The sequence below is a fragment of the Phacochoerus africanus genome, chromosome 4, assembly GCF_016906955.1.
Source record: "Phacochoerus africanus isolate WHEZ1 chromosome 4, ROS_Pafr_v1, whole genome shotgun sequence".
NCBI lineage: Eukaryota > Metazoa > Chordata > Mammalia > Artiodactyla > Suidae > Phacochoerus > Phacochoerus africanus.
The window spans coordinates 11,949,413-12,010,185 of NC_062547.1; the positions used below are offsets into that span (position 1 = coordinate 11,949,413).

Here is a 60,773-nt window from a genome sequence, read left to right on the forward strand (position 1 = left end):
CATGATGATATCAGTTGCCATCCATTGAGTGATTTCTTTCATTAGGCTCAATGCTAAGATCTTTTTAGTCACATCTCATTTCAGGATCACATCAAAACATTGGAGGTAGATATTATTATTATACCAATTTTACAAGTGAGGAAATTGATACTTAAGAGATTAAAAAACTTGTTACATGTCTATATGAATACAGTGGGAGATCCAGAATTCAAACTGAACTCCCTCAGTTGGACATTTTTTAAACACTACGGTTTTGGTTAAATTTTTTTTATTATAGTTGATTTGCTGTGTTGTGCCTATTTCTGCTGTACAGCAAAATGACTCAGTCATACATGTATGTACATTCTTTTTTAATATTATTTTCCATCATGGTTTATCCCAGAAGATTCGATATAGTTCCCTGTGCTATATACAGTAGAATCTCATTGTTTGTATATTCTAAATGTACTGGTTTGCACCTACTAAACCCAAATTCCCAGTCCATCCCACTCCCTCCTCCCTCCCCTTTGGCAACTACAAACCTGTTTGCTATCAACTATATTTTAGTACAAAGTTTGATCAGTTTTTGTGTAGTTTACTCACAATGAAGGGTCTTAAAGTGGAAGGCAACCCCCCAGTACAAGAGGAAGCCTTCCTGGACTTAGATCAGGAGAAGCTCAAGGTGGATAAAGCAGGGAAATGAGAATAAGACTCTGGTGAAGGGTGGTTGGCTCTGTTGCCCATCACCCCAGAGAACAATTAGCACTCGGAAATGTTGAGCTCTAATGATTGCTGGGCTTTACTTTGGACCCAGGAGTGAGTAACAAAGCAGCCACATGGAGGGAGAGTATGGTTACCCCTGCCCATTAAAATAATGAACTCTCAAAGGCCATTCAAAGACTTGATAAAAAAGGAATAGCAATTACAGAAAGAGTTATTACTATTTGCATGAGTCCAAAGTATAAAAATTGGCTGAACCAGAAACCAGACATAGAGCAGATGAAATAGACTTGGAGCAGGGAAATCCAGATGAACTAAGATTTGTAAAAGATGTGATTGGAGCAAAGCAACCGATGATTCTTCTCCTGTAGCAACAGAACACAGGACGCTTCTGCCTGAAACCATTCAGTAAGTTTAGCTGCCACCTTTTATTATGACCGTTATACAAATACAGCCTTCCTCATATTTTTATCTGCGAAAGGGGCAGTCATTCTACCCACCTCCAGGGATGATTAAATGAGTTAATATAAATCAAGTTCTTAGAACACTGCCTGGTACTTGATAAGCCCAAAATAAATGTTTGTGCATATATTACATATTACATATTATATTATTACAACAGAGGACTCATTATAAGCCAAATACACTGCTAAGTTCTGTGAATAAGCAGTGGAAAAATTCATTTGTTAAGCAAATATTTAGTGTGCCTGCCAGACACTGTTTTGGAGAATCAGGATAGTTAAATAAACAGAACAGATAAAACTCCCTGACTACTTTTGATTAGATTACATTCTGGTAGGGAAGATTTCATTAAGGTAAGAAACACCAAACTCATCTAATTTCCTTTTTGGTAGGATTAATAGATTGATGTTATAGTGAAGAGTCATCGTGGTGCTTCTTGGTTTCGCCTGCTCCATCAGTGAATGTGGGGAGATTTGAAATTTTTAGAAGACGCAAAGCTACAAATAATGTATTTACTTTAACAACTTTATAGATATATATTTAACACTTAGAAATTGCATGTCTTGGAGTTCCCATTGTGGCGCAGTGGTTAACGAATCCGACTAGGAACCATGAGGTTGAGGGTTCAATCCCTGGCCTTGCTCAGTGGGTTAAGGATCTAGCGTTGCCGTGAGCTGTGGTGTAGGTTGCAGATGCGGCTCGGATCTGAGTTGCTGTGGCTCTGGTGTAGGTCAGTGGCTACACCTCCGATTAGACCTCTAGCCTGGGAACTCCATATGCTGTGGGAGTGGCCCTAGAAAAGGCAAAAAGACAAAAAAAAATTGCATGTCTTCAACTGTACAACTTGGTGTTTATATACATATATGCATACATGGTGAAAAGCTCATAGATCAGGTTAAATAACTTATCTATCCTCTCTACCTAGTTACCTCTGTGTGTGTGTGTGTGTGTGAAGTTTTAATTTAAGATCTATCTTCGGAGTTCCTATCGTGGCTCAGTGGTTAATGAATCCAACTAGGAACCATGAGGTGGTGGGTTTGATCCCTGGCCTCACTCAGTGGGTTAAGGATCCGGCGTGGCTGTGAGCTGTGGTGTAGGTTGCAGATGGGGCTCGGATCCCATGTTGCTGTGGCTGTGGCGAAGGCCGGCGGCTACAGTCTGATTAGACTTCTAGCCTGGGAACCTCCATGTGCCATGGGTGTGGCCCTAGAAAAGACCAAAAAAAAAAAAAATCTATCTTCTTAGACAACTTTCAAGTACACAGTAATATTAACTCTTGTCACCTAGGTTGTCATTGGATTCTCCAGAAATTGTTCTACCAGAGTAACTGAAGCTTTGTACTTTTTGACCAATATCTCCCCATTCGCCCCACCCCATCCCAAACCCTGGCAACCACCATTTTACTCTCTACTTTTTTAAAAAAATCATTTATTTATATATATATTTTTTCTGCTGTACAGCAGTGCTAACCTCAGCAAATTTAAGAGTATAGAAATTATTTCAAGTATCTTCTCTGACCACAATGGCATGAAACTAGAAATCAATCACAGGAAAAGAAGCGAGAAAAAACCTACTACATGGAGACTAAACAACATGTGACTAAAACACCAGGGGGTAGATACTCTCTACTTTTTAAAGTTTGACTTTTTAGGATTCCATGTATGGGTGAGATCATGCAGAATTTATTCTTCTGTGTCTGGCTTATTTTACTTTGCATAGCCCTCCATGTTCATCCATATTCTTGCAAATGACAAGATTTTTTTCATTTTACAGCTGATAATATTCCAGTGTCTATCATCTATCTATCTATCTATCTATCTATCTATCTATCTATCTATCTATCTATCATCTATCTGTCTATCTATCTATCCTTGTATTTATCTATCTATTTATTTCAAGTTTTCTTTATCCATTCACCCTTCAGTGGACATTTAGGTTGTTTCTGTATCTTTACTATTGTGAATAATGCTGCAATGAACATAGTTAGTCCCAGTTTTAGTCTTTTTATGCATTTTATACAGTGACTTTTATAAAACCATTATATAATTAGAAAAATTCTAAGAATGCATGTGTAGGTATATAATATATATGTATACATACCGCATATATATTTTTTCCCTCTAGTTTTACTACCTAAAAGAATGGGTTGTTTTTATTATGGATTGAATTTTCTTCCTCAAAATGGAATATGTAAAATATAGCCTGTTGTATTTAGTTTCTTTTTTGATTCTCATATTAAAGTATATAAAATATAGGAAGAAATTCCTAAATTTTTTGTAAACTTGGGTTTTTAAAAATTTGTTGTCTCTGTTTTTTTTCCTTTTTATGGCTGCACCTGTGGCATATGGACGTTCCCAGCTAGGGGTCAAATTGGAGCTGCAGCTGCAAGCTTATGCCACAGCAACAGCAATGTTAGATCCAAGCCACATCTGCGAACTACACCACAGCTCATGGGAACGCCAGATCCCTGACCCACTGAGTGAGGCCAGGGATTGAACCTGCATCCTCATGGATACTAATCAGATTCATTTCCCCTGTGCCACAATGGGAACTCTGGGTTTATATTTTGAAGTTAAGAGATCTAAAAAGCTATAAGAAACCCAAAGTCCAAAGGAACCCTGAGACTCATCTGATTCAACCTTCCCATTTTTCAATTGAGAAAATGAGGATCCAAAGAGATGAAGTGACTTTTTCACAGTCCTCTGGGGAGTTAGGAATGGAGCTGTGGGGAAAATTCTTATTACTGACTCCCAATCTCTTCTTTATGAGACTGATTCTCTTCTAGGGAACAAGTTATGCAGCATGCAGATTTTAAATAGTGTCAAGAGATTATCAGAGGCTGAATTCCTCCCAGTAGACTGTCCAGGAGGTGGCTAAACTTGGTGTTAACTGTATGACCTTCTAGGAAATAACCACTCATAGAATAACAAAGTCTGATTGAAAGATTGCCTCTTTCCTTTATGCAGGAAGCAGGTCTATGGCTGGAGGAAGGAATGACACAATTGTGACAAAATTCATCCTCCTGGGATTTTCAGATCATCCGCAAATGAAGGTTTTCCTTTTTGTGTTATTCCTGGGGATTTACCTCCTGACCCTAGCCTGGAACCTGAGCCTCATTGCCCTCATCAGGATGGACTCCCGCCTACACACGCCCATGTACTTCTTCCTCAGTAACTTGTCCTTCTTAGATATTGGCTATGTGTCCTCCACAGTCCCCAAAATGCTCTCTGACATCATCACAGAGCAGAAAAGCATTTCCTTTGTTGGCTGTGCCACACAGTACTTTTTCTTCTGTGGAGCTGGGCTGACTGAGTGCTATCTTTTGGCAGCCATGGCATATGACCGGTATGCTGCAATTTGCAACCCATTGCTCTACCCAGCCCTCATATCCCATACGCTTTGTTTAAAGATGGTGGCTGGGGCCTATGTGGGCGGATTCCTCAGTTCTTTGATTGAAACATACTTACTCTATCGGCATGATTTCTGTGGGCCCAATACGATCAACCACTTCTTCTGTGACCTTCGTCCCATCCTAGTTCTGTCCTGCTCAGATACCTTCATCATCCAGGTGGTGATCTTCCTTGTAGCTGTTGTTGTTGGAGTGGTATCTGCCCTTGTGCTCCTCCTCTCTTATGGCTACATTGTGGCTACTGTCCTGAATATCGGTTCAGCTAAAGGCAGGAGCAAGGCCTTCAGCACCTGTACCTGCCATCTGACAACTGTGACCCTCTTCTACGGTTCTGGTCTCTTCATGTACATGCGACCTAGTTCCAGCTACTCCCTGGACCGAGACAAGGTGGTGTCCATATTCTATGCTCTGGTGATCCCTATGTTGAATCCCATCATCTACAGTCTTAGAAATAAGGAGATAAAAAGAGCCATGAGGAAAGTCATGGAAAGGGATTATGTACTTTCTCTTGGGCACTGATTTTTCCTACCCAGACGTAATGTTGACAGTAAAGCTGTCCGTTGGGTCACTTGTTCAGACTTTCATGTAGGTTTGGACTAGTTGATTTGCATGATGATTTGTGCAGATCAACATTTTTTTTCTTTCCTCTTTCAATATTCCTCTAACCATTTTCTGTTGGTTACTGGAAAACAATTTGGCTGTTATTAGTTTCTAGAATGAATAGCATTGTGTAGATTTGAGATAAGTGTTCCGTTGAGCAGAAAACTTCACCATGACAAAGACCGACCACCTGGGACATCACAGTAAGAGTTTGTGTCTGGTGGGGAGGGATGGGCTGGGGGTTTGGGATTAGCATATGCATCCTGAGGTATATGGAAAGAGTGGCCGACAGGGACCTGCTGTGCAGCACAGGGAACTCTATCCAATGTTCTGTGATGGTCCGTGTGGGAAAAGAATCTGAAAAAGAATGGACGTGTGTACATCTAAAATGAAAAAAGGAAAAAAAAGAGAGTTTGTGTCTGTAGAAGAAAAATATTGGAAAAATGTTAGTCCAGCATTCAGGGTAGAGAATTAAAAAAATTTTTTTTAAAGTTTTTTATTATTTAAAATATTTTAATTATAGTTGAGTCAACAATGTCCTGTCAATTTCTGATGTACCGCAAAGTGACCTAATTATACTTATATATACACATTCTTTTTCTCATATTATCTTCCATCACATGATTGGATAGAGTTCCCTGTGCTATACAGCAGCTCTCATTGCTTATCCATTCCAATTGCAGTAGTTTGCGTCTACCAACCCCAAACTCCCAGTCCAGCCCACTCTCTCCCTCTCCCCCTTGACAACCACAAGTCTGTTCTCCATGTCCATGAGTTTGTTTCCTTTTTGTAGAGAGGTTCATTTGTGCCATATATTAGATTCCACATATAATGGAGAGTGGAGATTCTTAGGGTAGGTTAGGAATACATAGCATTATAATCTGAGGGGGGGTACCTTTTCCTTAAAACAGTTGCCTTTCCTTCTTATGAGGTTAAACAAGTTAGAACACATGAGCACCACAAGGCAGACGCCCTGCCTTATTTGAGAATTGTGGCTGTTACACACCATGATTGATGAGGATATAGTACTGACTCTTTAGATGTTTAAGGCAGGAGAGAGATTAAAAACTTCCAATAGGATCTTAATGATTGAATAAATGGGACAACTTATGGCTAATTTAATCAAATATACAAAACGTAGTCACAGAGGTGACTTGAACAAAACCAGGGAATTGTCTTTTAAGTCCAAAGTAACAGTTTTCTAACCAACACTCCAAGATTCTTAGGAATCTATGTAAGAGGAGCTTACCTTCATCTGGGGTGAAATCTTTTCTTGTCTTTCTCTTTCTCTCTTCCTTCCTCCCTCCCTCCCTCCCTCCCTCTTTCTTTCTTTCTTCTTTCTTTCTTTCTTTTCTTTCTTTCTTTCTTTCTTTCTTTCTTTCTTTCTTTCTTTCTTTCTTTCTTTCTTTCTTTTCTGCTCTTTCCTTCCTTCTCTTTTCTCCTTACCATTTTTTTTGATATGTTCTAGAAGAGAATTTAGCCAAAGAATTGAAGAGAGTGATTTTTCTCCTCCATATTTTCTGAAAACTTGCTTTGTGTCCTTGAACTGGCAGTAAGAACTGGAATAAATTTTTCACCTGTGGCTTATTTTGAATCGGTCATATATGAATAAATACTTACCTATGTGTCCTTGAACAAGATACTTGGGCCCTGTGTGCTTTAGTTTCTCATCTGTAAAACAGAGATAATAATAGTAATTATCCTATAGGCTTATTGTAAAGAATTAAATGAGTCCGTATATGTGAACTCTCATAATAGTGCCTGGTGTATAGCACATGCTTAAGGGGTGATACTACTAGTATTATGCTGTAATGATTTATCACCATCTGAGCCAAAGAATAGGAGATATTTCCTTAGTTTGGTAGGAAATGTGATCTTTGTCATGGCTTTGCTGCATTGGAAAGTGAGTCTGCGGAGACTCTAGCAAAGACTAGTTAAGAGTATTTTTTAAGTGTTTTTAAGTGATTAGACCTGCGATTATTAACCTCATCTCTGCCATTTTGTAAGTGGCCTTATGCCAGTTACTTACAAGCTCCATTTTTCTCACATGTAAAATGAGAGTAATAATTGTATCTACCTCATAGAAATGGTGCGACAATTGAGACTATGCATGAAAAGGGCTTAGCCTAGTGACCTATGCATATGGCAACAATAAATGTTAGCTCATAATATTATCCAATTCAATGATACTGTCAATCAACTTTGTACAAATCAGGAGAAATCCAGGTTAATGTGCTAAAAACAGAAAAGGTAAATAGGTTTATAATATCTACTCAATTGGGATAAAATAGTCTCAGTAAAAGTGTATGCCTACAAGATCTCACCTTTGCTACTTTTGTGTGCAGGAAGCAGTCCTTAGGGAAATAGAAACAACTCAAGTTCATAGAAATCCCCACAAGTGGAAACACTACCACAGTGCCAATTCTGTCATCTCCTAGAACACTTTCCTTTTTCCTTCTTCCCTTTTTCCTCCATCTTTCCTTATATGTACTTCAGTTCACTGAATTCCTACCCTTCATTTTACCTTTAGTAGTTTATCTTAAATTCTCCTCATGCCGGGAGTTCCCGTGGTGGCTCAGTGGTAATGAGCCCAACTAGTATCCATGAGGAGGCAGGTTCGATCCGTGGCCTTGTTCAGTGGGTTAAGGATCCAGTGTTGCCATGAGCTGTGATGTAGGTCACAGATGCGGCTTGGATCCCATGTTGCTATGGGTGTGGCCTGCAGCTACAGCTCTGATTTGACCCCTAGCCTGGGAACTTCCATATGCCGTAGGTATGGCCCCAAAGAGACCCCCCCCCCAAAAAAAAATTCTCCCTATGCCAGAAGCCATTGGGAAAAAAATAAGGCTTATGCTTTGGATTTACCTGGAGAAGTCACTGGCTTATTATTATTTCTATTTTTTTTCATGAGCAAAGATTCTTACTATAATGTCTTTATAAAAATCTCTTTTGTCTGGCTGCGTGTATGTTTGCTAGTACTGGAAACTTTCTTTTTTCATTGAGAAGATATAAGGTGCTTTTGCAGTTTGCCCAACTACCCAGGAGAAAGTAATGCTCATTCATTAATTATCATGAAATCTAGTGCTTAAAGTGGAGACGGGCACAAAGCCTGAATAAAGCTAAAATAATTTGGAGTTTATAGTAAAACACATGTTGAATGAAACGTCCCAAACAAGTGCATTTATTATGGAGCATATACGCAGAAGTACATCAAACAGAGTGTTTTTGGCACTCAGAGGATCAGGTATTTTACAGCTGTTTGAAACAGGACGAGTTATAGCTGTTTCCAGCGGGCGGCTAGGCCAGCTTGAAGATGAATTGATCTTAGTAAAATAACGGCCATCCAGGGTATGGTGCTCATTTTGCCATGTCCGAGAATCTTTTCCAGATGGACTGAAGTTAACCAAGCTCAGAAGAGCTGGCTGCATAAACCAGAATGTCATTTTTAATTTTCAGTGAAGAACCAAGCCGCCAACTGTGTACTTGTGCCAGTGGCACAATACTTTGTCTCGTTGAAGAAACCACATGGAAAGGCAAATTTCAATCGAAAGTCTATTTGGAAAGAAAGGAATCAAAGCAAAGTGGATAATGTATACCCGTGCCAGATGGGCCTGGCTACAGGGTCCAGGCAGGCTGAGGCTCTGGGCCAGGACACCACTAAGTTTTCTCCCCAGGCACTCACTTTCCTCTCTTCAAAGTGACCATTTCCCCTGTTAATGAATATGCTATTTACAGATCAACAGACAGCTTTCCCTTCTTTTGGTCTAAGAAATATTTTGTCTCTAAATGGCCTCTTTTAAACATTTTAATTATCTCTTATAATCTCATTTTGTGCTTTGATTTTTAGTGTTTACAGAAACTCAATTATTGTTTATGGACCATCAACAGTCCCCTAATCTTTGTAGATATATACGGTTACACACACACACACACACACACACACACACACACACACACACCCCAATTAGTGACTGATACATTAAACAAGCTTTTTTTAAGCCTTTTTCTAAAGGTTAATAGTCTCACGTTTCCAGTCTTAAATCTAGGCAAACCTAGAGCTTGCCTCTTCTGTGATGATCCACATGAGTAAGGAAACATTTGCATTTCACTCCCCTGCATCCAGATAACTAATTTGGAGCACCCTGACCAACAAATGAGCAGGGAGAGTCTGAATGTTTTGCATGGAAGGAGACAAACCATGAATCCCATCAGCTTGATCTAGGACTAGCTTCTCTGAATTCTTGGTGTTTCCTTGTCTGTAACATCTTCTGTATCATGGGGAAAAAAAAACCAACTGCTTATATCGAAACTTTGCTGCATTTATTCCACTCTCACTCTTCATGCTTCTCTCTCCCTTTCTAATGCTGGCCAAAATCTCCTATGTCCAATACTGCTTATGGTTCTGGTCAAAGATGAGAGTCCTTTCTTTCCTACAAGTAAAGAAATAGCCATAGCTGATGCCATCGTGGCTTGGAACTGATACAATGTGGATGTGGCAGTCTCTCTCATCAGCGTTGCCAGTCCAGAAGGCTGGAACCATCTGGTTGGAAGACAGACAAACCACATACTTTGGTGGTACCACACTCTAGAAATAAGCAGACATCCGGGACCCAGGGAGACCTCATGAAAGAAAAGACATCTCATCGTTGTCAAAACAAACTTCTTCTGAAATAGACTCATGATATCAGATTGGATTTACACACCAACATAAATAGAAAAACTGGCATGTGTGAAGTATCATGTTGACATTGTGTGGCATGATTTGCTATTCTAATACAATCTTTATCTTTTCCTTATGCAAAAAGAAGCTGGGTTTTTTTTCATTTTAAGAAGTTCTTTTTTTTTTGTCTTTTTGCCATTTCTTGGGCCGCTCCAACGGCATATAGAGGTTCCCAGGCTAGGTGTTGAATCGGAGCTGTAGCCATCGGCCTACGCCAGAGCCACAGCAACGCAAGATCCAAGCCGTGTCCGCGACCTACACCACAGCTCACGGCAATGCCGGATCGTTAACCCACTGAGCAAGGGCAGGGATCGAACCCGCGACCTCATGGTTCCTAGTCATATTCGTTAACCACTGCGCCACGATGGGAACTCCTCATTTTAAGAAATTCTTAAGGAGCAAAACCGACCTATATGGACAAGAGGGAGGAAGTCCGTGTGTCAGACATGCAGTGAAATTCATAGTTCATTTCCTGACAACTATGAGCTAAGGAAGTAGCCTGGCAGGGATCATCTTACCCCTCAATTTGAACCTGACTAGAACACAATTGGAAATAACACTCAATCCGGGGTTAAGATGCAGCTGGGTGGTATCCATGAGCCTAATCAAGAAGAGGTGGGTTCTGGAGATCCTGTCGTGGCTCAGCAGAAATGAATCTGATTAGTATCCATGAGCACTCAGGTTCAATCTTTGGCCTTGCTCAGTGGGTTAAGGATCTGGCATTGCTGTGAGCTGTGGTATAGGTTGCAGATGCAGCTTGGATCTGACATTGCTGCAGCTGTGGTGTAGGCCAGCAGCTACAGCTCTGATTCGACCCCTAGTTTGGGAGCCTCCATATGCAGCAGGTGCAACCCTAAAAAGACAAAAAAAAAAAAAAGAAGTCCTGTATCTCTACACACCTTCCAGTCCAATAAGTATTCATTCATTAACTTATTTCATGCATGCTGTAACACATGCTGTTTATAATTTGCTGTATTTCTTTTTCTTTTTAGGACTGTACTTGCAACATATGGAAGTTCCTAGGCTAGCGGGCCAATCAGAGCTGCAGCTGCTGGCCTACACCACAGCCTTAGCAATGCAGGATCCAAGTCTAGTCTGCCACCTACAACACAGCTCACAGCAACCTTGGATCCTTAACCCACTGAGCAAGACCAGGGATCAAACCTGTATCCACATGGATAATAGTCTGGTTTGTGACCTGCCGAGCCACAACGGGAGCTCCTATAATTTTCTGCACTATCTGTCTGGGTGACACTCCTCCCCACCCCCACGCAGTCCCTCTTTTTTCTAGAAGGCAAAGCAAGTATTTCTTCTTTCATGAACACTTTCTGTGTCAGTGGCTTTCAGATCTCTGAAGGTCCTGGAATTGTTTTTCATCATACATGCCATACCTAGTAGTTTTTCAACAGCACACCATTCATGAGATTTTCCTGCTTTAGCTAGTGTAAAAAGCTTTGATAAAGACCCTAGCCTTCTTCATTTACTTGATTTAATTTTATTTAACACTTACAATTAGATGTAACTCACCATGAAAGGGAAAATATCTGTTTGAAGGGAAAAATAACCTTTTCTGTCCTCTGGCATCATTGCTTGAGTAGAATTAGTTTCAACTATGGCTTTCAAGGTTGAACCCTAATCAGTTTAAGACAATTAGAAAATATCCAACATGCGAATCAAACCCACAATGAAGTATCATCTCACACTAGTTAGAAAGGCTATCATCAAAGGTCTACAAATAATAAATGCTGGAGAATGTGTGGAGAAAAGGGAACTCTCTTACACTGTTGGGGGGCTTTAAACTGGTGCACTATGGAAGTTCCTTAAAAACCCAAAATGAGAACTACCATATGATCTGGCAATCCCATTCTTAGGGATGAAAACTAGACAAGACAAAAACTCTAATTTGAAAAGATACCTGCACCCCAATGTTCATCGCAGCAGTGTTTACAGTAGCCAAGACACAGAAACGACCCAACTGCCCATTAACAGATGCTTGGTTTAAGAAGATGGACTGTTACTCAGCCATAAAAAACAATGAAATATTGCCATTTGGAGCAACATGGATGGACCTAGAGATGATCATACTAAGTAAAGTAAGTTGGAGAAAGACAAATATCAAAAATATCATTTATATGTGGAGTCTAAAAATAACACAATGAATGTATATACAAAACAGAAATAGACTCACAGACATAGAAAACAAATTTATGGTTACCAAAGGGGGAAGGGGGAGATAAATTAGGAGCATGGGATTAGCAGGTACGAACTACTGTACATAAAATGGATAAGCAATAAGGATTTACTGTATAGCACAGGGACGTATATTCAACTTCGCGTAATAATTTATAATGGAAAATGATCTGAAAAACATAACTGAATCGCTTTGCTACACACAAGAAACTAACACAATATCATAAATCAACTATAGTTCAATTAAAAAAAGAAAATATCTGGGAGTCCCTGTTGTGGCTCAGAGGGTTAAGAACTTGGTATAGTGTCCATTAGGATGTGGATTCAGTCCCTGGCCTTGCTCAGTGGGTTAGGGATCTGGCAGCTGTAAGCTGCTGTAGTTCACAGATGCATCTTGGCTGTGCTGCAGGCTGGCAGCTGTAGCACCTATTTAACCCCTAGCCTGGGAACTTCCACATGCTGCAGGTGCAGCCCTAAAAAAGGCAAAAAAAATTACAGAAATTTATAGCTTCAGACAAAAAGAGGTATTTATTATTTTATTCAGTTTCTGTGGGTCAGGAATTCAGGGGAATATTGGCTGTGTGGTTCTGGCTCAGGGTCTTTCACCAAGTAGCATTCACGTAGTTAATCAGAGCTCTAGTCTTCTGAAGCTACACTGAGGCTGGAGGATCCACTGTCAAAATGGATCTTTCACAGAGCTGGCAAGTTGATGGCAGAAGATGGGTATTTTTGGTTACATGGGTTGGCCTATTAAATCTAGTAGTGGTATGGGCATACATACATCTACAGATCACTGGGGACCATTTTTTCTTTGTTTTACTTTTTAGGGCTGCACCCACAGCATTTGAAGTTCCCAGGCTGTGGGTCAAATCAGAATTGTAGCTGCTGGCCAACACCACAGCCACAGCAACGCGGGATCAAAGCCGCGTCTGCGACCTACACCACAGCTCACGGCAACGCCAGATCCTTAACCCACTTAGCAAGGCCAGGGATCGAACCTGCAACCCAAGGATAATAGGTTCATAAGCTGCTGAGCCATAACGGGATCTCTCTGGGGACCATTTTGAAGGTTGCCTATCACACCGATCGTTAGAAATGCTTCAGAATAACTATATTAGAAAACATTCATTGAAAATTTGGGAACAATTTATATGCCATGTGAAAAAAACAGTTAAACACATTAAGGGAAATTCAGTTGATCTATGAGAATGTACATGGAGGAAAATAATACCTATAATGAACCCAAAACGTTTTGATAACCAATCCACAAATTTAAGGATTCAGGAAATAATGTTTATTATCTTTCCATAACGCTATTTTTCCTTTGCCCTCCCCTTATTTCACTACGTGGAAAAAATTGGTCTATTCAAGGGTCTGTCGTTTTTCTCCCTGCATTTGTGTGTAAGTTCTAGAGGGTTTGAATGATGCCAGGGCGATGGCAGGTCAGGTCCGTGACCTTTCTCCATAGCAGCATCTCCTGGAATATCTATGGCTTCATCAGATCCCCAGCTGTCAAATCACAAATGGAATTCAGCTACTGAATTTCATTTATCCCCATCACCAAGATTTGTTCGGTCTGATGACTACGCTGCTCACAAGCACTCTTGGTGAAGAGGAACCGTTCTACTTCCACCCTTGACTGTGATAGTCACGGAAACTTTGTAGGACCCAAGCCCTCACTGCCCAGTGGCTCTTTACCTGAACCACTGTGATCACATTCTCGTATGTTTCTGCCTGCCAATGCAGACTCTAACCATCTTTTGGTGAGGGCGTCTCTGTTCTTGGTGTCTCTAAACTTAGTTGAGGGATGTATTTATGCCCTTGGGCTCTGTCTATAAGCCATCTGAAGACTTACTCATATTGTTGACCTCATCAGCTCTGCTTCATATTTCTTTTCCTGTCACCCCTCTTCTCTGAGGCTCAAGAAGCTGGCAACTTATCTGCTTGGAAGAAGGGAGTGGTCCCATACATGAGGAAGAAAAAATTAAGTAAAACATTTGAAAAATGTTTCAAAATATTGATTAGCTATTCCATGCAGCTAAGTGAAAAATTTAAAAAGTAGGTTGGATGTGCCTAAAACCAGGGATTAAAGACATGTTGCAGATAGTGAGCAGACCTCATCTTTAATAGATTACAACTCATTCATTAGACATAGCTTAGCTTCTTATATCCCCTAAGATGTCCTTCCCATGCAGTGCCTAGGGGAAAAAAGTCAGACTTTGGGGACCAAGGACAAGGGGTTAGTCTACTTCGCTGTCTTGGCTGTAAAAGTTACTTCTCATATATTTGGAGGGAGAAGACAGCAAAGTGGTGTGAAGGGAGGTGGAAGAGTTCCTTCTCGGTGTGTGTTTTGGGGACATTGGTTTATTTACCTTTTCAAAGGTTCCTACCTACTCTGCCCAGTTCCCCCTTCTCCCTCCTTGTCTCTACCCTTCTTTGTTCTCTTTCTCTTGTTCTCCCTTTCCTTCTCTTTCACTTGTTTAAACCAAACAGCTGGAGCCGCAGGAGACAAGAAGAGAGCTGTTTATGTTTCGTCTCCCCTATCCTAAGTAGGGAAGGTCTTTCTGAACGTTATCCATCTATAGAGTCCCATCTAAAAGTGAAAAACAACCCCCCAAACAACTGGTTCAAAATAAGGCAGCAGATAGTTGAGATTCCCTCTACGGCAGAGTCAGACTCAGCATTCCTGGAGGTTCCCTATTTCCTGGTGTTTTTCCCAGGCAGAGGTCTCTGATGACAGTTCCTATGCTTGGGTGACGTATTTTACGGATAACAAGGTTGGAAATGATCTCTAGATAAGCCCCATGTTTCTTCCAGGGTACCTTGCTATCGAAATGTCCCAAAAGGTTAACATCACGGAGGGAGATCTTATAGTCTAAACAAGGGACCAATTAACAGAGTTGGTCTTCCTCTATTACCCAGGAGATAGGTCATGTCTAGCTTGTATGGTTTTAACTGCTCCTTCTTCATTGTGGATCATGCTCCCAAGTCCTCTCTTACCTGTGATGGAGAAAGCTCATAAGTACTTAGGGCTCTCTTCTTCCATAGCTGGATCATTTCTGAAGGAGGACGAGTGAGTTGTTAACAAGAGGCCATGTGCTCATCCCAGGATATGGATGAGTGGGATAATATCAGAAGTCAGAAGTTTAAATACATTTTGGGCATTTCTGAGTAGCTGGGCACACCACAAAAGGATCACAGGAGAATAAAGCTTCTCCAAAGTATCAGGTGAGTCACTAGGGGCTCTGATATGGAATGTCAATGGGCTAGGATCCAGGAAAGATTTCAGAGATTTACAAATAGCTCAGTATCATTGTCCTTGAATCCTAAGTTTTATAAGGGGTCTTTGTCCCTGGCAGCTTGTGCTTCTGGAAAAGGAAATCTGTTGAGGGTTGACCTAAATATGTGGGCTGCATCAATACATTTTAGCCAAAAGTGGGGAACAGAAACTCCTCTGACTCACTTGATTAGTGTTTAAAATGAGAGCGTCCAGACCCAAGGGGAAGGCTCGTGCAATATTTTTGAGGAGCTTATAAAATCCTATTTGTTGCATTTAAAATATCCACTTTGACATGATGGAAGATAGTATGAAAAAATGAATGTATGTATATGTATGACTGGGTCACTTTGCTGTGAAAGTGATAGAACATTGTAAATCAACTATACTTTAAATAACAAAATTAAAAAAAATAAAATGTCCACTTTGAGTTGTTTACAGAAGACTCTGTGGAGGGCATTATTCCTGAATTGAGTGAATCCAATGCAGCTTTGATTATTATGTTAGATTCTAGAGGACGGGAGGGACCACCAGTTAAGAATAAATTAATACTTGGTTTTCTGAGAATAATGTGTCCATATTGCCTTTGATAAACAAGCTCTTCAGGGTTTGTCTCCTGGCCTACAGATATGTTGAACTTTTATAAAGACGACTAAGTAAATATCAGGAAGTGTTATCGATGATTTATCCTAAAGGATCATATTGAAGGGGCCACTCTTTCATATTCGCTTTCCATTTCCTTCTTTTTTTTCATTGGCTGGGCAGGGTTGAATGGAGGTAAATGGCTTGGGGGAGGGATGGTGGACTATGTTATCAAATGCGGTGCGAGAAAAAGTTGAAGGAAGAGTGCCAAGATAAACTTTATTCCAAGAGAAATTTAACTCAAAACTAAAGAAGAAAGCTGAATATCCAGCACAAATGAACATCTCCACAGAAAAGAAAATCATGGACTTGTAAAATAGACTTGTGGCTGCCTGATGGGAGAGGGAGGGAGTGGGAGGGATCTGGAGCTTGGGCTTATCAGACACAACTTAGAATAGATTTACAAGGAGATCCTGCTGAGGAGCATTGAGAACTTTGTCTAGATACTCATATTGCAACAGAACAAAGGGTGGGGGAAATAAATGTATACATGTAAGGATAACTTGATCCCCTTGCTGTATGGTGGGGGGGGGGAAAAAGAAGAAAGCTGAGGCATCCCTGATGAAGAGGCAAGAAAAAGTAAGGTCAAATTAGAAATGATACAATCTGGGTGGCTGAGAAAAATGACTTGGCAACCACAAGGTACTCTGAGACTAACAACAGCATCACTGGTTTCACATTGTTCTCTCCGTACAGTAGGGTTCACTGTGGAAATTTAATCTCTTAGGCATCCGTGGACCCAAGCTTTGCAGTGGTTACCACCTGAAGACTGAGATTTCCTTCTGTGTCAGCAACACATACCTATGTATTTCATCCTCCTGAAAGAAGATAAATGCGTCTCCAGTTTGTCTCACTTACTTGGCAAACCATCTGCATTCATTACAGCTTTTCCGTTCATTTCCTGTATCTATGTGAAAAGATGTGGTGGTCATGTTATTGACCCCATGTTCAATTACATGGTCATTGCCCTGTCCATTTGTACAACAATGTCTCTGAAATAGTCTCTGCCATTCAAAGATCTTTCGTGAGGAATTCCTGTAAAGAACATGTAGGAACCTTCCCAGATTTCTGGCTTCCTGCCCGTATCTAGCTGAGGTTTGCCAACAAAATATTATATCTTTCTCATGCCACATAGTATTTCTTGTCTTGTATTATACCTATAAGAGCACATTTCTCATGTCTCTTCCTGAACCGTGAGTTCCTTATTAGATCATTTGCATTATCCAAACCACCAACTACAGTGCTTTGCATACTAAGGTTGTATAGAAATAAGATTAAGGCAACAGTTAATATCATTTTAGTGAGCTATTGAATACAGATATTAAGATGTGGCTTTGGTGTTAGAGAGCCTGAATTTAAATCCCAGTTTTATCCTTCATGGGTTGTGTAATGTTTGGTTATTTACTGCTCTGAACCACAATTTTCTCATTTGTAAAATGAGAATAAGGAGTACATATCTTATAAGGATGTTGGATAAATTAAAATGAGGTAAAATATAAAAAGATTCAGAATAGCACCTGGATTTGTACCCACTCAATCAATGATAGCCACTTAATAGCATGCCTTTATTTGGGGGTAAATTCAGTCATAATAGAGTTAAAAAAAAAAAGCAAATCAAATAGCCTGGGGTTCTACAAAAACTAGCCAGTTACAAACTTGCAAAATCAAGAGTTTCATAGAAATAGTATTTTTAAAATTGTTTCTGGTAATCTGGTGGGCAGTAGATTCAATAATGTGAGGTAAAATCTAATATATATATTTTGACTGAGCCAGCAAGACAGCAAATACATTTCTCAAGGTAAAGAAATGACAAGAAAAAGCAAGAACCTTGGAGTGTGTTGCACCGAGGCCAGCATTTTCCCAGGTAGCATCTACCAATCCCTGATAGCCTAAGTCCTGTGGTTTAATGGGCATGCGTTTGAGGGGTTGGAGAAACAGACATCGTGGGAGTTTGGATTAGAAGCAACATCCCCACATCAAGTCACTGAACAGGGACTCAGAAAGGGTGAAACTCTCAGAGAGCAAATTAGGAAAACCTACTCCACAAAATGAGGCAGTGACGCACATACCTCTCTCAGCTTTAGTTTGGGAGGTAGAGAAAAAGTAAATGCCTTCTCTGATAATTCTTTCTAAAAAATTATTTTTATTGAGATAAACTTGACATTAAACATTTGTGTAAGTTTAAGTTGTTCAGTGTGTTGATTTGATATGTTTGCATATTGCCATATGCTTCTCATCCTACCATTTGCTAACACGTCTGTCACATCTCATTATCATTTCTTCTTTGTGATGGGAATAACTGTGATCTAGTCTCTTCAGAACTTTGAAGTTTATAATAGGATATTGTTGTCTATAATCATTATACTATGCATTAGATCTCTAGGACTTAACTAGTAGCTACAGGTGTGTACCCTTAAACCATGTTGTTACAAATGGCAGGATTTCAGCTGAATAATATTCCATTGCAGATCTATCTATCTATCTATCTATCTATCTATCTATCTATCTATCTATCTATCTATCATCATCATCATTTCTTTTTAAGTCTTGTGTTCATTATCCATTCATCCCTTTTTCTTTTGTCTCTTTGCCATTTCTAGGCCCACTCCTAAGGCATGTGGAGGTTCCCAGGCTAGGGGTCTAATCGGAGCTGTAGCCACTGGCGTACACCAGAGCCACAGCAACTTGGATCCGAGCCACATCTGCAACCTACACCACAGCTCACGGCAATGCCGGATCCTTAACCCACTGAGCAAGGGCAGGGACCGAACCCCCAACCTCATGGTTCCTAGTCGGATCCGTTACCACTGAGCCATAACGGGAGCTCCTCCATTCACCCCTTGACAACACTTTGGTTTTATATCTTAGCAATTGTAAATAATACAGCAATAAACATGAGTGCAGATACATTCTCAATATCTTATTTTCATTTCCTTTAAATATATACCCATAGGTGGAATTGCTAGTTCATATGGTAGTTCTTTTTAAAATTTTTCTGAGGAAACTCTATGCTATTTTCAATAGTGGCTGAACCAACTTACATTCTAATCAAAAGAGTACAAGTGTTTCCTAGCTCCATATCCTTGCTAACACTTGTTATTCCTTATCTTCCTAGTGATAGTTGTTCTATCAAGTGTGAGGAGATATTTCATTGTGGTTTTGATTTGTACTTCCCTGGTGATTAGTGATGTTGTGCATCTTTTTATTAACAGGTAGTGATCTGTTTGGATGCTGAATATCTTCTTTGGAAGAATGTCTGTTTAAATCCTCTACTCATTTAAAAGTCATATTTTGGAGTTCCCACTGTGGTGCAGTGGGTTAAGAATCCTGTGTGGTCTCTGAAGCGATGTGGGTTTGATCCCCAGACTGGCACAGTGGGTTAGGATCTGGCATTGCCACAGCTGTGGCATAGGTCACAGCTGGGGCTCAGATTTGATCCCTGGCCTGGGAATTTCCATATGCTGCAGGTGTGGCTGAAAAGAAAAAAAGTCAGATTGTTTTGTTGTTATTTACTTGTATGAGATCTGTGTATATATGTTGGATATTAACTTCTTTTCTGATATATGATTTGCAAACATTTTCTATCATTTTATAGGCTGCCTTTCAATTTTCAATTGCTTCTTCTGTGCAGAAGTTTTTAGTTTGATGCAGCCCTGCTTATTGATGTTCGCTTTTGTCACTCGTGCTTTTGGAGTCATATTAAAAAAAAAATCACTGCCAAGACTATTGGTAAGGGGTATTTCCCCTATTTTTTCTTCTAGAGGTTTTATGGTTTCTTGTCTTATGCTTAAATCTTTAGCCCATTTCAAGATAACTAGTGAGTAAGTAGTGTAAAATGGGGCCCAAAGTCATTGTTATGCAGGTGGTTACCCAGTTTTCTCAGCAGAATTTTTTGAAAAGACCGTCCTTTCTCCATTGAATGTTCTTGGTTCTTTGTTAAACATTAGAAAACTGTGTATACTATGTCTGGGCTCTCTGTACCAATGGTCTTTGCGTCTGTTTCTATGTCATTACTATATGACTTTTTTGTGTCTTTTTTTTTCTTTTTTAAGGGCTGCACCCGAGACATATGGAGGTTTCCAGACTAGGGGTCAAATCAGAGTTGTAGCTGCTGGCCTATGCCACAGAAACATGGGATCCGAGCTGCATCTGTGACCTACACCACAGCTCATGGCAACACCAGATCCTTAACCCACTGAGCACGGCCAGGGATCCAACCTGCATCCACATGGATACCAGTTGGGTTCGTTTCCAGTGAGCTACGATGGGAACTCCAAGATTTTGATTGTTACAGTTTTGTAATATTGTTTTAATTCAGGAAAAGTGATGCTTTAAGCTTTGTTCTTTTTTCTCAGGATTATATTGTCTATTTAGAGTCTTTTCTGGTTCCATAACATTTAGGATTTTTAAAAATTTCTATAAAAAATGCCATTGGAGGGGAGTTCCCGTCATGGCGCAGTGGTTAACGAATCCGACTAGGAACCATGAGGTTGCGGGTTCGGCTCCTGCCCTTGCTCAGTGGGTTAACGATCCGGCGTTGCTGTGAGCTGTGGTATAGGTTGCAGACGTGGCTCGGATCCCGCGTTGCTGTGGCTCTGGCGTAGGCCAGTGGCTACAGCCCCGATTCAACCCCTAGCCTGGGAACCTCCATATGCCGAGGGAGCGGCCCAAGAAATAGCAACAACAACAACAACAATAACAACAACAACAAAAAAAGACAGAAAGACCAAAAAAAATGCCATTGGAATTTTGAATGGGATTATGCTGTATCATTAGAGAGCCTTGGGTAGAATGAGCATTTTAGCAATAATAATTCTTCTTATGCATGAATCAGGCTATTTTTCCATTTGTGTTTTTTCAGTTTCTTTCATCAAGGTCTTGTAGTTTTCACTGTACAAATCTTTCACTTCCTTGGTTTTAAATCTTAAATATTTTGTTGTTTTTGATGCTAATGTGAATGGGATAGATTTTTAAGTTCTTTTTCAGATGTTTCATTTTCATTGTATAGAAATGCAACCGATTTCTGCATGCTAATTTTATATCCTACTGGTTTACTGATCTCATGGGTTACTTTTGACACTTTGGAATTAAATCTTTAGGATTTTCTACATATAAGTTCATATCATTTACAAATAATGACAACTTCTCTCTCTCTCTCTTTTTTTTTTGCCTTTTGGCTTTTCTAGGGCCACACCCGCTGCATATGGAGGTTCCCAAGCTAGGGGTCTAATCGGAGATGTAACTGCCAAGCCTACACCAGAGCCACAGCAACACAGAATCTGAGCTGTGTCTGCAACCTGCACCACAGCTCACAGCAACACCAGGTCCTTAACCCACTGAGCAAGGACAGGGATCAAACCCGCAACCTCATGGTTCCTATTCGTTAACCACTGAGCCATGATGGGAACTCCAAATAATGACAGTTTTAATTCTTCCTTTCCAATTTGGATATCTTTTCTTTCATTATCTTGCCCAATTGTTCTAGGTTTCAGTACTATATTGAAGAGTAATGAGAGTAAGCATCCTTGTCTTGTTGCTGATCATAGAAGAAAAGCTTTCAAATTTTAATGACAAGATTAGCCGGGGACTTGTTTTACATGTTGCAATATGTTCATTCTATGTTCATTACACTAAGTGTTTAAATCATGAAATAATGTTGTATTTTGTCAACTACTTTTTCTGCATTTGTTGAAATGTATTTATCACTACAAACTTCTCTCTTAGAACTGCTTTGGTAGCATCTCATTGGCTTTGATACATTATGTTTTTATTTTCATTTGTTTAGAGATATTTTGATTGCTCTTTTGAGTTCCCCTTTGACCCACTGGTTATTCAGGAAAGTCTAGTTTTTTTTCCCACATCCTTGTAGATTTTCCCTCTTTCTTGTTGATTTCTAGCTTCATATCATTATGGTTGGAAAAAATGCTTGGTATTATTTTAATATTAACTTTTCTAAAACTTATTTAGACTATCGTATAATCTATCCTGGAAATGTTCCTGTGCACTGAGAAGAATGAGATTCTGCTTCTATTGGATGGAATGTTATGTGACTATCTATTAGGCCTATCTGCTGTAGACTATGGCTCAAGTTCAAAGTTTTCATGGTTTTCTCTCTGGATGATAAATCAGTGTTGAAAGTAGGGTATTGAAGAACCATAATGTCATTATGTTGTTGTCTATCTTTTCCTTCAGATCTGTTAGTATTTGCTTATTGTATTTAGGTGACCTGATTTGGTGCATATATATATATTTACTTTTATTATGTCCTCTTGATGAACTGACCTTTGTATCATTACATAATGACTTTTTTTCTTGTTTCTTTATTTGGCTTAATGTCTAATATAAGTATAACTATTCCCACTTTCTTTTGGTTTCCACTTGCTTGGTCTATTTTTTTCCATTCCTTCACTTTGAGCCTATGTATGTTCTTAAAGCTGTTTTGAGTCTTTTGTAGGTATAATATAGTTGGATCCTTTTTTGAAATATTAGTGTATTTTTTGTTTTTGTTATTTTGTTTTTTTTTTTTCCCTTTTGGCCACCCCGTGGCATATAGACTTCTCGGGGCAGGGATCAGATTCAAACTGCAGTTGCCACCCAAGCCACAGCTGCAGGCAACACTGGATCCTCAACCCACTATGCTGGGTTGGGTATCAAACCTGCATCCCAAGACTCCCAAGATGTCACCAATCCCATTGTACCACAAGGAGAACTCCAGATCTCCAGATCTTTTTTTTTTAATTGATTGAGTGCTCTGACTTTTTGATGGGTGAACTTAACACATTTGCATTTAAAGTTATCATAGATATGTAAGAACTAATGCCATTTTATCAATTGCTTTCTGGCTATTTTGTATTTCTACCATTTCTTTTTCTTTTTTTTCTTCCTTCCTTCCTTCTTCCTTCCTTCCTCCCTCCCGCTCTTCTTTCCTCCTTCCCTCCTTCCTTCCTTCCTTCTTTTTTTGATATGCCTGTGACATATGGAAGTTCCTGGGCCAAGGATTGAACCCACACCACAGCAGCAACAACTCCTCCACTCTTTCTTTTCTTTTTTCTTTTTGTATTTTCTAGGGCTGCACCTGTGGCATATGGAGGTTCCCAGGCTAGGGATCTAATCGGAGCTGTAGCTGCTGACCTACACCACAGCCACAGCAACGTGGGATCTGAGCTGCGTCTGCGACCTACACCACAGCTCATGGCAATGCTGGATCCTTAACCCACTGAGTGAGGTCAGGGATCAAACATGCAACCTCATGATTTCTAATCAGGTTCATTAACCACTGAGCCATGACAGGAACTCCTTCACTGTTTCTTTCTTTCTTTCTTTTTTAAGCAAATTATGCTTTATTTACTTATTTATTCATTTTTAATTTAAAATTTTTTTTTTAATTTTTAAAAATTTTAACCTTGATATATTTTTTAAAATCATATCTGTAGTTGTATAGTGATCATAACAATCTGATTTCACAGGATTTCCATCCCACAGCCCAAGCACATCCCCCTGCCCCCCAAACTGTCTCCTCCGGAGACCATAAGTTTTTCAATATCTGTGAGTCAGCATCTGTTCTGCAAAGAAGTTCAGTCTGTCCTTTTTTCAGATTCCACATGTCAGTGAAAGCATTGGATATTGGTGTCTCATTGTATGGCTGACTTCACTTAGCATGATAGTTTCTAGGTCCACCCATATTGCAAAAAATGCTGGTATTTCGTTCTTTTTGATGGCTGAGTAATATTCCATTGTGTATATGTACCACCTCTTCTTGATCCACTCCTCTGCCGATGGACATTTAGGTTGTTTCCATGTTTTGGCTATTGTAAAGAGTGCTGCAATGAACACTGGAGTATATCTGCCTTTGCGAGTTGTGGTTTTCTCTGGGTAGATGCTCAGGAGTGGGATGGCTGGATCAAATGGTAGTTCTATGTTTAGTTTTCTGAGGAAACTCCATACTGTTTTCCACAGTGGCTGCACCAATTTACAATCCCATCAACAGTGTAATAGTGTTCCTTTTTTTCCACACCCTCTCCAGCACTTACTGTTTGTAGACTTTTGGATGATGGCCATTCTGCTCCTTCACTGTGTCTTTTCCATCTGTTTCTACCTATCTTTCTACATCAGTGATTTTCTATGGCGTTATTTCTTCTGTGAATCTGCTTTAGGTTTTTATTATTTGTGAATCTACTCTTGGTTTTTTCTTTGTTGTTTAGAGTCTTATATAAACATATGTCTCATAGATAAAACCATCCATTTTAAGCTGATATTCAACTTAATTCGTCTACAAAAGCAGCACATTTTTACTCTCACCTTGTATAACTATTTACCTATTCTATGTTGTTTATTTACATAAATTATAGTAGATATAGTTATTATTATTATTTTTTGGTGTTTTTAGGGCCACGCTGGCAGCATATGGAAGTTCCCAGGCTAGGGGTTAATCTGAGATGCAGCTTCCAGCCTATGCCACAGCAAGGTATAGTTATTTTTAAAAACTGTTCGTTTTTATCCTTTATACTATAGTTAAGTGGTTAAACAACACCCTATTACTTAATTAGCATATTTAAAGTCTTTTTACTTTTATTCCTAAGTTGTTTGCATACTTTCTTATCTTTTCATGCTGCTGAAGTGTCTTTACGTATCAGCTTGGAAAACTCCTTTCAGTATTTCTTGTAAGGCAGGTCTAGTGGCGATGAATACCTCAGATTTTGTGTTTCTGAGAAAGTCTTCATTTCTCTTTCTTTATCTTTTCTTTTTTTTTAAGGGCCACACCCCATAGCATATGGAAGTTCCCAGACTAGCAGTTGAATTGGAGTTGTAGCTCCTGGCCTGCACCATAGCCACAGCAATGTCAGATTCGAGCTGAGTGTCTGCGACCTACACCACAGCTCATGGCAATGCTGGATCCTTAACACACTGAGCAAGGCCAGGGATTGAACCTGTGTCCTCATGGATACTAGTCAGTTTCCTTTCCACTGATCCATGATGGGAAATCCCTTCATTTCTCTTTCATATCTCAAGTATAAATTTGCCAGCTACAGTGTTAGTATTCTTGGCTAGGAGTTTTCACTTTCAGCACTGGCTACAGCATTCCACCTGTATTTTTGAACTTTCCACCTGTCTTGATAACAGAATAATGAATGTTAGTTCTCATGTAGATTTTCAAGAATACAGACTCCACCATCCTCACTTTATAGACGAAGCCTAGCATGATTCGGGGATTTCTTGAAGCCTTGAATTAATATCACAGTTACTCTTATCAGAATCATTATTTTTACCATATAGAGAGATGACAGATTTTCTTAATTTGGTCCATTTTAAATTCTCATATATTTGTAAAATCTGGAATGGGAAAGCATGAAACTAAGGCATTTAATCAATATGTACTAATGATGTTCATTTACTGTCTTTAGGACCCCCAAGAGAATTACAATATATATATTCAAGATAATTTTTCATTTAAGGTTCGTGATTATACATGGAAAGGACAGGTTAACTCAACATTGATGATTCAAGGTTGTATATTAATCAGCTGCATGACTGAAAAAATAAAAGAAGAGTGTTTTGTTTGTAGAATAAAAGCATTTCCTTCTCATGTTTTTCTCAGCAGATGGCACCAAACAAGTCCATGGATGGGGATAAAAATCTAACTTTCGTGGCCACGTTTGTTTTCCTGGGACTCTCAGATGAAAAAGAGCTGCAACTTATCCTCTTTCCAATCTTCCTAGGGATTTATCTTGTAACTCTAACCTGGAATCTGGGTCTTATCTGCCTCATCAGAATGGATTCCCACCTCCACATACCTATGTACTTTTTTTTCAGTTTCTTGTCTTTTATTGATATCTCTTACTCGTCTTCTGTCAGCCCAAGGATGCTTTCAGATTTCTTAAAGGTTGAAAAAACAATCTCCTTTGTAGCCTGTGCCACCCAGTATTTTGTTGGGTCCTGGATGGCTCAGGCTGAGTGCTGCCTCTTGGCTGCCATGGCCTATGACAGATATGTTGCTATTGGTAGCCCCCTGCACTACTCAGCCATCATGACTCCTGGCCTCTGTGTGAAGATGATTGCTGGGGCTTTTGGGAGTGGTTTCCTTGGTAGCTTAGTTCAAACGGTCCCTTGCTTTCACCTCTACTACTGTGGGCCAAATGTGATTCATCATTTCTTCTGTGACCTTCCTCAGATTATTTCCTTGTCTTGCTCCAATCCCTTCACCAGCCAAATGATACTTTCTTTAGTAGCTATTCTTTTTGGGTTGGGTTCTTTGCTTGTTATCCTCTTATCCTATGGTTTCATAGCAGTTTCCATTCTGAAAATATCCTCCATCAAAGGTAGTGCCAAGGCGTTCAATACCTGTGCCTCCCACCTGGCAGTTGTGACACTCTTCTATGGCACAGGTCTCTCCGTGTACCTGCTTCCTAGGTCTGGCCACCCCAAGAAGCAGGACAAGGTCCTGTCAGTGTTCTATGTTGTCCTTATTCCCATGTTCAACCCTCTTATATATAGTTTGAGGAACAAAGAGATCAAAGAAGCCCTCAGGAGAGTGATAAAGAGGGAAACACATTTACCTCAGTAAGAATAATATTTGGGAGGAGAGGGAGGGGTAGGGGGAGGGGGAAGGAGTGGGATGGATTGGGAACATGGGGTTAATAGATGCAGATTATTGCCTTTGGAATGGATAAGCAATGAGTTCCTGCTGTGTAGCACTAGGAACTACATCTACTCACTCACGATGGAGCATGACAATGTGAGAAAAAAGAACCTATACATATATGTGTACCTGGGTTACCATGCTGTGCAGTAGAAAATTGACAGATCACTCTAAACTAGCTATAAAGAAAAAAATAAAAATCATTATAAAAAAATCTGTGAATGAAAAAAAAGAATAGCATTTGGGTTGGTATTATTACCCGTATAAGAAAGACAGGGGTAAGAATATGCAAGAGACACTTTGTAGAACACAAGAATAGCGAGGTCAAAAGATTAAACAAAAACGTGTCTTCCTTGTTTTTTGGTGCCATGAATTTCTTTTTAATTTTATCATCTGTCTGTCTGTCTATCTATCTATCTATCTATCTATCTATCTATCTATCTATCTACCTATCATCTATGTTATAGTTAATGTACAATATTTTATACATTTCAGGTGTACAACGTAATGACTCACAATTTTTAAACTTGTTATTCCATTTATAGTTATTGTAAAATTTTGCCTATATTCCCGTATTGGACAGTTTATTCTCATAGCTTATTTAATTTGCACTTAGTAGTTTGTATCTCTTAATCTCCTACCCTTATCATTCCCTTCCCCCTTCCCTCTCCCACTGGCAACAACTAATTTGTTCTCTATTTTGTGAGTCTGTTTCTGATCTCTTATATTCATTAGCTTATTTTATTTTTAGGTTCTACATTTAAGTGGTATCATACAGTATTTTCCTTCTTTACATGAATTACTTTCTTAGCATAGTCCCCCTAAGCCCATTCATGTTGCTGCAAAGGGCAAAATTTCATTCTTTTTTATGGTTGAGTAGTATTTCATTGTGTGTGTGTGCACACACACCCATATTCTTTATCCATTCTTCTCTTTCTTGGGGGTGAATGACAGTGGCATATGGAAGTTGCAGGGCCAGGGATTGAATGCACGCCACAATAGTGACCCAAGCTACTGTAGTGATAATGCCAGATCCTTAACCACCAAGCCACCAGGGAACTCCACATCCACTCACCCGTTGATGGACACGTAGGTTGCTTTTATATCTTGGCAATTGTAAATATTACTGCTATGAACATTGAGACTCATGTATCTTTTCTAATTAGTGGTTTCATTTTTTTTTCAGAAATAAGCTCATGGGTAGAATGGCTGGGTCATATGGTAGTTCTATATTTGGTTTTTGAAAACTCTCCAACTCTTTTCCATAATGGATGCTAGTGTCATTATGTTTAACTGCCACCACCAAGTGATCTGTCTGAGGCGGTGCCAGCTACATTGAATTCAGTTTAAAAAGTCTGTTTCCCTGATTAGACCCAGGTAGACAAAACCCTATATTTTGAAAACAGAGGTTTCGATAGATGTTACATGTACTGTAGTGATAAGAACCCAGGAAGCCATACACACTATGCTTTTCTTCACTGATTTTTCTTTATAAAATTAGGTGTTTATTTATACATCAATAAACTAAAAATAAAAATAAATACAAAATGAAATGTGTGAAAATTAAAAATCATTTAAAAATGAACATGTCGTAATCTTAATTTTGGACAAAGTGTGTCTGTGTGTGTTTGAGAGACAGACAGACAGACACACAGAACAAGAGAGCAGTAGACAGAGAGAGAGAGATGGGGGAGGGGAAGAAAGGAAAGCAAAGGAGATGCCAGGGGATGCCAGGAGATGACCAGAGTGGAGAGGGGCAAAGGTAGGTCTAGCTTTATTCCCAAATAATCTTGTCCCCCAACTTCCTCTTTGAGCCTTTTTTGTGAAGTGTATTGTGGAAAAGAGATGGGAGAGAGGAAGGGTAGAAAGAAAAGACACCTTAAATGTTGAGATTAGGGGAGATGCTCAGAGGGTTCGAAAGAAGTCAAAAGTCATCATTTGGAGCATTGTTATCTGATAGCTTCCCAGAGACTAGGGAAGACCTCAGAAATAAAGGCTGTTGTGTATGGGGTTGGACAGGATCTCCAGTGATCTGAATTCCCCTGAGTATCCAGGATTTAAGTTTGACGAGGGAGCAATAGAGCCACCTGACATGGAGTTACCACGGAAACTCAGATTCCAATCAAGAGAATTAAAAGATAATTTTATAATGATTTTTATTTTTTTATATAATGGTTGTTATTTTTTTCCATCATAGCTGACTTACAGTGTTCTGTCAATTTGCTGCTGTACAGCATGGTGACCCAGTTACGCATACATGCATACATTATTTTTTCTCATATTATCATGCAATCATTTAAAAAAAAACAAAATAGAGAACCAGATAGTTTCTCAACAACATAAAAAAGAGAGAATTTTAAAGAGAGATTTTTTTTTTCACACAGGAGATTATGGACTAAGTTCATACATATCATATTAGTATTTATACTACATTTTATATTTCATAGAGTTACATTGCAAAGATGTGACTTCTTTCTATTAACATATGGGGTTGGCAGGTTCGAATTATTCCTTTTATAGATAGAATTTTTAGGCATATTGAAGTCTGCCATATTCTTCTTAGTGTAGCAACAACTCATCTTTTTTAAAAATTTTAATTAATTGTCTATCATTTAAAAAAATCATTTATTTATATATATGTATTTTTCCTACTGTACAGCATGGTGACCCAGTTACAGGCAAATGTATACATTCTTTTTCCCCACATTATCATGCTCCATCAAAATTGATTAGACAGAGTTACCAGTGCTACACAGCAGGATCTCATTGCTAATGCATCCCGAAGGCAACATTCTGTATCTATTTACCCCAAGCTCCCAGTCCCTCCCAGTCCCTCCCCTTCTCCCTTGGCTGCCACAGGTCTATTCTCCAAGTCAGTAATTTTCTTTTCTGTGGAGAGGTTCATTTGTGCCTTATATTAGATTCCAGATAGAAGTGATATCATATATTATTTGTCTTTCTCTTTCTGACTTACTTCACTCAGGATGAGGGTCTCTAGTTCCAACCATGTTGCTGCAAATGTCATTATTTTGTTCTTTTTATGGCCGAGTAGTATTCTATTGTGCATATATACCCCATCTTCCTAATCAAACCATCTATCAATGGATACTTGGTTTGTTTCCGTGTCTTGGCTATTGTGAATAGTGCTGCAATGAACATGCAGGTGCATGTGTCCTTTTTAAGTAGAGTTTTGTCCAGATATATGCCCAAGAGTGGAATTGCTGGGTCATATTATACATAGAACTACTATATGAAACAGCTCATCTTTAATTTCACAAAATGTGATTTGTGGAACTAAATGGTTCTTACTGACCAGAAACATGTCCTCTATTGCTTGTCTGTGAAGCACCAATTCTATGTTTTGGTCTGATATCTGGAAAACTATTTTAAGAATATTTTCCATTTAAAAGATTAAATTACTATAGTTTTTATTAGAGGAACATATAAGTACCAGCCTATTAGCAGGAATTAAATCATGTAATTCACTCATTGTCCACACACACTTGTTTCTTCCTGGCAGTAAGATTAGCTGAAGTAGATCCAATCAAGAATGAGACCTTCCTGAAACATCTCTATATCCATAGTAATGGCGGGGTACCCGAGCCCAATTTAAAAAGGACCCCAAAATGACAAATCATTTTGGGAATGATTTTAGACATTTTTAATGAAGAGTTAGTAATGCAGCAGAATACGTGGGAATGAACTCCAATTCAGAATACATAAATTACACTTGGTATTAATAGAAGGCAAGGTGTGTATATTCTGACAATAGCCTAAAAAGGGATCTCAAATTCAGTTTCACTATCAGTCCTATTTTATAGGTGACAATACCAAGGTTTAGAGAAGTGCATTTGGTCAAGATCACAGAATCCTCAGTGGAAGAGATGATACTCAACCCAGATTTTCTGACACGAATGCCCATGGTTGTAACCACAATAAATTGTGGCCTTCTCATGAGTAGTTTTACCATACTCCTTAATGCCTTGACCTGTTCACGTAGCATAGGAAGAAATGCCATGTTTGCCTCATGGCTGCAGTGGTGATTGATTTAGGTCAGGTATTTAAGAAGATACCTGTATGGCAATGGAATGCTACTCAGCCATAAAAAAGAACAAAACAATGCCATTTGCAGCAACATGGTTGGAACTAGAGACCCTCATCCTGAGTGAAGTAAGTTAGAAAGAGAAAGACAAATACCATGTGATATCACTTATATCTGGAATCTGATATATGGATTTGGAGAACAGACTGGTGGTTGCCAAGGGGGAGAGGGAGGGAGGGAGTGAGCTGCACTGTGAGCTTGGGGTAAATAGATGCATTTGGAGTGGACAAGCAATGAGATTCTACCCTATAGCTGAGAGAATTATATTTAGTGACTTGTGATGGAACATGATGGAGGATAATGTGAGATAAAGAATATGTATGTGTGTGTGTGTGTGTGTGTGAGTGAGTGAGTGTGTGTTTCTGTGTGAGTGTGTGTCTGGGTCACTTTGCCGTACAGTAGAAACTTGACAGAACACTGTAAACCAACTATAATGGAAAAAATAAAAAATCATTAAAACATTAAATATAGATATGCGTATGGATATATATAAATGAAGGTGCTTTGTAAACAGAGTGTGTCCACATATCTGATTTAGTATATTCACACTATTACCAGCTAGCTGTGTCTTCTTGGGTAAGTCTCTGTTTAAGTCCACTGGCTTCAGGTCCCCACCTGGAAATTGAAGGTAGTGGCCTAGATGATCCCTATGTCCCTTCCAGCTCAAATGACTCCCAGGGTGTTAAAGGAAAAGCTCTAATTATGAGACCTTGATAGGACCACAGGGAAGTGGGGAACTGAATCAGGAGGGACATGGCAAAGTGGGACATGGAATTAGAAGGGACAAAATCTCCATGACAACCCTGACTCCAGAGAGCAAGTACCTGGAGAGCGTTCTTGCCCAACTGCCTTTTTCCTTTCACTCTGCCCTTGATGACACATAGAAGAGGCTCTCATGTGGGCATCTCTCTGGCTGAGTGGACAGCCAAGTCCATGGTCGAAAGTCTCCATACTGAAGTGTAGCAGGCCCACCTGGAAAATCTGTTTGCAAAAGACATCCACAATTTTACCCTTTGTCAAGAACTCTGCCTTCCTGGGCCCTGAGTCAAGGTGAGAGGGCAAGATTCATAGAGAACAGTGGATTCTGTGCTATCTCTATAGCCATGTGATTCTTCTAGCTGGACTTTCCTGAGCCAGGTTTGTAGTCCTCAGTCTCTTTCTCCTTCTTCCACTACCCCTTCTCCCTTATGTCCACACTCTCCACTTCGGGCTCTTCCTGGAGTTTTCTGTCTCTGATTTTTCTGGAAAATATGAATCTTTGATGTAAATTTTCAGGTATCACTCTGGAGTGAGGGACACTTAGACTTCTGATTCTTCAATTTCTTAGGGATGTGATCTTGAACTCTGTAGTCCTCTGTTTTTTCACCTATAAAGTGTCTGTAGAGCTTTTGAATCGAAGGACCTGTCTGTATAACTTTTGAGTCAGAGAACATGTCTGTATAGTTTTTGAATTGAAGGACATGTCTGTATAGCTTGATGTATGGTAAAAGTTAAATGAATACTAAGTCAAGATTAATAATTTACTGAATTTCAGGAGAATAAACCATAACATGTATACGCTGTTCATCTTTATTCATCCCAAGGACACTTATAATTTAATATATTTATTTGCAGATCTGTTTTTATGTAATTTGACTTTCATTAAATATACAGCTGTGATTCATAATTACTGTACAGCTAAGCCAAGCAGGTTGCTGATAAAGATTTGAACAAATATCATGTATAATTCCATTGGCCCTTTAAAGTAACCATCCTTCGGGAACGTGTGGGTCTGGAGACTCTAGGGTGGGTGGCAGAGATATCAGAGATGCCCCCTTCGAGCCAAGGTAGTGTTGGTCTAACTGTCCCTTTTAATCTTCTTTTGCTTAACATTGTTAGTCTTCACCCAGCAACATTCCTGGCTTTCTTGACCTGATTTTGTGCCTTGCACGACCTCACAAGTGACCATGTCCTTAGTAGGTCTGATTTGGAAAAGGTTTTGATAAGCTCTTTAGGTCATTCAGTCCCTGAAGCACCATCACCCTATGTGGTTGTAAATATTTTTCTTTTTAGGGCTGCACCTGAGGCATGTGGGGATTCCTGGGCTAGGAGATCAGAATTTCAAGTGCCAACCTACACCACAGCAATGCTAGATACAACCTGTGTCTGTGACCTACACTGCAACTCACGGCAATACTGGATCCTTAAGCTGCTGAGAAGGGCGAGGGATTTATCCCCCATCAGCAGGGATACTAGTTGGCTTTGTTACCACTGAGCCACAACAGGAACTTGGAGGTGGTAAATCTTATTAGCCCAATTGATAAATGAGGCAATGAAGACACAGAAATGTTAATAAATTGCTAAGGGTCACAGAGCCAGGAGGTAGAAGTCAGGAAGCATAATGCCTCCAGCTGTGTTCTCTTTCTCAGGATTATTTTGTCTGTTTAGGGTATTTGTGATTCCGTGACAATTTTTGGATTGTTTAATCTGACAGGTTTTGAGTGGAGTCTTTAAGACCTTCTATATTAAAAAATCATATCATCTGCAAACAGGAGAAATTTCAATTCTGATGCCATTTATTTATTCATTCATTCATTGTTTCATTCCTTCTTGCCTGAATGGCCTGGCTTGGACTTCAAGTACAATGTTGTGTAGGAATGTGCACAGTGGTCACCCTTGTCTTATCTCTGGTCTTAGGAGAAAAGCTTTCAATCATTTACCACTGAGTGTGCTGTTAGATGCAGGCATGTTCTCATGGCCTTTACTATGTTGAGGTAAATTCCTCCTACCTCACTTGCTGAGAGTTTTTATCATGATTGCAAGTTGAATTTGTCCAAAGCTTTTAGTGCATTTATTGCAAGGACTCTATGATTTTTATATTTCATTCTGTTAATGTGATGTGTCACATTTATTGCTTTGCGTATGTTGACCCATTCTTGCATCCCAAGAATGAACCCTACCTGGTCATGGTATGATCCTTTGTATGTGCTGCTGAATTTTTTTGTTAGTATTTCATTGATACTTTAAAATTCTTTAGTAACCAAGGATAATGACCTGTAGTTTTCTTTCCTGGTAGTGTCCTTATCTTGCATTGCATTCAAAGTAATATTGACTTTGTAAAATGCCTTTGGAAAGGTTCCTTTCTCTTCAGTTTTTTTGGAAGAGTTTGAAAAGGATTGGCATTAATTTTTCTTTAAATGTTGGGTGCAATTTACGATGAAGCCTTCTTGTCCAGGGCTTTTCTTTGTTGGGAGGTTCCTGATTACTGATTCAGTCTCCTTGCTAGTTATTGTTCTGTTCAGACTTTCTATTCTGTTTTTTTTTTCTGATTCAGTTTTTCTAGGTTGTACATTTCTAGAAATGTATCTGCTTCTTCTGTGCTGTCCAATGTGGTGGAAAACCATGGGCACCGAGGGGCCATTTTGGTGGGGTGCTGAAGCAGCAGAGGGGAGGGGCAGTGAGGTCAGAGTGTAGCTGCTCCTCTGTTCTTTTCATGTGGTCCTTTGTGGTCTCTGTGGCCCATGGGGGATGCTCTACCTTTATCTTTTGTTTTAGAATTTTACCATTGGTATCTTGCCTTTGAATAATTACTAGATTTTTTTTTTAATTTTCTGGTGAGGAGGACTGAATTCAGAATAATGTATGTTGCTATGTTGATTATGGCATTCCAAACTAAAAACCTAAATTCTTAAGTCATAACCACAGTTCTATGCTGCTTCCTCAAATGAAAATTTCATGTAATTAGGACAAAAGTTGGGGCCAGTAGTGAGTCGTACTAACTTCCCTTTGGAATGTTTTGTAGAAAGTCTTCCTTAAGAAGACATATTTCATAACTTAATGGGGCAAACAGACTCTGTCCCTTCAAAATATTATCAGGATTATAAATCATGGTATAATTTGCTAGGCCATGTGGGGGCTGTTTGATTGAATATACTTGCAAGAATCTTGAGAAGTTAGTATAAACAGAGTAATTTTTCTTATGAGTAAAGGAAGAGAATATAAAAACATATCTAGTGGTCAATTGGCAGAGAAGGGCTCTTTCAAGATTGTTCTGAAATGATGCTACTTATGCAATACTACTATAAAGCAGCAGTTATCCCCTGAATTATCAGAGGTCATTAAAAAAACCTGTTCTTTTAATTATTTAATTTTAAAATGTTTTTGATTTATAATGTTGTGCCAACTTCTGCTGTACAGCAAAGTGACTCAATCATAGATATGTACATACATTCCTTTTTTCAACCTGTATATTTAATCAATGATATAGTCTTTTATATAATAATCACAGAATTTATATTGCTTTTTAAGAAAACTTTCAGTCAACTTTTAAAATATCTTTATAATTTATCATGAGACCTCATGACATAACTGAGAACCTGAAGAACTAAGAAGGTGCTTGCTGACAATTCAAGATGAAAAGCTGAGGTCTTTACCCCAAGACAGTGAAGGATATTCCCTTTCCACTGTTCAATGAAGGTAAGATATGGCATGCATTAGAATTGTACTGTTACCATTTCACCCGAGTCAGCAGTGCATTCTCTTGTCTATTTTCTGACTTCAGGAGTTCAAAGACAATGACTGGGGGAGGAAATATTACAAATATCACAGACTTTATCCTTTTGGGATTCTCAGATTTTCCCCAAATCGTAGCAGGGCTCTTTGTGGTGTTCCTGCTGATATATATTTTGACTCTGACTTGGAATCTGTGTCTCATTGTCCTGATAAGGATGGATTCCCATCTCCACATGCCCATGTACTTCTTCCTCAGTAATCTGTCCTTTATAGACATCTGCTATGTGAGCTCTACAGCCCCCAAGATGCTCTATGACTTCTTCCAGGCAAAGCCAACTATCACCATTGTGGGTTGTGCCATTCAATACTTTGTGTTTTCAACCATGGGAATGAGTGAGTCTTATCTCATGACAGTCATGGCTTATGACCGCTATGCTGCCATTTGTAACCCTCTCCTCTACTCATCAGTCATGACACCCTCTCTCTGCGGTTGGATGATGCTGGGGTCCTATATGGCTGGACTCTCTGCTTCTCTGTCCCAAGTGTGTGCCATGCTTCAGCTCCACTTCTGTGGGCCTAATGTCATCCACCACTTCTTCTGTGACCTGCCGCAGCTGTTAGTGCTTTCCTGCTCTGACACATTCTTTGTACAACTCTTGACTGCTATATTAACAGTGATCTTTGGGATAATAAATGCCCTGGTGATCATGATGTCCTATGTCTACATTGTCATCTCCATCATGAAGATCACTTCCGCTAAAGGCCGGTCCAAGGCTTTCAACACCTGTGCTTCTCACTTGACAGCAGTTACCCTCTTCTACACCTCAGGTATGTTTGTCTATTTGAGTTCCAGCTCTGGCGGTTCCTCCAGCTTTGACAGATTTGCCTCCGTCTTCTACACTGTGGTGATTCCCATGCTGAACCCTTTGATATACAGTCTGAGGAACAAAGACATCAAAGATGCCTTGAAGAGGTTGCAGAGGAAGAGAGGATGTTGGTCAAATAACAGATTGAGAGATTTGTCTTTTTAGACTGACCTTAACACACATTAATATTCTCGTGAATGGAGTGTAACAAAATTCATACTGTCTTTGAAAAAAGGCTTAATGTGAAACAGATCATTTGCCAAAGTAGCCCAATAGCTGAATCACACCGCACAAACAAACAAACAGACAAAATGCTTTAAGTCCTTGTGACCCATTGTTTTCATTCTCCTTGTGGTGTGGTTTCAATATGTATTCATCAATCAGCAAGCATTCATGAAACATCAAGGTTTAGAACTTTGTTTCTTCCTTTTTGCCTCTGAGATGATGTCTGTTAAATCTTAGATTATGACCCCAACGATGACAGACATCCTAGGATTGTAGCAAACTTGTCTCCCAAATACTCTGATGCAGCCTCACCTAGACATGATTGTGACCAGTGTTCGTTCTGTGTTTCTGACCAGAATGAGGGTGAACACAGAGAGGGAGTATGCCATTGGACAGGAACAAGACATACAGTTGGCCTGACTGTGCCTCCCATGGAGATTAGTCTGAGGTAGCTTATGTTTGTGTAAGGCCTCTTTCAGTGCTTATTGTCTGATAAGTCTCTGGTCACCTCCTAATATCCAGCAGTTATAATCTGATGAAGAAGGAGGTGATTTGAATCATGAAGAGGAATGGAATGATACATGCAGTCCCTTTTGTGCTATTTTTATGAATCTGATGGTGTAATTTTTTGCATCTAGTGTCCAGTGGGGATTTCTGTTGGAGATGGTATCCAAAAATTCATGTCACAGTCAATAGCAATTTCTTATATTGTGGGATTCAAATTTCTCTCTCACTAAATTTGGACATTTTTCTTTTGGTTAATATAGCCAAAAGAATCATATGTATCGAGTAGTTTTGGCTCTTTCAAACATCTGAACATTTCTGGTGGGATGAGAATTGTGTGAGAATTTATGGCAATATTGGAGTTTTTTACTTATATTCAATATTGCAAGGTAAGATCTAGTATGGAAAACTAATATACTTTGCTTCCTACTGAATGTGGCCAATGTTTTATGTCCTAGAAATTCACGGTCGTATGGGAGTTTTGTAATGGTTAGTGCAGAATGGTGGAGGTATTGAGCTGCCTGCAAGCTACACCACAGGTGGTGGCAACGCCGGATCCTTAACCCACTGAGCAAGGCCAGGGATCAAACACACAACCTCATGGTTCCTAGTTGGATTTGTTAACCACTGAGCCATGACGAGAACTCCTCCTTTGGTCATTTTTAGCAGAGATTTATTATAACTAACCTTAAACCAGGCACCTTCCTGTTTTACTCATCTTGGGCCCAAGCACACCTTTCACATCTTTTGATCAAACAATATCTCACCTAACCTGTAGTTTCCTTCCCTAGATCAAAGAGGTAGACATGAAGAATAAGTAATTAAAAGATGATCAGATCTCTTCCTTAGCTTCCACTTTAGTAATCTCATGAATAAACTGTGTGACCAAGATAACATCTAAGGAAAGATCACAAGACGTTGACAAACCTGAATGTCAGGAGGTGCATGCAGTGGGAGATGGTGAAGAGTCTCATCGCTGGAGTTCCCTTGTGGCCCAGCGGGTTAAGGATCCAGTGTTGTCAGTAGAGTGGCTTGGGTCCCTGCTGTGGTGAGGGTCTAATCCATGGCCAGGGAACGTCCACATGCCACAGGTGTGGCCCTCCCCTGAACAAAAGGAGTCTGATTTCCCACCTGAAGGATTAACTGAGATTTCTTCCCTTTTCCCCTTTAAAACCTTTCATGGGCAAGCAGAGTCTTCAGAGCTGGTTTTTGGACACACTGAATTCACCATCTCCCTAGATGACTAGCATTCTGATTAAAAAAAGCTATCCTTGCAACGGAGAGTCAGACCTGATTTTGCTAACATGAGAATTCTGTTTCTAATAGGCTCTGAGGGCCTCAGTAGGAGATAAGCCTCTGCTGTGTGTTTATAACACGACATTGTTGGTGATGATTACTATGCTATGCCTTAGATCCCCAGCCCTTATTCATCTTCTAATTGCCAGTGTGTACCCTTTGACTTCATCTCCTCCTGCCTTCTGCTCTTGCGTCCCCTGGTAATCATCATTCGGATTCTGTTTCTATGAGGTTGGCTTTTTAAATTTCACATAGTTGTGATATTATATGGTAATTGTCTTTCTCGATCTGGCTTATCTCACATATCATAATGCCCTCAAGCTCCATATATTTTATTTGGTCACAAATGAGATTTCTTTTCCCCTCATGACAATAATATTTTATTGTATGTGAGTACCTCTTGTTCATTTTCCATCAGTTGCTGAACATTTTGGTTGTTTCAATATTTTGGCTTTGTGATGAATGAAGTGAAAACGGATGTGCATATCATTTCAGTATTATATTTTTATTTATATTGGATATATACTCATAATTTGAATTACTGTATCATATGAAAGATTTGTATTTAATTTTTGGAGACTCTTCATACTGTTTTCTGTAGTAGCCAAGCCAATTTATCACCCCACTAACCATGTACAAGGGTCCCCTTATTTCCACATCTTCATCAATTCTTACATAATTTTTTTTCCTTGGTGATCATCATTCTAACAGTTGTGAGGTGATATCTCATTGCAGTTTTGATTTACATTTCCATGCAACTTGAATACCAGTAGAACCATGCTGAGACATATTACAAGTAAAATGACAAGTGTTAAAGACAAGGACACAATTTTAAAAGCAGCAATAGGAAACTAATTTCGTACAAACAAGGAAAGCTCCTTAAAGCTGTCAGTGCATTTTCACTAGAATATTTTCAGGCCAAAGGAAGTGGCAGGATGTATTCCAAGTGGTGAAAGAACAACTTGCCAACCAACAAGAGTCTACCTGGGTAAGTCGTTCTTCACAATTGAAGGAGAGATGAATAGTTTTTCAGAAAAGCAAATCTGACAGATTTGTTACTGCTAGATTGACTTTACAATAACTATTTTTTTAATTTAAAAATTTTATTTATTTATTTATTTTTCTGCTGTACATCATGGTGACCCAGTTACACATACATATATCATTCTTTTTTGTCACATTATCATGCTCCACTATAAATGTCCAGGCATAGTTCCCAGTGCTACAAAGCAGGATCTCATTGCTAATGCATTCCAAAGAAAATAGTCTGTGTCTATTAACCCTAACTCCCAATCCATCCCCCTCTATTCCCCTCCCCCCTGGCAATCACAAGTCAGTTTTCCAAGTCCATGATTTTCTTTTCTGTGGAAAGGTTCATTTGTGCCTTATATTAGATTCCAGATATGAGTGATATTACATGGTATTTGTCTTTCTCTTTCTGACTTACTTCACTCAGTACGAGTCTCTAGTTCCATTCATGTTGCTGCAAATGGCACTATTTCGTTCTTTGCTGTGGCTGAGTAGTATTCCATTGTGTATATACACCACATCTTCCTAATCCAATCATCTGTCGATGGGTTGTTTCCATGTTTTGGCTATTGTGAATAGAGCTGCAATGAACATACGGGTGCATGTGTCTTTTTAAAGTAGAGTTTTGTCTGGATATATGCCTGAGAGTGGGATTTCTGGGTCATATGGTTGTTCTATGTATAGATTTCTAAGGTACCTCCATACTGTTCTCCTTAGTGATTGTACCAGCTCACATTCCCATCAACAGTGAAGAGGGTTCCCTTTTCTCCACACGCCCTCCAGCATTTGTTATTTGTGGACTTACGAATGATGGCCATTCTGACTGGTGTGAAGTGATATCTCTTGGTAGTTTTGATTTGCATTTCTCCAGTTATCGGTGATGTTGAGCATTCATGATAAAACCTCTTACTAAAATTTGGTATAGAGGGAACATGCTCTAACATAATAAAAGCCATTTATGACAATCCCAGAGCAAATATAATACTCAATGGAGAAAATCTGAAAGTCTTTCCATTAAAATCTGGAACAAGACAAGGATGCCCACTCACACCACAATAAGTGTTAAAGAAATTTGTTCAAGCTGAAACAAAAGGTCACTAATTAATAACAAGAAATATGTGAAAATATAAATGACTAGTACGGGTAAATATTGTTAAATTCAGATTATTCTATTGTTGTCATCATGTTAATATATCACTTATAAATCCACCAAAATATTAATAGACAAATAGGTAAAAATAAGTACCACTACAATAAATTTAATGGATGCACAAGTTAAAATAATGTGGATGGTTACATTAAAAACATAAAATGTGGGAGATAAGGGTAAAATATATTTTTGACTGTATTTGAATTTAAGTTTCATCTAAATATAAACCCTTGTTAGTTTAAGATGCTTTTTAAAAAATCAAAGCATACTTGATTTATAATGGTTTCTTAGTTTTAAATGTATAAAAAAGTGATTCAGATATATAAATATTTCTGTTCCAATAAGTTTCCATTATAGGTTATTACAGGATATTGAATATAGTTCCCTGTGCTATACAGCAGGTCATTGTTTGACTATTTTATATTTATTAATGTATATCTTTTAATCCCAAACTCCTAATTTTTTTTCGTGTTTTTGCCTTTTTTAGGGCTGCTCCTGTGGCATATGGAGATTCCCAGGCCAGAGGTCTAATTGGAGCTATAGCCACAGCCTACACCACAGCCACAGCAATGCTGAATATGAGCCCCATCTGTGACCTACAACACAGCTCACAGAAACATTGGATCCTTAACCCACTGAGCGAGGCCAGGGATTGAACCTGCAACCTCATGGTCTCTAGTTAGATTCATTAACCACTGAGCCACGACAGGAACTCCCCAAACTTCTAATTTATCTCTCATCCACTTCCCCCTTTGGTAACCATAAATTAGTTTTCTCTGTCTGTTTTGTAAATAAATCCATTTTTATCATTTTTCAGTTTCCACATATAAGTGATAGCTATGATATTTGTATTTCTCTGTCTGATTTTCTTCACTTAGTATGATAATCTCTATGTTCATTGATATGAGATATTGAATGAAACCTCACAGTTAGCTCAAAACCAAAATCTGTAGTAAATTCACACAAGGTAAAGAGAAATGAAGCTAAGCGTACCACTACCCTAAATCAACAAAGTACAAAGGAAGAGGGCAAGAGAAGAAAGCAACAAAGGGATTCTAAAACAGCCAGAAAAAGATTCACTCAACAGTGATTGTTAAGTCCTACCTATCAATACGACTTTAAATGTAATAGCCCTAACATTTCCAATCAAACCCACTGAGTAGTGAATGGATAAAGAAGCCATGCCCAACTACATGCTGCTTATAAGAAAGACTCGTGACAACTTTAAGGACACACATGGAATAAAAGTGAGGGGATAGAAAAAGGGGAAATTCGTGTACCTGGAAGCCAAAAGAGAGGTGGGGTAGCTATACTTAGAAAGAAAAAAGAGGCTTGAAGACACAATGTATAACATGAGACAAACCAAAGTCATTCCGTGAAGAGAAAGGGATCAATTCTGTTGGTTTCCAATTCTAAACAGGAGTCACAGTCTTCTCGAAAGAAGGCTGAAGAAGTGGAGCAATGCTTATTGAGGCAGGTGGGGTGAGAAAATGTTCAATAACTTAAGGACAGGCTTTTAGACGTATGAAAAAAATCTCTGAGGTGGGATGGTTTCCTTGAATTCTCACATCTGATTCTCATAAGGCTTTATGTTTGACTCTTATTGTCTTCATCTCAAAGTTGAGGCATCTGCATTCCAAGAGGTTCAGAGTCCCACCTCTCACTCCTGCTTCTCCAGGGAAGTCAGGTGCCTTTCCCTATAGGCAGCCTCTTCTGGCCTTTGGCAGGACACCTACATCACTGACTGCATCTGTGTAGGAATCAGAACTCTCAGTGACACTGCACAATTCCTTGAGGATGAGACCATGTTTTAGGAACCATTGTAACCTGGGACGACTGACAGCATCTGGTACTTACAAGGGGATCAATAATGGTTTTTTTTTCTGTTTGTTTTCTTTAAATAAAAACTACCTCTTGAAGAAAAGAAGAATGTGTTTGGTTTCAATGATTGCATGATTAGCTTTTATCATGGGAATATGAAACTACTAGCGTATTAGCAAGAATAAAATAATATATTTAGTTCTTTGCCCCACCCACCCCATTTTCCCTGGAAGTTAGCTGAAGTAGATGAAATCAGCAGTGGGATCTTTCTATTTTTCTTTTTGACATAGAAAAATTAACGTGTTTATTAAACACTACAGAAATAAGTGATGTGGGTATGGACACAGAAAGGTAAAAATCACATTTTAAATGAATAAATGAAAATTTGCTAAACCTTGGAAGGGCTAGGTAAAGGAGAAGAATGAATCAATGCACCACAAGTTTTTACATCAGAAACTGGCTGAGCCGCTCTTCAGGTGTAAAATACCACCAGGAAGGATGGCTAAATTTGATAGGCAATTGGAAATGCAATCCTGGAGCTCAGACTGATGTCCATTTGAAGGATGTGGATTTGGCTTTTTTTTTTATTACTTAATGAATTATATCATATTTATAGGTGTACACCATTATCACAACCAAATTTGACAGCATGTCCATCCCAAAACCTCAGTACATCCCCAACCCCCCAACTCATCTCATCTGGAAGCCGAGATTTTTCAAAATCTGTGAGTCAGTATCTGTTCTGCAAAGAAGTTCATTCTGTTCTTTTTTAGATTCCACATATAAGTGATACCACTTGATGTTGGTGTCTCATTGTCTGACTGACTTGACTTCGTATAATAATTTCTAGGTCCATCCATGTTGCTAAAAATGCCAGTATTTCTTTCCTTTTAAGGGCTGAGTAATATTCCATTGTGTATATGCAGCACATCTTCTTGATCCACTCCTCTGTCGATATGGACATTTAGGTTGTTTCCTTGTCTTGGCTATTGCAGAGAGTGCTGCAATGAACATTAGAAAAAGATATGCATATGGATATATCTAAAATGAAGTTGCTTTGTAAACAGGGTGTGTCCACATATCTGATTTAGTATATTCACACTATCACCAGCTAGCTGTGTCATCTTGGGGAAATCTCTCAACTCCACTAACTTCCAATCCCCACCTGGAAATTGAAGGTATTGGCCTAGATGATCCCTATGTCCCTTCCAGCTCAAATGACTCCCAGGGTGTTAAAGGAAAAGCTCTAATTATGAGACCTTGATAGGACCACAGGGAAGTGGGGAACTGAATCAGGAGGGACATGGCAAAGTGGGACATGGAATTAGAAGGGACAAAATCTCCATGACAACCCTGACTCCAGAGAGCAAGTACCTGGAGAGCGTTCTTGCCCAACTGCCTTTTTCCTTTCACTCTGCCCTTGATGACACATAGAAGAGGCTCTCATGTGGGCATCTCTCTGGCTGAGTGGACAGCCAAGTCCACGGTCGAAAGTCTCCATACCGAAGTGTAGCAGGCCCACCTGGAAAATCTGTTTGCAAAAGACATCCACAATTTTACCCTTTGTCAAGAACTCTGCCTTCCTGGGCCCTGAGTCAAGGTGAGAGGGCAAGATTCATAGAGAACAGTGGGTTCTGTGCTATCTCTATAGCCATGTGATTCTTCTAGCTGGACTTTCCTGAGCCAGGTTTGTAGTCCTCAGTCTCTTTCTCCTTCTTCCACTACCCCTTCTCCCTTATCTCCACACCCTCCACTTAGGGCTCTTCCTTGAGCTTTTCTTTTCTTTCTCTGATTTTCATGGAAAATACGAATCTGTGACCCAAATTTTCAGGTATCACTCCGGAGTGAGGGACACAGGTTGACTTCTGGTTCTGGAATTTCTTAGGGATGTAATCTTGACCTCCACACCCTTCTGTTTTTCACCTATAAAATGGGGGTAAATAATCATTTAGAATCAAAGGACATGTTTGAATGGTTTAATGTACGGTAAAAGCTAACTGAATGCTAAGTCAAGTATAATAATTTACTGAAAATTTCAGGCGAATAAACCAAAACATGCTTATTTATACTTTCCATCTTTATTCATCCCAAGGACACTTATAATTTAATATATTTATTTGCAGATCTGTTTTTATATAATAATCATTAATTTGATTTCCATTTAAACATACAGCTTTGATTCATAATTACCGTACAGCTAAGCCAAGCAGGATGCTGTTAAAGATTTGAACAAATATCATACATAATTCCATTGGCCCTTTAAAGTAATTATCTTTGGAGAACCTGTGGGTCTGGAGACTCTAGGGTGGGTGGCAGAGATATCAGAGATGCCCCCCTCCGAGCCCAGGTAGTGTTGGTCTAAGTGTCCCTTTTAATCTTCTTTTGCTTAACATTGTTAGTCTTCACCCAGCAACATTCCTGGCTTTGTTGACCTGATTTTGTTCCCTGCATGACCTCACAAGTGACCATGTCCTTAGTAGGTCCAATTTGGAAAAGGTTTTGATAAGCTCTTTAGGTCATTCAGTCCCTGAAGCACTAGCCCCCTATGTGCTGGTGAATGTTTTTATTTTAGGGCTGCAGCTATGGCATATGGAAAATCTTGGGTTAGGGGATCAGAGTTGCAACTGCCAGTCTACACCATAGCAATGCTAGATACAACCTGTGTTTGTGATCTACACCACAGCTCACAGATATGCTGGATCCTTAAGCACTGAGATGGGCCAGGAATCAAATCCACATCCTCAGGGATCCTGGTTGGCTTTGTTTCCACTGAGTCTCAACAGGAATTCCAAGTTGGCAAATCTTATTAGCCTTACTGGCAAATGAGGCAGTGAAGGCAGAGAAAGGTTAATAACTTGCTAAGGGTCACACAGCCAGTAGGTAAAAATCAGGAAGCATAATGCCTCCAGTGTGGTTCTCTTTCTCAGGATTACTTTGTCTGCTTAGGGTATTTGTGATTCCATGACAATTTTTGGATTGTTTAATCTGACAGGTTTTGAGTGGAGTCTTTAAGACTGTCTATATTAAAAAATCATATCATCTGCAAACAGGAGAAATTTCAATTCTGATGCCATTTATTTATTCATTCATTCATTGTTTCATTCCTTCTTGCCTGAATGGCCTGGCTTGGACTTCAAGTACAATGTTGTGTAGGAATGTGCACAGTGGTCACCCTTGTCTTATCTCTGGTCTTTGGAGAAAAAGCTTTCAATCATTTACCACTGAGTGTGCTGTTAGATGCAGGCATGTTCTCATGGCCTTTACTATGTTGAGGTAAATTCCTCCTACCTCACTTGCTGAGAGTTTTTATCATGATTGCAAGTTGAATTTGTCCAAAGCTTTTAGTGCATTTATTGCGAGGACTCTATGATTTTTATATTTCATTCTGTTAATGTGATGTGCCACATTTATTGCTTTGCGTATGTTGACCCATTCTTGCATCCCAAGAATGAACCCTACCTGGTCATGGTATGATCCTTTGTATGTGCTGCTGAATTTTGTTTGCTAATATTTCATTGAGACTTTAAAAATCTCTAGTAGCCAAGGATAATGACCTGTAGTTTTCCTTCCTGGTAGTGTCCTTATTTTGCTTTGCCATCAAAGTAATACTGGCTTTGTAAAATGCCTTTGGAAAGGTTCCTTTCTAATCCTGTGAAATTGGATTTTTATGATCATTATATAACTACAGATGTGATAAATTCATTTGAGTAATTAAAAAAAGAAAAGAAAAATGATCCTTTCTCTTCAGTTTTTTTTTTTTTGGAAGAGTTTGAAAAGGATTGGCATTAATTCTTTAAATGTTGGGTGCAATTTACCATGAAGTCTTCTTGTCCAGGGCTTTTCTTTGTTGGGAGGTTTCTGATTACTGATTCAGTCTCCTTGCTAGTTAATGTTCTGTTCAGACTGTCTATTCTGTTTTTCTGATTCAGTTTTCTTAGGTTGTACATTTCTAGAAATGTATCTGCTTCTTCTGTGCTGTCCAATGTGGTGGAAAACCCTGGGCACCGAGGGGCCACTTTGGTGGAGCACTGAAGCAGCAGAGGGGAGAGGCAGTGAGGTCAGAGTGTAGCTGCTCCTCTATTCTTTTCATTTGGTCCTTCATGGTCTCTGTAGCCCAGGGGGGATGCTCTACCTTTATCCTTTGTTTTAGAATTTTACCATTGGTATCTTGCCTATGAATAGTTACTAGTTTTTTTCTTTTTTTCAGGTAAGAGGACCGAAGTCAGGAATGATCTATGTTGTTATATTGATTATGACACTCAGAACTTAAAATCTAAAGTCTTAGATTTTAGAACTTAGCCACAGTTCTATGCTGCTTCATAAAGTGAAAAATTCATGCAATTAGGACAAAATTGTGGCCAGTAGTGAGTCGTACTAGCTTCCCTTTGGAATGTTTTGTAGAAAGTCTTCCCTAAGAAGATTTACTTCATAACTTAATGGGGCAAACAGACTGTGTCCCTCCAAGATATTATCAGGATTATAAATCATGGTAAAAATTTCTAGGCCACTTAGGAGCTGTTTGATTAAATGTGTTTGCAAAAATCTTGAGACTTTATTGTAGACAGAGTAATTTTTCTTATGAGTAAAAGAAGAGAATATGGAAATGTATCTAGATGGTCATTTGGGAGAGAAGAGCTCTTTCAAAATTATTGTGAAATGATGGTACTTATGCAATACTACTATAAAGCATCAGTTATATCCTGAATTATGAAATATCATTAAAAAAACTCATATTAATTACTTAATCTTAAAATATAGTTGATTTATAAAATTGTGCCAACTTCTGCTGTACAGCAAAGTGACACCTTCCTTTTTTCAACCTGTAAATTTAATCCATGATATACTCTTTTAAATAATAATCACAGAATTTATATTGCTTTTTTAAGACTTTTCAGTCAACATCTTAAGGACATTTATAAATTTTCATGAGAACTCCTGAAATAACTGAGAACCTGAGGCTATGAGAAGGTATTTGCTGACAATTTAAGAAGAAAAGCTGAGTTCTTTACCCCAAGGCAGTGAGGGATATTCCCTTTGCTAGTGCTCAATGGAGGAAGAATATGGCGTGTATTAGATTTGCAATGTTACCATTTCACCTGAGTCAGCAATGCATTCTCTTTCTTTTCTGACTTCAGGAGTATAAAACCAATGAATGGGGGAGAAAATACTACAAATATCATCCATTTTATCCTCTTGGGATTCTCAGATTTTCCCCATATCAAAGTCCTCTTTGTGGTGTTCCTGGTGATATATATTTTGACTCTGACTTGGAATCTGTGTCTCATTGTCCTGATAAGGATGGATTCCCACCTCCACATACCCATGTACTTCTTCCTCAGTAATCTGTCCTTTATAGACATCTGCTATGTGAGCTCTACAGCCCCCAAGATGCTCTACGACTTCTTCCAGGCAAAGCCAACTATCACCATTGTGGGTTGTGCCATTCAATACTTTGTGTTTTCAACCATGGGACTGAGTGAGTCTTGTCTCATGACAGTCATGGCTTATGACCGCTATGCTGCCATTTGTAACCCACTCCTCTATTCATCAACCATGTCACCCTCTCTCTGCGGTCGGATGATGCTGGGGTCCTATGTGGCTGGACTCTCTAGTTCTCTGTTCCACGTGTGTGCGATGCTTCAGCTCCACTTCTGTGGGCCTAATGTCATCCACCACTTCTTCTGTGACCTGCCGCAGCTGTTGGTTCTTTCCTGCTCTGACACGTTCTTTGTACGACTCTTGACTGCTATATCAACAGTGATCTTTGGGATAATAAATGCCCTGGTGATCATGATGTCCTATGTCTACATTGTCATCTCCATCATGAAGATCACTTCCGCAAAAGGCCGGTCCAAGGCTTTCAACACCTGTGCTTCTCACTTGACAGCAGTTACCCTCTTCTACACCTCAGGTATGTTTGTCTATTTGAGTTCCAGCTCTGGCGGTTCCTCCAGCTTTGACAGATTTGCCTCCGTGTTCTACACTGTGGTGATTCCCATGTTGAACCCTTTGATATACAGTCTGAGGAACAAAGACATCAAAGATGCCTTGAAGAGGTTGCAAAAGGGGAAAGAGTGTTGCTGAGGTAACAGATTGTGATGTCTGACAGGTTTGTCCTGTTAGAATCAGCTTAACACACAATAATATTCACATGAATGGAGAATATCAAAATTCATAGTGCCTTGGACCAAAAAGGTTTAATGTGACAGAGATCATATGCCAAAATGGACCAACAGCTATATTCTGCTGCACAAACAAAATATCTTTCAGTCCTTGAGGCCCATTATTTTCGTTCTACATGTAGTGTGGTTTCAACATTTATTCATCTATCAGCAAGTATTCATGAAACATCAAGGTTTAGAACTTTGTTTCTTCCTTTTTTCCTCCAAGATGACGTCTGTCCAATCTTAGATTTATTCCCCTAAAGGAGAGACATGTGACAGAAGTCCCAGGATTGTGGAAAACTTGTCCTCCAAATATTTTGATGCAGCATAATCTAGACATGGCAGTGACAATTGTTTGTTGTGTGTTTCTGACCAGAATGAACATGAACAGAGAGAGGGAATATGCTCTGGGTCAGAAACAAGGTCTACATTTGGCCTGACTGTGCCTCCCACGGAGGGTAGTCTGGGATATCTTATGTTTGTGTAGGGCCTCTTTCAGTGCTTATTATCTGATAAGTCTCTGACCATATCTGAATCTCCACCAGCTGTAGTCCAAGGAAGGAGGCGGTGATTTGAATCATGAAGAGGAATGGAAGAATATATGCAGTTATCATATCATAATGCATATTCATTACTTATGAATCTGATGGTGTAGTTTTTTGCATCTAGTGTCCAGAGGGGATTTCTGTTGGAGATGGTATCCAAAAATCCATGTCACAGTCAATAGCAATTTGTTATATTGTGGGATTCAAACCTCGCTCCCATTATGTTTGGAATATTTACCACTGGGTAACAAAACCATCAGGATCATCCTACCAAATTGCTTTGGCCCCTTCAAACATTAACATTTTTCATGTGATGAGAAAAGCAAATCTGATGAATTTGTCACCGCTAGTTTGACTTTACAAGAAGTGTTAAAGGGAACTTTTCAAGCTGAAATAAAATCTCACTAATAAATAACGAGAAACATGATAATATAAATGATTAGTGGGGGTAACATATTGCTAAATTCAGAACATTCTAGTGCAGTAATCATGCTGATATAGCAATCATAAATCTAGTACAGGAGTTCCCGTCGTGGCGCAGTGGTTAACAAATCCGACTAGGAACCATGAGGTTGCGGGTTTGGTCCCTGCCCTTGCTCAGTGGGTTAACGATCCGGCGTTGCCGTGAGCTGTGGTGTAGGTTGCAGACGCGGCTCGGATCCTGCGTTGCTGTGGCTCTGGCGCAGGCCAGTGGCCACAGCTCCGATTCGACTCCTAGCCTGGGAACCTCCATATGCCGCGGGAGCAGCCCAATAAATAGCAAAAAGACAAAAAAAAATCTAGTACAAATATTAAAAGAGAAAATAGGTAAAAATAACTACCACTACAATAAATTTAATGGATGCACAGGTAAAATGATGTGGATTGTTACATCAAAAACATAAAATGTGGGAGAGAATGGTAAAGTATAGTTTTTGAGTGTATTTGAACTTGTTATCATTTTAATATAGGCCATTAATAGTTTAAGATCTTTTAAAAAAATCAAAGCATGTTTGATTTACAATGGTTTGTTAGTTTTGAGTGTATAGTGAAGTGATTCAGTTACACGTATATACTTCTTTTCAGATATGTTTCCATTATAGGTTATTACAGTATATTGAATATAGTTCCCTGTGCTATACAGCAGGTCATTGCTGTTTCTCTATCTTATATTTATTAATGCGTATATTTTCATCCAAATCTCTTAATTATCTCTCATCCATTTTCCCCTTTCATAACCATAAATTAGTTTTCTCTGTCTGTTTTGTAAATAAATCCATTTTTATCATTTTTCAGTTTCCACATATAAGTGATAGCTATGATATTTGTATTTCTCTGTCTGATTTTCTTCACTTAGTATGATAATCTCTATGTTCATTGATGTAAGATATTGAATGAAACCTCACAGTTAGCTCAAAACCAAAATCTATAGTAAATTCACACAAGGTAAAGAGAAATGAAGCTAAGCATACCACTACCCCAAATCAACAAAGTACAAAGGAAGAGAGCAAGAGAAGAAAGCAACAAAGGGATTCTAAAACAGCCAGAAAAAGATCCACTAAACAGCGATTGTTAAGTCCTACCTATCAATACGACTTTAAATGTAATAGCCCTAACATTTCCAATCAAACCCACTGAGTAGTGAATGGATAAAGAAGCCATGCCCAACTACATGCTGCTTATAAGAAAGACTCGTGACAACTTTAAGGACACACATGGAATAAAAGTGAGGGGATAGAAAAAGGGGAAATTCGTGTACCTGGAAGCCAAAAGAGAGCTGGGGTAGCTATACTTAGAAAGAAAAAAGAGGCTTGAAGACACAATGTATAACATGAGACAAACCAAAGTCATTCCATGAAGAGAAAGGGATCAATTCTGTTGGTTTCCAATTCTAAACAGGAGTCACAGTCTTCTCGAAAGAAGGCTGAAGAAGTGGAGCAATGCTTATTGAGGCAGGTGGGGTGAGAAAATGTTCAATAACTTAAGGACAGGCTTTTAGAAGTATGAAAAAAATCTCTGAGGTGGGATGGTTTCCTTGAATTCTCACATCTGATTCTCATAAGGCTTTATGTTTGACTCTTATTGTCTTCATCTCAAAGTTGAGGCATCTGCATTCCAAGAGGTTCAGAGTCCCACCTCTCACTCCTGCTTCTCCAGGGAAGTCAGGTGCCTTTCCCTATAGGCAGCCTCTTCTGGCCTTTGGCAGGACACCTACATCACTGACTGCATCTGTGTAGGAATCAGAACTCTCAGTGACACTGCACATTCCTTGAGGATGAGACCATGTTTTAGGAACCATTGTAACCTGGGACGACTGACAGCATCTGGTACTTACAAGGGGATCAATAATGGTTTTTTTTTTCTGTTTGTTTTCTTTAAATAAAAACTACCTCTTGAAGAAAAGAAGAATCTGTTTGGTTTCAATGATTATATGACTAGCTTTTATCATGGGAATATGAAACTACTAGCATATTAGCAAGAATAAAATAATATATTTAGTTCTTTGCCCCACCCACCCCATTTTCACTGGAAGTAAGATTAGCTGAAGTAGATAAAATTGGGGTGGGACCTTTCTAAAACATTCCTAGTAGGGCAGAGTAGATGAGCACCACTAAAATTAAAAAAAAAATTACCGAAATGAGCTGAGGTAGATAGGTTAATGAACATAGTAATGCAGCATAATGTATTGAGAGAAATCCAATTCAGAAAACCTCACACCTACTATTAATAGAAGGCATGCTGTGTAATAGATACTCTACATAATGATTTATGAGCATTCCGTAATTTGATTCTGTCTAGGAAGAGCTACTCAATGAAATAGCTCCTACTCTCAGTTCCATTTTATGGAAACTGAAGTGATAATTCTGAGGCTTAGGTGGTTCATTTGCTCAAGGTCACACAGCACTCAAGTGGAAAAACCAGACTCCAACCCCAATTTGTGATATGTTGATACCAATGCTCATGAGTGTAATCATAGTAATTTGTGGCCCTGTCATGAATTAGCTTTTTTTAATTTTTGTATACCTTCTTGCCTCAATTTCCTCACTTGTCATGGGAAATCATGTTATGTCTGCCTCACAGGGCTGCTGTGATAATCATTTCAGGTAAGATATTTGAGAAAATGTCTGTATATATATATATATATATATATATATATATATATATATATAGGGTGTTTTTTTGTCTTTTTGTCTTTTTCTGGGGCCACTCCTGCATCACATGGAGGTTCCTGGGCTAGGGGTCTAATCAGTGCTGTAGCTGCTGGCCTACGCCAGAGCCACAGCAACATGGGATCCGAGCCGTGTCTATATAGCTATTTTTAAAATTCTTATTTTAAATTACTTAATTATTTTTAGGCCACACCCATTGCATACAGAAGCTCCCAGGGTAGGGGTAGACTCTAAGCACTAGCTGCAGGTGTACGTCATGGCCACAGGATTCAAGCTGAATCCGTGACCTATGCCACAGCTTGAGGCAGCAGGATGCTTAACCCACTGAAGAAGGTGAGGTATCAAACCTGCGTCCTCATGGATACTAGTCGGGTTCTTAACCCACTGAGCCACAATGGGAACTCCTGTGTGTATATATATATATATATATATATATATATATATATACACACATACACACACATTATATATATAATAGAGTATGTGTGTATGTGTATATGTGTATAAAAAACTACTTAGTAAACAGGAAGTGCACATGCTTAACATAGGGTTTTCAAGTTATTCTTACCAACTTGCTTTGTCATCTTGACAAATCCCTTAGCTCTACAGGCTTCAGGCCATCACCTGGAAAATGATGGTATTGGACTAAAATGTCCCTGGGTCTTTCTAGTTCCAACGACTTCAAGTTCATTAAAAGAAAAGCTATAATCCTAAGATTATGATTGGACTATTGGGAAGTAGGGAATGGATCCAGAAGGGACATGGCAAAGTGGAGCATGAAATTAGCAGGGACAAACGCTCCATGACAACCGTGACTCCAGAGAGCAAGTACCTGGAGAGGTTCCTCTCCCTAATTGTCCTTCTCCTTTCACCTCTGCCTGTACTACCACATTTAAGAGTAACCCCCCTGCGAGCATCTCTCTGGCTGTGAGTGGACAGCCAGCTCGTGGACACAGTTCCCACCTTGAAGGGCCATAGGGCCACATGAAAACTTTCAGGGGAGAACGAGATACAGTTTCAACCTTTGGCAAGAACTCTGTCCTCTTGGGAACGGAGTCAAGGTGAGAGGGTGAGCTTTACAGAGAACCGTGGGTTCTGTGCTATCTCTATAGCCATGTGATTCTTTTAGGAGGACGTTCACAGAGCAAAGTTTATAGTCCTGTTTCCTTCATTCTTCAACTCTTCCCCCCTCCTCGTGTCCATACCCCCCCCTTAGAGCTCTTCCTCAGGTTCTCTTTCTCCTTACCCCAATTCTCTGACTTTCAGTGAAAGGACGATCGCTACCCTAAAATTTCAGGTCCTCACTCTGCTGTGGGAGACAAATGTTGAGGACTAGTTGTGCGGTTTCTCAAGAATGTAATCTTGAACTCTGTTACCTTCCATTTTTCCCCCTGAAAACGAGGGGCGATACGATCCTGTAAAAGCAAATGAAATCCTGTCTATGGAGCCCAACACCTTGTACAAGTGAATCGAGTGCTGACTTAAAATACTAATTTACTTCAATTCAGGGAAATTTCCCAGGATTGAAAATGCTTGTCTGTGTTTCCAAACTTTATCCGTCCCATGGACCCTTTCAATTTACTTTTTCCTGAGAATGCTCTTTTAAAAAAATAATTAATTTGATTTCCTTTTCAATATGCAGCTTGGATTCATAGTTTCTCCATAATGGTATGACAAAGTCCTCAAGTACCACTGCACTGGCCTTTGGAAATATTTCAAATATCTCTCCCCTCTCATGATGGATACCTTGGGGGTCTGATGATACACAGTTATCAGAGATGCCCAGTCCCAGCACAGGTAGTGTTGGTTTAGCTGTCACTTGAACTGTCTTTTACTTAACTTGTTCTTCATCCAGCACCATTCCTGGCTTTCTTCACTTTAGTTTGTACCCTGCACAGCCTGACAAATGACCATGTCCTTTGTAGATCAGCTTTGGACAAAGTTTTGATTAGCTCTATCTCCATAGTGAAATCTCCAACCAATATTTACATCAGTCATTTTTGTCTTCTAAATATTTTCTTAAGACATGACAAACACATGCTGAGAATTATTAATTGAAAAGAGTGAATACATTCAGAATACATTTGCCTTTCCTGTAGTTTACCAAATTCTAACAATAGAATTTTTTATGATTTTTTTTCATGAATAAGTAAAACAATGCACTACTCTGAAGAGTAGTGAATTGAATGAATTCTTTTCTGGGAATGCTGGGTTACACAGAATGCTTAGTTGTGGCTGTGTCTGTTTCAAAAGGTATTAAGAAAGTGAAGAATTTCATAGCAAGAAATTGGGCAAACGCTTGATGTGGTTTTACTGAATTGAATAATTATGTTGATGTTTTGGGGATGTTGTGTGTGAGAGTTTTTATTTTCAAAATATTTTCCTTGATTCCTACTCATCTTGGACAAATTGTCTGAGAAGCATATTAGCAGCACTCTATTGTAAGAGTAAACAGAAAGATTTTAAATTTAATAAAACCATAAATTTAAATAAAACAAATACATTTTTACTTTCATATTCAAAAGGGAGTAAAAGAACCATTTCCTAATGTATGTATAATATATTTATTTAATTATATAAATATCAGTACATGAGACGCTTATCATTAAATAGCATAGCATCTCCATAGTCCACATATTATTTGTAGTGAGAGTACCATCACTTCAATTGTAGTTGGTGTTGATGGAGCATAAAAGCAGCATTGGGAGTTTACAATTTTGCTGAATGGGAGATGACAAAATAGCATGGAAATAAATGCAGTCATTTATTAACTATATTCTGAGTTTAGGCTTAGAGACCATGTAATTTAGGAACTCATTTTTAAAACAATTTAATTGGAGTACAGTTGACTGACAAGGTTGTGTTAGTTTCAGGTGTGCAACAAAGTGAATCAGTTGTACATATTTGTACATATACATATATCTATTCCGATTCTTTTCCCATGTAAGTTGTGGTACCATATTGAGTAGATTTCCCTGTGCTGTACAGTAGGTGCTTGTTACCTATTTTATATTCAGTAGTGTATATACATCAGTCCCAACCCCTAACTTACCCCTCTCCTCAGAGTTTGGTTTCAAAAAATTGAGCCTGTTTTGTTTCGTAAGTTTTTCTTTTTTTTTCTGCCTGCACATGCAGCATATGTTAGTTCCTGAGCCAGAGATCCAATTGAAGCCACAGCTGTGATCCATGCCACAACTGTGGCAATGTTAGATCTTTAACCCATTGCACTAGGTCAGGGATTGATCCTGTACCACCTCAGAGACAATGCCAGATCCTTAACCTGCTGCACCACAACAGGAATTCCATCTATTTCGTAAATGATTTTGTATCATTTTAAATTAGATTCCACATATTAGTGTTCTCATATGATATTTGTCTTTGTATGACTTACTTCACTCTGTATGATAATCTCCATGTCCATCCATGTTGGTGCAAATAGCATTATTTCATTCTTTTTTTATGGCTGAGTAACATTCCATTGTATATATGCAAAATGTCTTCTTTATCAAATCCTCTGTTGATGGATATTCAGGTTGATTCTATGTCTTAGGTATTGTAAACAGTGCTGCAGTGAACATTGAGGTGGATGTATCTTGGTGAATCATGGTTTTCTCAACATATATGCCCAGGAGTTGGATTGCTGGAGCATATGGTAGTTGGAAGAACCCCTGGGTCCTTTTGTTTTAGTTCTGCCTTAGTTTTTCCTTTACAGGAATGATCATGGGAATGACAACTACCAACATTTATTGATCGCTCACTGTTTTAAGGCCTTTATGTCCTTCAATCCCTGAAACCACTGTATGAGGTGGTAAGTGTTATATGCCCCATTTATAGGTGAGGCATCTGAAGGATTAATAACTTTCCAAGGGTTGCACATCCAGTAGGTATAAGTCAGGAAAGCCTGAGTCTGTTCTCCCCGTCATTCTCTATCTTTCATTCTCTCCCTGTCATTTTCCCTCTTTATTATTTAGGATCAAAGTTTAATATATTTTAATAACTTGTTCTTATTATAAAGCTAGGAGTTGTGGAAAATTGCAGAACAAGCAACAAATGTAAAGAATAAAATCAAATCCATACCAATGATTATTTTAGGCATTTTTAACCAGCTCACATTTCGTGTGTGCGTATGTGGCAAGAGAGAGAGATTATATAAATTACATAAAGTATTTTTTCCTCAATAAGTTAGGACCATTTTGTGTACTCATCAGAGTATTTACTTATGTGTCCTTTTTTTCCTTTTGTCTTTTTAGGCCACACCTGTGGCATATGGAGGTTCCCAGGCTAGGGGTACAATCGGAGCTACAGCTGCCAGTGTACACCACAGCTCATGGCAACACCAGATCCTTAACCCACTGAGTGTGGCCAGGGATTAAACCCACAACCTCATGGTTCCTGGTGGGATTTGTTTCCGCTGCGCCACAACAGGAACTTCTATTTATGCCTTTTTAATTAAACATTTCAACACATTGTCTTTTTATATTTTGTGACTATTTTCCACCAGTTCATCAGTTATATTCAAAGAGCATTTTATGTAAGGGAACTTTTAGCCATAACCAAATTTGAATTGTTATATCATATTTTTTTTATTGTTTCTGTGTTGGTGTTATATTTCAGAAAGGTTTCCCATCTCAAGAGTATATATATGCTTATATATTTATTCCCCTCATGCTTTTTACTTATAGGGAACCAGGTCTCACAGACCATTTATGGTACAGTTTATCCTTTATCGATTTTACATATTAACTTTATCAGATATTAAATTCTTACTGATAAAAAAATTTATTTCTTAAATTTCTCTTTGCCCTTTTGACATCATTTCTTACAAGAATAATTAATTGTCAACATTTATAATACTTTCTGTTTTCTGAAAGTTCAACTCCTTTCAATTTTTAATCATTTCCTAAGTTTTCTTGGCTGTTACTATTGATTTTCTCTTTCATCTCAGTTTGGGTTATGGACAGTGTCGGGGTAATCTGTTATGAATCTGTCAGGGACCTGCAGCATGCTGACTGTACCAGCAAAAAGTACAAATATACCTTTGTAGTATTTAAGGATTGAAATATTTGCTTTAACTCTTGACTTCAAGGCCTCTCATAGAGTCATGCCAATTTTCCATTGACCCAAGTGTTCTCAAATTCAAGCAAACTAAATTGAACATAATATATGTGGTTTGCATCTTCACGGCCACAGCTCACTTGGCTTGCCTGTAAATGAAGTCTGAATCTACTCCCGCCTAGAGGCAAAGTTACTGACTATGTACAGGGCTGATGATGTCTCAGGTACTCCCCAAAATTAACCCATACAACTCTGGCACCCCTGGCATTCCTGTCCCTGGGCACATCTGTGATTCATGGTTATGTGTAAACCATCAGTGATAATAATAACCTACAGCTCTTGAGCAGGATTGTGGTACTGGCTTGTGTGCTGGGCATCCATATCCCATTTGCTTTATGGTTCGGGGGTTGGGCTGTGCTCACTTCATTATGAGTAAGTTGGACAAGTGTGTTTGACCTACTGGGACATAAAGGGAGAGGGTATCAGAACTAAAACTTTTTTTTCAGTGTTATTGAGATGGAATTGACATATAATATTGTAGACATTTAAGGTGTACAACATAGAGATTTGATATAAATATATATTGCAAAATGATTACCATCTTAAAATTAGTTAATGTCCATATTTCTTGCAGGTACTAATTATTTTCCTTGGGATGAGAACTTTTAAAATTTACTCTCTTAACAACTTTCTTTTTACTTGATTTTATTGGCGTATAGTTGACTTACAATGTTTTATTGGTTTCAGGTGTATAGCAAAGTGAATTAGTCATACGTATACTTATACCCATCCTTTTTCCCCATGTAGGTTGTTACAAACGATTGAGTAGATTTTCCTGTGCTGTACAGTACGTTCTCATTAAGCAACTCTTTTCTACTGTAGTGTATGTATGTTACTCCCACCCTCCCCATTTTTTCCTCTCCACAATGGTTTCATCTATGGTAACCATAAAGTTGGTTTTGAAATCTGTGAGTTTGTTTCTGTATTGTCAAGAAGTTCTTTCCTATCATTTTCATGAGATTCCACATATGTGATATCTTATGATATTTGTCTTTCCCTGACTTTCTTCACTTAGTATGAAAATTTCTGGGTCCATCCATGTTGGTGCAAATGGCATTATTTCCTTCTCTTTTATGATTGAGTAGTTTTCCATTGTGTGTATGTACCACCTCTTGTTTATCCATTCTTCTGTTGATGGACATTTAAGTTGCTTCCATGTCTTGGTTATTTTAAATAGTGGTGCAATGAACATTGGAGTGCATATATCATTTTGAATTATGGTTTTCTCTGTTTAGATTGCCAGGAGTGGCATTTCTGGATCATACGGCAGTTCTAGTTTGTTTTTAAAATAACTTCCATACTGTTCTCTATAGTGGCTGCATCAGCTTACATTCCCACCAGCAGTGCAGGAGGGTTCCCTTTTCTCTGCACTTTCTCTATCATTTATCGTTTGTAGACTTTTGGATGATAGCCATTCCAACTGGTGTGAGGTGATATGTCATTGCAGTTTTGAATTGCACTTCTTTAATAATCAGTGACGTTGAGCATTTTTCATGAGTTTTTTTTGTTTGTTTTTTTGTTTTGTTTTGTTTTGCCACATGTCTGTCTTCTTTGGAGAACTGTCTATTTAGATCTTTTGTCCCTTGTTGAGGTTTTTTGTTATTTTGGTAGAAAGCTCAATGAGATATTTATATATTTAGCCGATTAATCCCTTGGTGAGCACTTCATTTGCAAAGATCTTCTCCCATTCTGCAACAAGAGAAGCAAGAACTGACAAAGGCCAAAATGATTGGAAGGAAATAACTCATAAAGATCACAGCAGAAATAAATGAAATTGAGACAAAGAAAACAATAGAGAAGATCAATGAAACAAAAAGTTGGTTCCTAAAAAAATCAACAAAGTCGATAAACCTTTAGCCAGACTCACCAAGAAAAAAAGGGAGAAGGCTGAAACCAATAAAATGAGAAATGAAAAAGAAAAAATTACAATGGTCATCACAGAAATATAAAGGATCATGAGAGACTACTACAAGCAAACTATATGCCAAAAAATTGGGCAACTAGAATAAATGGACATATACTTAGAAAGGTACAACCTCCCAAGACTAAGCCAGAAAGAAATAGAAAATATGAATAGACCAATCATAAGAACTAAAATTGAAACTATGGTTAAAGAATTCCAAAAAGCAAACGTCAGAAACTGGGTGGCTTCACAGGCAAATTCTGTCAAACATTCACACCTACCTTTCTGAAACTCTTCCAAAAATTGCAAAGGAAGGAACATTTCCAAGTTCATTCTATGAGACCACCATCACCCTGATACAAAAATCAGGAGATGCCACACACTGAAAAAGAAAATTACAGGCCAATATCACTTATGAACATAGATGCAACAGTCTTCAACAAAATACTAGCAAACTGAATCCAAAAATATATTAAAAAGTTATATCCCACCATGATCAACTGGGATTTATTGCTTGAATGCAAGGGTTTTTCAGTATCCACAGAGCAGTGACTGTGACATGCCACATCAACAAACTGAAGAATAAAAACCATACGATCATCTCAATAGATGCAACAAAATCTTTTGATAAAATTCAACACCTATTTCTGATTAAAAAAAACTCTCCAGAAAGTGAGCAAGAAATAGAAGGAAACTACCTTAACATACTAATAGCCGTATATGACACATTCACCACTAACATCATTCTCAATGGTGAAAAATTCAAAGCATTAACGACTCTCAAATACACAATATAGAATTCCCAAGTATTGTCATTATGTTGTATATTACATTCCTAGAACTTATTTATCTTATAACTGGAAGTTTATACCTTTGACCACCTTCTCCCAATTCTCCCATTCTCTATCCTCTGCCTCTTTGGAACCACAGACTTGTTCTCTGCTTCTATGATTTTTTTTTTATTTTTTAGGGCCACACCTGTGGAATATGGAAGTTCCCATGCTAGGGGTTGAATCAGAGCTACAGCTGCTGGCTACAGCCACAGCCACAGCTATGCCAGATCTGAGCAATGTCAGTGACCTATACCACAGCTCTTGGCAATGCTGGATCCTTAACCCACAGAGCGGGGCCAGAGATCACACTTGTGTCCTGATGGATACTAGCCATATTCGATTCCACTGAGCCACCATGGGAACTCTGCTATGATTTTTTCCCCCACACACAGTGAGATCATACAGTATTTGTCTTTCTCTATGTGACTTATATTACTTCGCATAATGTCCTCAAGGTTTTCTGATGCCTGAAATATGTATATATCATGATTTCTTTAGTCATTCAAATGTCTTGGCTATTGTAAATAATATTGCAGTGAACATGGGGCTGTAGATATCTCTTGTGGACAGTGATTGTATTTCATTTGTATACATACACACAGAAGTAAAATTGCTGACTATTCAGTTCTATTTCTGGTTGAGTAAACTTCACTCTGTTTTCCATAGTAGCTGCACCAACTTACATTAGCACAGCAGTGAACACATTCTCACTAGCATTTGTTATCTTCTTTTTGATAACAGCCATTATCCCATGTGCAAGGTGATAGCTCATTAAGGTTTTTATTGACATTTTTCTGATGATTAGTGATATTAAGCAACTTTTCATATATCTGTTCGTCACTTGGTTGTCTTCTTCAGGAAAATGTGTATTTGGTCCCTTTGCCTAATTGTTAATTGGGTTCTTATTAAAATTATTATTTTTGGTATTGAGTTCTATGTCTCCTT

General features: G+C 38.8%; 4 protein-coding genes across 4 annotated transcripts; all 4 read left to right on the forward strand.

The window, feature by feature from the left end:
• The first annotated feature begins 4,138 nt into the window (after positions 1-4,138).
• Positions 4,139-14,814, forward strand: LOC125124407 (olfactory receptor 5A2-like). Its single transcript, XM_047774521.1, has 3 exons — positions 4,139-5,046; positions 14,364-14,402; positions 14,574-14,814. The coding sequence occupies exons 1-3, from the start codon at positions 4,139-4,141 to the stop codon at positions 14,812-14,814; spliced, it is 1,188 nt and encodes a 395-aa protein (XP_047630477.1).
• Positions 14,815-25,597: 10,783 nt separating this feature from the next.
• Positions 25,598-26,560, forward strand: LOC125124408 (olfactory receptor 1440-like). Its single transcript, XM_047774522.1, has one exon. The coding sequence runs from the start codon at positions 25,598-25,600 to the stop codon at positions 26,558-26,560; it is 963 nt and encodes a 320-aa protein (XP_047630478.1).
• Positions 26,561-35,290: 8,730 nt separating this feature from the next.
• On the forward strand, positions 35,291-36,771 carry LOC125124409 (olfactory receptor 5AN1-like). The gene is made up of 2 exons (XM_047774523.1): positions 35,291-36,221; positions 36,557-36,771. Exons 1-2 carry the CDS (start codon positions 35,291-35,293, stop codon positions 36,769-36,771), a joined length of 1,146 nt encoding a protein of 381 aa, XP_047630479.1.
• A 10,493-nt stretch (positions 36,772-47,264) lies between these two features.
• LOC125123961 (olfactory receptor 5AN1-like) lies at positions 47,265-48,203 on the forward strand. Its single transcript, XM_047774134.1, has one exon. The coding sequence runs from the start codon at positions 47,268-47,270 to the stop codon at positions 48,201-48,203; it is 936 nt and encodes a 311-aa protein (XP_047630090.1). The 5' UTR covers positions 47,265-47,267.
• Positions 48,204-60,773: the final 12,570 nt, after the last annotated feature.

Bases quoted from the DNA above. Each gene is read 5' to 3' on its own strand.
- LOC125124407 (XM_047774521.1), top strand. From the start codon at position 4,139: ATGGCTGGAGGAAGGAATGACACAATTGTGACAAAATTCATCCTCCTG. The intron at 5,047-14,363 runs GAAAGTCATGGA...TTACTTCTCATA, and splicing joins GAGATAAAAAGAGCCATGAG to TATTTGGAGGGAGAAGACAG. The intron at 14,403-14,573 runs GTGGAAGAGTTC...TAAACCAAACAG, and splicing joins GCAAAGTGGTGTGAAGGGAG to CTGGAGCCGCAGGAGACAAG.
- LOC125124408 (XM_047774522.1), top strand. From the start codon at position 25,598: ATGGCACCAAACAAGTCCATGGATGGGGATAAAAATCTAACTTTCGTG.
- LOC125124409 (XM_047774523.1), top strand. From the start codon at position 35,291: ATGACTGGGGGAGGAAATATTACAAATATCACAGACTTTATCCTTTTG. The intron at 36,222-36,556 runs GTTGGTCAAATA...GTTAAATCTTAG, and splicing joins GTTGCAGAGGAAGAGAGGAT to ATTATGACCCCAACGATGAC.
- LOC125123961 (XM_047774134.1), top strand. From the start codon at position 47,268: ATGAATGGGGGAGAAAATACTACAAATATCATCCATTTTATCCTCTTG.